The sequence below is a fragment of the Triticum aestivum genome, chromosome 3B (assembly GCF_018294505.1).
Source record: "Triticum aestivum cultivar Chinese Spring chromosome 3B, IWGSC CS RefSeq v2.1, whole genome shotgun sequence".
Taxonomy (NCBI): domain Eukaryota; kingdom Viridiplantae; phylum Streptophyta; class Magnoliopsida; order Poales; family Poaceae; genus Triticum; species Triticum aestivum.
In genome coordinates, this window is record NC_057801.1 from 378,099,272 (window position 1) to 378,171,360 (window position 72,089).

A 72,089-nucleotide genomic window follows, 5' to 3' on the forward strand; every position below is an offset into this window, starting at 1 on the left:
ATCGATAACTGAATCATGTCCTTTCTACGATTCAACCATTCTTAGCAATCTTCCTTGCTTACAAGTTTCTACCCGATCACTTCATCCCAAGCCTGATTGGCTATATCATTATCGTGCTAAATTTAACTGTGCTACCTGGTCCTTCTTCCTGAAGCACAAATTGTCGACGATGAGCTAAGCTTATGTCGATTTTCCTCATCATATCATTTTGCCTTGAACAGCAAGCTTGATTCGAGTTTGTGTCGTACCCATGGTTCCAATAACCTTTCGCTTCGTCATTCCTTCAACTTGATGTCATCGCTGATCGATTACATCTTCATGAGATCTCTCGACAAATGTGTCGTGATCATCATCAGCATTCTGAGCTCTTCCAAGATATCTATCGAATTCTTGATGAGAAATACCGTCCTTGCCCTCGATGATTTGTGTTATCATCGACCACTTTATTGCCTTCCGTTCAACACAAACTTGTCCGCGTTTTGTGTTATACCTTGAGATCCCTGCTATCCAACATTTGTTCTTCTTTACCTTGGAGTATTACCATCTTTTAATATCAAGGATATTGTGAGGACTGCTCCACCACTTAAGGAATTCTTGGTATTGTGATACTTGTCACCATCACCATTCTTTCTTGGGTCCTCGTGTTGATTCCAACCGGGGTACCAACAAGTGAGCGGTGTTGTTTGGATTCTGCCCTTCTCGCAACCCTCTTGCTTTGAAGTTAATGGTCGGCCGTTCATACTTAGACTATTGATTATTGAATCACCATTCCGACGTTGGTCGTGCAACCCAGCCCATATTCGGGTGCACCTTTCAACCAATGTTTAAATGTGTATGATGTCCTCGAGCATATATCATTATATCATTTGATCTGGCAAATGTTATCTCTTTGTTCATATAATTGTGGAAATCAATTTTTTTGGAAATCTCAATTAATTAGCGCTGAGTCCACCAGCCATCTCCTCCCCTATCCTTGATTTAATGATGAACGTTTGCTTCGGAACATGCTTCCATAGTTCATTTCCCAAGAATCTTACAATGTCATCTCGTCAATTTGTGGTGCACCTTTTCTTCTCACGCATCCTAAGTCGGAGGTATCCTGACACCAATCGGATATGAACCTCGGACAGATATGATGGTTGGAACATATTTCCAAGAGTTATAACATTGATCTTTTTATGACCCGGTAAGGTGATGGCATGCCCAGCCCACCTGGCTGGATGACCTGCTGTTATAGTTTCCTTATTAGCAAGGTTATCCCTTCTTCCATGAGGAAATTGTAAGACTTATTCTACAAGTTGTTCCTGATGGATCCTTCCTGTATCCGAAGTCCGACCTTTGCTTGAAGACCATGTCAATGCTATCTCGAAGCATGTCCATGGTACTCCAATTTTCAACAAAAACATTTGAAGCTCAATGCTAAATGTTTCCGGCTCGATTATCCAAACACCGCTGTATGGATAATGTCATGAAAATTCTCTCCCCTACCTAAAGAGTTTTCTACATTATATCCTCTCATGGATATCATGCTCTGCTTGTCCTTGGGAAGGATATACCCTTGAAATATGTGTTTAAACACATTTTCCTTTCCATTGTTTTGTTTAATTTGATAATCATATTTTCCTTTCCATTGGTTGGTTTAACGTTTCTTGTGATCTATATAATCTAAGCAGTAATATTCTCCTGCTTATGTAAACACCTCGGTGTACAATTCTGTCAGCAAGACCCTATTACTATTATTGATAACATTCTGGTAGCCACCGATGGACGAGAACTTTGCCTAATGGTCCGCCTCGTTCAATGAGCAGGAAAATGGTTCTCTTCGTCCCTCGCCCTTGATACCGACATTGTTGCCAACATAACTGATAGCCTACCCTCTGACATGTCTTGCTATCATGACCGTGCAAGATGTCAACGGCCTTCTTACTTTAACCCACATGGTGGGCCCATAACCCACAGTTCCACAAGATCAAAACCTGACTCTCCTGTACAACCTATTGTCAAAGTTATTCCTCGCGCTTGACTTTGTATGTAATTCACGGGCCACCTGCCTAGTGATCTATTATGGTATCAGGCGCAATACTAATTCCCATTGCTCTGAGCCCCTTTCACACTCTGTTTCAGGCAACGAACGATTGTCTATCTGCTCGAAACTTCTCAGGATACCTCCTCACTTTGTTCTCAATAATGTCTAAAGTTTCAATTCGAGAGTTACTTTCCGCCACCTTTACTGACGTTATCTGCTAGATAAGCAAACATTGTAGCGGTCCGTTCTTTCGAAATACCCCATTATCCTTTCATAAGTACGATGGAGTTCCCGAAGGAAGACAACTTCATCATGATGCATTGGAATAAAGAATTGAAGACATCAACGAAAGTGATTAACTTCTTCGAGAAGATCCGTTAGAATATCGTAACCAGAACTTCCCCCCTTACTCCCCTCTTAAATCTCGGGACGAGATTTCTTGTAGTGGAGGAGAATTGTGACGCCCGGATAATTAAGCGACAGTAAAACTCTGCTAATGACTGCCGCCTCCTCCCCGCAGCTTCTTCATCGTCCCCACGCCGCACCTGCAACACCACCGACCGCCACCGTCATCGCCACCCCCGCCGAAGCTCGCCACCGCCGCACGTGCCACGGCTTCCTCCTCGCCCCGTTCTGACGCCGTCGACCCCGAGCCGCGCCACCCCAAGCCCTCTGCGCTGCCACACGCCCGTCGGCTCGTCGGGTCGCTGGACCTTGCCGGCAGGGTTCCTCCGGCCTCCTCGAGCCCTCCTCTGCAACGATGTGAGCATCCGGCTCAACCTAGCCTCTCCCCTCTCTTCCCCGTGCCCTGTAGACGCCCTGCCGACGAGGTCGTGCCTCTGCCGCCGCTCGACGCCGACGTGGTGGTCGATTCTGATCGGCCCAGCACCTACTAGTAGTTCTAGTGGGTGCGCGACGCGGCCCTCATTTGATCCCTGCCGACCACTCGCTAGAAAGTTTGCCGGAGGAGAGCGCTCGGTCGTCGCCGGTGCGCTCTGCCTCACCGTCGTTACCGTGTTGACGTGGATCTATGATTAGTGCTTAATTATCATGCTAATCAACCCCCTGTGGCAATGACCTATGGGCCACCCCCTGCTAATTCACATTGTTTAATAAATCTGTTTAACTGTGCAGTCAATAACATGTGGACCCCAGCGCCCAAATAACATTTCACTTAAAACATGCCCGTGGCAGTAGGCTCCATACCTAATTATACCTAATTAAAAATCTGTTAACTAGATGTTCCACTGACATATGGGACCCACGTGTCAGCTTGACCAGTCAACTGTCAGAGTTGACTGCTGATGTCATGCTAACGTCATAAATGCAATTTCGAATTAAAATAATCTGTTAATTCTAGAAAATGAGTAAAACTTTGAAAATGAATATAAAATAATCCGTAACTCGGATGAAAATACTCTCTACATGAAAGTTGATCAGAATGACGAGATGAATCCGGATATGCAGCCCGTTCGTCCGCCACACACCCCTAACATATCAAACTCGCAACTTTCCCCCTCCGGCTCCTCTGCCCTAAAGCACGGAACACCGGGGATACTTTCCCGGATGTTTTCCCCCTTCGCCGGCATCACCTCATACTGCATTAGGACACACCTAGCACCGCTCTTTGTCATGTCTTGCGTCGTCTTGCTTATGTTTGCACTGTATTTATTGTTTCTTCCCCCTCTTCTCTTCGGTAGACTACGAGACCGACGCTGCTGCTGCCCAGTTCGACTACGGAGTTGACGACCCCTCTCTCTTGCCAGAGCAACCAGGCAAGCCCCCTTTGATCACTAGATATCGCCTATTCTCCTCTATACTGCTTGCATTAGAGTAGTGTAGCATGTTACTGCTTTCCGTTAATCCTATTCTGATGCATAGCCTGACATTGTTGCTACATCTGTTGATACCTTACCTGCAATCCTAAATACTTAGTATAGGATGCTAGTTTATCATCATTGGCCCTACATTCTTGTCAGTCTGCCTTGCTATACTATTGGGTCGTGATCACTCGGGAGGTGATCACGGGTATATACTATACATACATACATACTATACAGATGGTGACTAAAGTCGGGTCAGCTCGATGAGTACCCGCAAGTGATTCTGATGAGGGGGCTGAAAGGACAGGTGGCTTCATCCCGGTAGAGGTGGGCCTGGGTTCGCGACGGCCCCCGACTGTTACTTTGTGGCGGAGCGACAGGGCAGGTTGAGACCACCTAGGAGACAGGTGGGCCTCGCCCTGTTCGGCGTTCGCGGATACTTAATACGCTTAACGAGATCTTGGTATTTGATCTGAGTCTGGCCATTTGGTCTATACGCACTAACCATCTACCGGGAGTAGTTATGGGTATCCCGGCGTCGTGGTATCAGCCGAAGCCTTCTTGACGTCAGCGACTGAGCGGCGCGCGCCGGGTTGGACTGCGTTAACGTAACTTCCTTTGTAATGGAGGTTGCTAGGTCTGCTCACTGGCCGTGTACGCAACGTGCAGGTGTGCAATGGGCGATGGGCCCAGACCCCTGCGCGCATAGGATTTAGACCGGCGTGCTGACCTCTCTGTTGTGCCTAGGTGGGGCTGCGACGTGTTAATCTTCCGAGGCCGGGCATGACCCAGGAAAGTGTGTCCGGCCAAATGGGATCGAGCGTGTTGGGTTATGTGGTGCACCCCTGCAGGGAAGTTAATCTATTCGAATAGCCGTGATCTTCGGTAACAGGACGACTTGCAGTTGTACCTTGACCTTATGACAACTAGAACCGGATACTTAATAAAACACACCCTTCCAAGTTCCACAGACAACCCGGTGATCGCTTTTCCACAGGGCGACGAGGGGAGGATCGCCGGGTAGGATTATGCTATGTGATGCTACTGGAGATGCTACTTGGAGTTGCTACTTGGAGATGCTACTTGGAGGATTTCAATCTACTCTCTTCTACATGCTGCGAGACGGAGGCTGCCAGAAGCGTAGTCTTCGATAGGACTAGCTATCCCCCTCTTATTCTGGCATTCTGCAGTTCAGTCCACCGATATGGCCTCCTTACACATATACCTATGCATATGTAGTGTAGTTCCTTGCTTGCGAGTACTTTGGATGAGTACTCACGGTTGCTTTCTCCCCCCTTTTCCCCCCTTTCCTTTCTTTCTGGTTGTCGCAACCAGATGCTGGAGTCCAGGAGCCAGACGCCACCGTCGACGACGACCCCTACTACACTGGAGGTGCCTACTACTATGTGCAGGCCGCTGACGATGACCAGGAGTAGTTAGGAGGATCCCAGGCAGGAGGCCTGCGCCTCTTTCGATCTGTATCCCAGTTTGTGCTAGCCTTCTTAAGGCAAACTTGTTTAACTTATGTCTGTACTCAGATATTGTTGCTTCCGCTGACTCGTCTATGATCAAGCACTTGTATTCGAGCCCTCGAGGCCCCTGGCTTGTATTATGAGGCTTGTATGACTTATTTATGTTTTAGAGTTGTGTTGTGATATCTTCCCGTGAGTCCCTGATCTTGATCATACACGTTTGCGTGTATGATTAGTGTACGATTGAATCGGGGGCGTCACAACATCTTCATATGATGCATAGTCAAAATGCCCACACAATGTCGAGTGTGTGAAACACAGAGAAAACGAGGGACGAAGTTTCGGCAAGTGTTGGACGTGGTTTTGGGCTGCCCCGTCTAGGCTTTCATTTTAACATGCGCAGCCCACGACCTCGGATGGGAGGTCCATAGGCCTGTTTGTATTTTCTTAGGGCCGTCATGTATCGACCGGCCTATGGACCTCCCATCCGAGGTTTTATTTTTGGCAGCCCAATTTATGTATTTTTTTGAAGTAAACGCAGAGGTATGTTCTATTTTTATATATAAGAATAGTAATGCCAGGTCCAACTTATGTTTACCTTCTAACTATATTATATATATTTAAATTATTTTATATGTTATTATATATTATTTTTATTGTCATCATATATTTAACAGATACTTACATGTGTAAGAAAACAATATCCCACATCTTATTAACTTATAAAAATAATTTCTTAACAAATAAAATCCTGGATTGTTTTGGCACGAAAATCCTAGTGATTGTGTACAAAAGCTTGGTAAGATTTAAGGACGAATGTAATAATATCACTTATTATTTAAATATATTTATAACAAAATGCTTAGCCCCTTTTTATTTTTTGATAACATTGCTGGCCCAACCCAACATTATAATTAGAATCAGCCTAGCAAAATCGTGTATTTTGAGAAAGTGCAAATGGCCTGTAATTTTTTAGGAAATAAAATAAATGGGTCGCATGGACGCTACATTATTTGTTCACCCAGCCCAGCTAATGGCTGTAATTCAAAAAAAAGAGATCAAATTGACTGTAAATTCTACCGCGCAAAAAAAGACTATAAATTCTGAAAAAATGGGTTGAATACGTGCCACATTTTTGGAGGCTGAAATGTGGGCCAATAGGTCGAGGCCAACACAAGTCGTTGTCAATTTAGTCAACAAATGATTCTGACATGTTAGCCGTTGGATTTACATCCAACGACCGGCATCCATCTTCAATCTCTTGTCTTCTTCCTCCAGCGTCGCCGGAACCACCTCCCGCCTCCTGCTGCTAGCAGCTCTGCTTAGCACGCTTCGCTATGAAGTGCTACTCCACCGTTGGCCAGGCCATCCCTCCACCCCTCCACACCTCCTGTTCTTCTCCACCGACTGCTGAACCACACCGCACTAGAACCAGTTAACCCTCGTACACCTCTCTGTCTGCAACTCTACTCCCGCGTCTTCCCATCTCCGGCTCGTTGTTGTCCGGGGCCTCGCCGTCGTCCACCACCTTGGATGCGCTCGGTGTGGCATGGTCAACGTGGTCAACGAACGACACCATCGGAAGTAGACTGTGCGTGGAGAGGCTGACAGCTGGGTCCATGGCAGCACACAAGGAAATGCCTCCTTATTATACGCAAAATAATGATTCCTCCACCTGACATCTGGGACCCACTGGAAGGGCCTATGTATTTTGCAAAAAACGTGCCCCCCGCTGACATGTCGGACCCACCAGCTATCTTCGCACGCAAGGAAGTGCCTCCTTACTACGCGCCAAAAAATGAATACTCCCCCAGCCAGCTGGAACCCAACATAGTGGGAGGCTAACTTGTGGGCCTACCAAGTTGACGGGGACGGAGGGCTTTGTCAAATTAGTCAATATGAACGATTCTAGCTCCTGTTACCGTATGATGTTCATCCAACGGCCGTAGTGCTTCTTCAACCTCTGGTCTTCTTGCTCCAGACGCCCAAACCAGCGCCGCTCGTGCCGCGTGCTCTTGCCTCCCGTGGCCGACTGTGATGCCGCGGAGGCCTCACTGCCCCCTACTACTCCCACCGCTGGCCAGGCCATCCCTCTACTCACCCACACCCCCTATTATTCTGCGGCGACAGCAGCCTCACACCGCAGCTGAACCAGTGAACCCTCGTACTCCTCTTCGCATGGGCATCCACTGCTGTGTCTTCCCCGGCTCCGAGTCGTCCCCTTCCTAGGCCTCGCCGTCGTCCACCGCCGTGGTGCTCTCGGCGCGGCGTGGTCAATGTGGTCAAGGAACAACTTCCATCGGACGTGGACTGTACGTGGAGAGGCTGACAGCTGGGTCCACAGCCGCAGCAAGGAAGTGCCTCCTTATTACGCGCAAAATAATGATTCCTCCACCTGACAGCGGGGACCCACCGGATGGGCCACCGTATTTCGCGAAAAAAACGTTTCCCCCTGACTGCTGGGACCCACCAGCAAAATCTTCGCACGCAAGGAAGTGCGTCCGGGCAAAAAAAATGATTCGCCCCCCTGACTGCTGGGACCCACCAGCTACATCTTCACACGCAAGGAAGTGCGTCCGGGCAAAAAAAAATGATTCGCCCCCTAACTACTGGGACCCACCAGCTACATCTTCGCATGCAAGGAAGTGCGTCCGGGCAAAAAATAAAAAATCGATTCACCCCCCCTGACTGCTGGGATCCACCAGCGAGATGTTCGCATGCAAGGAAGTGCCTGACAGTCGGGACCCACCTGGTCGAAGCGTACGTAGCATTGTCATTCTGGTTGCGAACGTGTACGTACATATATACTGGTGGATGTAGAGGCGCGCATGTGTCGAAGTAGAGGCGCACATGTGTCGAAGTAGAGGCGCGCACATGTCGTAGTAGAGGCGCACATGTGTCGAAGTAGAGGCGCGCACATGTCGTAGTAGAGGCGCGCACGTAGCATGTACACGTACGTACAGCGGCCAGGGTGCAAGAAAGAAAATATGGCCACGTATCTGTACATACGGGCGGGGTCTCGAACGCCTACTTGCGCATACGTACGGCCAGGGCTCGTGTACATGGCTGGGTCGGAACAGAGAAACGGCGTCGTCATCATGTTCATGGGGAGGCAACGGAATACGTCGTGTTCATGGGGAGGCAACGGAATGCGTCGTGTTCATGGGGAGGCAACGGAATGCGTCGTGTTCTCGGGAGGCAACGGAACGCGTGGGAGCCAACCGGCTAGGTCGGAACGGAATGCGTGGTCGTGTTCATCGGGAGGGCTTGGACGGAACAGGCGATGGAAACGAGGCCTGGCGTACCGCAGAATGGAGGAAACGGACCTCCTACGTTCAGAACGGGGTCCTTTTGATCGGGAGGGGTGTGGCGTACCGCAAAACGGAGGAAACGGACCTCCCACGGTCGAAACGGGGGTCCTGTTGATCGGGAGGGGTGTGGCGTACCACCAAACGGAGGAAACGGACATCCTACGGTCGAAACGGGGGTCCTGTTGATCGTGAGGGGTGTGGAGATTTGTAACACCCGGATGATTAAGCAACAGTGATCACCTCGGTTACTGTGGCTAACCTCACGTTGATTCGAACCCGGTCTACAAATAAATTCAAAACAAAACCAAAGATAAAAGGTTTCAAAAACTAAAACTAAAATGTTCGGGGGTTGTCTAAATTAGCAAACCTAATTATGGTGGGGTGCACAAAATTTTGTAAAATGTTTTGGCATTTTAATTAATCTAAAACAGAAAGTAAGAAAAGAGAAAAATATAAAAAAAAGAAAAGGAAAATAAAACAAAAGAGGTGGGGGGAAGGAACCCCCACTGGCCCATCTGGGCCAGCCCTTCCCCACCTGGCCCAGCCAGCCCCCCCCCCCCCGAACCCCCCCACCTGGCCCCCCTCACCCCTGGCCCAGCCCCCTACACTGGGCCGGCCCAGCCGGCCGGCCACTTAGCCCTCCCGCGGCTAGAAACCCTAGCCGCCCCACCTCACTCGCCCCCCACGCGCCCCCTCCCCCGATCCCTTTTCCCTCTCCCTCGCCCGATCCAGATCGGGGCGAGGACCCCCGCCGCGCCCCACCACGCCGGCGGCCCCCGCCGCCCCACCCGCCGCCCGGACCCCCCCTCCTCATACTCTCCACCGCCCGGGGTCCCCTCCTCCCCTCCTCGCCCCACGCGCGGGCGCTCGACGCCGCGGATCCACCCCGGCCTCCCCGACGCCGGCGACCGCTCCCCCGCCCGCCTCCTCGCCGGTCACCGTCGCGCTCCACCGAGCCCGCTCCCCTAGACCCGGCGCCCCCCGCTGTGAGCTCGCCTCACTTCCCCCCCTCGCTCCCCTCTCCCCCGCCCTCCCGAACCGCCCCGTCGCCCGGAGCTCCGTCTCCGGCCCCGAACCGCCCCGGCCGCCGCCTTGGCCCTTCCCCCCTCTCTCCCCCCCGTCGACGACGCCTCCGGCCGACCCAAACGCCATCGTCGCCGGCGCCCTCGCACCCCCGACCGAACCCCCCCCCCCGCACGGCGCTCGGCCATTTCCCCCCCCCCCCCGTTTACGCCACTGCCGGCCCCGCCCCGTCGCCCCGAATCGCCTCGCCGCGCCGCTTGCCGCCCGGCCACCCTCGCCGTGGCTGCGGCCCCTCCGGCCACCGTCGTGGCCTCGGCCGCCCCGACCCCCGTTGGCTTCGGGCGCGGGCGCCCGCGCCGCGTCCTTCGGGGTTGCGCCCGAAACGGGCACCGCCCGCAAACCCCCACGCCCGCATGCCCGTTTGGCCCTCTGGGCCGATGACATGGGGGCCCCACCCCCACAGAACGGTTTAAAAATAAAAAGAAAATGAAAAATTAAATAAAACTAATTAACTAATTAATTAATTAAGTAATTAATTAAGTAATTGATTAATCTAATTAATTCTGATTAATTAGCACTAATCGCTAATTAACCTAATTAACTAATGTTAATTAACTCTGATTAGGTTAATTAGATATTAGTGAATGCCATGCGGGACCCACCTGTCAGGGTTGACTCAGTCAACCCCTGTTGACTGCTGACGTCAGCATGACATCATGCTGACGTCATAAATACATTTTTTTCGAATTAATTAATTAATTAATTAAATTCTAGAAATTAATAAAATCTTTTAAAAATCATATCTTTTAATCCGTAACTCGGATTAAAATATTTTCAACATGAAAGTTGCTCAGAACGACGTGACGAACCCGGATACGCAGCCCGTTCGTCCACCACACACCTCTAACATACCAAACACGCAACTTTCCCCCTCCGGCTCCTCTGCCCGAAAACACGAAACACCGGGAATACTTTCCCGGATGATTCCCCCCTTAACCAGTACCACCTCATACCACGTTAGGGCACGCCTAGCATCGCTTCTTGACATGTCATGCATCGATATGCATCTGTTTACTGGGTATTCATTGTTTCTTCCCCTCTTCTCTCCGGTAGACTACGAGACCGACGCTGCTGCTGCCCAGTTCGACTACGGAGTTGACGACCCCTCTCTCTTGCCAGAGCAACCAGGCAAGCCCCCCCCTTGATCACCAGATATCGCCTATTCTTCTCTATACTGCTTGCATTAGAGTAGTGTAGCATGTTACTGCTTTCCGTTGATCCTATTCTGATGCATAGCCTGTCATTGTTGCTACACCTGTTGATACCTTACCTGCAATCCTAAATGCTTAGTATAGGATGCTAGTTTACCATCATCGGCCCTACATTCTTGTCAGTCTGCCTTGCTATACTATCGGGCCGTGATCACCTGGGAGGTGATCACGGGTATATACTATACATACATACTATACAGATGGTGACTAAAGTCGGGTCAGCTCGAAGAGTACCCGCGAGTGATTCACGGATTGGGGGCTGAAAGGACCTTTGTCCCGACGGCCCTCTGTGTGGATCTTTTGTGGCGGAGCGACAGGGCAGGTTGAGACCGCCTAGGAGAGAGGTGGGCCTGGCCCTGTTCGGCGTTCGCGGACACTTAACACGCTTAACGAGATCTTGGTATTTGATCTGAGTCTGGCTACGAGCCTATACGCACTAACCATCTACGTGGGAGTAGTTATGGGTATCCCGACGTCGTGGTATCAGCCGAAGCACTTCAGACGTCAGCGACGGAGCGGCGCGCGCCGAATTGGACTGGAACGCCACTAGGCTAGGTCTGCTTTCGGCCGCCCTCGCAACGTGCAGGTGTGCTATGGGCGATGGGCCCAGACCCCTGTGCGCTTAGGTTTAGACCGGCGTGCTGGCCTCTCTGTTTTGCCTAGGTGGGGCTGCGACGTGTTGATCTTCCGAGGCCGGGCATGACCCAGGAAAGTGTGTCCGGCCAAATGGGATCGAGCGTGTTGGGCTATGTGGTGCACCCCTGCAGGGAAGTTTAATCTATTCGAATAGCCGTGATCTTCGGTAACAGGACGACTTGGAGTTGTACCTTGACCTTATGACAACTAGAACCGGATACTTAATAAAACACACCCTTCCAAGTGCCAGATACAACCGGTGGTCGCTCTACCTCAGGGAAATGAGGAGAGGATCGCCGGGTAGGATTATGCTATGCGATGCTACTTGAAGATGTTACTTGGAGATGCTACTTGGAGGACTTCAATCTGCTCTCTTATACTTGAGGCAAGACGAAGGTGACCAGAAGCGTAGTCTTCGACAGGATTAGTTATCCCCCTCTTATTCTGGCATTCTGCAGTTCAGTCCACTGATATGGCCTCCTTACACATATACCCATGCATATGTAGTGTAGTTCCTTGCTTGCGAGTACTTTGGATGAGTACTCACGGTTGCTTTCTCCCCCCTTTTTCCCCTTCCTCTCTTCCTGGTTGTCGCAACCAGATGCTGGAGTCCAGGAGCCAGACGCCACCGTCGACGACGACCCCTACTACACCGGAGGTGCCTACTACTACGTGCTGCCCGCTGATGACGACCTGGAGTAGTTAGGAGGATCCCAGGCAGGAGGCCTGCGCCTCTTTCGATCTGTATCCCAGTTTGTGCTAGCCTTCTTAAGGCAAACTTGTTTAACTTATGTCTGTACTCAGATATTGTTGCTTCCGCTGACTCGTCTATGATCGAGCACTTGTATTCGAGCCCTCGAGGCCCCTGGCTTGTATTATGATGCTTGTATGACTTATTTTATTTGTAGAGTTGTGTTGTGATATCTTCCCGTGAGTCCCTGATCTTGATCGTACACATTTGCGTGCATGATTAGTGTACGATTGAATCGGGGGCGTCACAAGTTGGTATCAGAGCCGACTGCCTGTAGGAATCCCCCTTCCACACTCCTTGGCCGAAGTCGAGTCTAGTCACTACAAAACTTTTACTAACATGGCTGTGAGCCTTACGGGCCCACGTCGCCATTGGGTGGTACTAGGATATTTTACTCCTCGACCTTTACTCTGGGACTCTGAACTCTTTTCTACTCGGGTTAAACGAATTTACTAACTCTAACATTAGGATCCCATTACCACGTTCACCCCGAAGTTGGATAAGCCATAGTTATGTTGCAGGATAGCATTTTGAAAAGTGCCCGTGTTGTCATTTGACTCCATTGAAACATCTTTGTTTTCAGATGGAACCCGCGAGGCAGGTCGTGCGCCACACTGCGGCCATTGGTGCCTCAGGATCACCTGTTGTGCTAGCCGATATGATGACCTATCTGGGTTATCGCTGGCACCCTGAGTACACCGTCTACGAGGAGTACCAGGACTTTAACCAGGAGCAGTACCGTGCCATCGTCCACCTCTACTCTCGGGAGTATGAGTCCACTACCGTGCTGCACACCGCTCATGGTGTTGGAGTGACCATCGAGATGGCAGTCCACGATGCGGCTCATGCTGCTCTGACACGTCTTCGTGGAGAGTATCAGGCATTGGACACTTCCCCTTTCAGGCACATTCCTATCACATCTGACGTTGGTGCGGAGGGATACTACACTGCCGCCTACTCCACCGTCACCCGAGAGCCTTTCCACCATCAGCGCCTGGTTCTGCATGCTGATGGGCTGGACCGAGCTAACAGAGCTCTTCGCCACGAGTTGTACACCACTCGTCAGCACCTTTACAGGGCTCTGACGCGGTTGCACCCCTTTGTCCGGTCTGGACAGCTGCCGCGTTCTGCGATCTACCCAGCCAGGACCGTGATGCCCCACGGTGTCGGATGGCCAGAGGTGGGAGGCTACGCTCCCGCACTTGGTCCTCTTCTGCCACCTGAGCGTCGGGTTCTACACCAGAGTATCCGCGGCCCCCAGGCCACTGACGTGGAGGACTATCCGTTGCCTCACTACCAGCTGTCAGGTTACAGCTACCTTCACAGTACCTCCTGGGACTGATGTAGTCTTGCTCATTAGTTTTAGATGCACTCGCGAGCCTGCGTGCCGCCTATGATGACTTAGTCTATGTACGGAACTCTATGTCCGACCCCTTTTGTAAGTTATGCCGACTATCTATGTGGTATCTGTCGTGCTCCTTCCATTATGCATGTTTCATCATGAATGACTCTTGTCTATGCAAATTCTCAATACTGAACTACCCCTGTTATATATTAGCAGGATGGTTAGACCAGCTGGTCGTGGTCGTGGTGGCAACTTCCCACCACCGCCTGAGTACATGGCTGGTATGATCCAACAACTTGAGATGAATCGCCAGTTCATGGAAAACGTGATGGCTCAGTTTCCTCGCCCCAATATGAACCAGCATCCAAACACAACAACTCTGCAGGATTTCATACGCCTGAACCCCAGCGTGTACCGCAGCTCAACCCAGCCGCTGGATGCTGATGACTGGCTCCGTGACATCACCTATGAGATGGAGTCTGCTGATGTAGCCCCTGCCAGCTATGTCACTTTTGCTTCCTTCTTCCTGAAGGGACCCGCAGCTCAATGGTGGGACAGCCACAGGCGTACTCTGCCAGTTGGGAACAATCATCACCTGGCCAGACTTTCAGGCTGCCTTCCGTGCCCGCTTCATTCCTCAGGGAATCATGGACAGGAAGAAGCGTGAGTTTCGCAACCTCACCCAAGGCAACAAGACTGTTGAAGCTTATCAGCGGGAGTTTCTGGACTTATCCCGCTATGCTGAAGAAGACGTTGCAACCGATGCTCGCAGACAGGAGAAGTTCCGTGAAGGCCTTCAAGCTGACATCAAGCTCACACTTCTAGTGCATGACTTTGCCGATTTCGCCACCTTGGTGAACAAGGCCATCAATGTCGAGACTGGTCTGCAAGAACACCAGAGCACTCAAAGGCGCAACCGTGACACGGGCTCATCTTCGGGCCCGCCCTCGCAGAAGCGTAAGATATGGATCCCGAACAGCATGTACCGTCCAACTGCACCTGCCCCAAGGCAGTCTTATGCTGCACCTCGTCTGCCGGCTGCTCCAACTAGGCAGCCGAGGCTTCCAGCTCCACCACCCCAAGCTCCTGTTCCTACCCCCGAGAATGGGTTGTGCTTCAGGTGCGGACAACCAGGGCACCGTGCTAGGGAATGCAACCAGAGACAGAATCAACTGGCCCTTCCAGCAACTGGCCGTGGGAACAACCAGGCCCGCAACAACAATGCCAAGTCTTATGGCCGTGTTCATGCCAACCACATTGATCTGAATGAAGCTCGAGACCAGCCTGCTACTGTGATGGGTACACTCCTCGTAAATTCAGTACCAGCATCTGTTTTATTTGATACAGGAGCATCGCATTCATTCATGTCAGAAGATTTTGCATTCATGCATGGCATTAAAAGTGAAGACATGAACGCTTCTCTATTAGTGCACACCCCTGCGGGCCAATGTCGAACCTCCATGGTTTGCAACGACGTCCCTGTAGAAATTGAAGGACTGGAATTCCTTGTCTCTCCCATCGTACTGAAGTCCTGTAGCATTGATCTCATTCTGGGAATGGATTGGTTAAAGGCGCATACTGCTTCTATCGTTTGCGCCACCAAGACCGTCCATCTGCTACACCCTTCTGATGAAATAATTAGCTACGATGCTCATCTGGTTCGTAATGCCGAGGCCAGACTTTATGCCTTAAACGCATTGAACGCTGCACCACTTGAGGGCATTGAAAACATTCCCGTCGTGTGTGAATTCCTAGACGTCTTTCCTGAAGAACTCCCAGGGATTCCCCCTGCTAGAGCTGTCGAATTCGTCATCGACTTGAAACCAGGCACCACTCCTATAGCCAAGAGACCCTACAAGATGCCGCCGCATGAACTCCTTGAGCTTAAGGAGGAAATCGATAAATCTCTTCAAAGTGGTTTCATTCGCCCAAGTTGCTCTCCTTGGGGAGCACCTTCTCTCTTTGTCAAGAAGAAAGATGGGACAAACCGATTGGTCCAAGACTACCGTCCTATAAATCAAGCTACCATTCAGAATAAGTATCCTCTTCCTCGGATCAATGATCTGTATGATCAATTGGCTGGTTCATCAGTGTTCTCTAAACTCGACTTGAGGTTGGGTTACCACCAGATCCGTGTTCGTGAGGAAGATATCCCCAAGACCGCATTTGTGACTCGTTATGGTTCATACGAGTACACCGTCATGTCTTTCGGCTTAACCAATGCTCCAGCCACCTTCTCTCGCCTGATGAACTATATATTCATGGATTACCTCGACAAGTTCGTCGTGGTTTATCTGGATGATATTCTGGTATTTTCCAAGAACGAAGAGGAACATGCTGAACATCTTCGCCTCGTGCTGGAAAAGCTACGAGAGCATCAACTTTATGCCAAGTTCTCCAAATGTGAATTCTGGCTTCCCGAAGTAACCTATCTTGGGCATGTCATCTCTAAGGATGGTATTGCCGTCAACCCTGAACGAGTTCAGGCTATTCTCGATTGGACTCCTCCGAAGAACGTTAAGCAAGTCAGAAGTTTTCTCGGTCTCGCCAGCTACTGCCGTCGATTCGTCGAGAACTTCTCCAAGATTGCCAGGCCTCTGACTAACCTATTGCATAAGGGCGTCAAGTTCCAATGGACAGATAAATGTCAGGAGAGTTTCCAGGCACTCAAGGACAAGTTGACTTCTGCCCCAGTACTAGCTCCTCCTGATACTAAGAAGGACTTCGTCATTTACTGCGACGCTTCCCGTCAAGGACTAGGCTGTGTCCTAATGCAAGAGCGCAAAGTGGTTGCTTATGCCTCTCGTCAATTGCGCCCTCACGAAGAGAACTACCCAGTTCACGACCTCGAACTTGCTGCTGTCATTCATGCGCTAAAACAGTGGCGACATTACCTGCTCGGTAATCGCTGCGAGATCTTCACTGACCATCAAAGTCTGAAGTATCTGTTTACTCAGCCAGACCTGAACCTCCGTCAGCAGAGATGGATGGAGACTGTTGCAGACTTTGATTTGGGTATTTCCTATACACCAGGCAAGGCTAATGTAATGGCTGATGCCTTGAGCCGCAAGTCTTACTGCAACCACCTCCAGGTTCACAAAGTTCAGCCTTCACTTGTTGAAGAATTCAGAAAGCTAAACCTCCATATTGTTCCTCCGGGTGCACTCGCTCCCCCTCCCCCGGAGTTCCGCAAGATGAATCTCCGTGTTGTTTCCCAGGGTTCCCTCTATACCCTGGCTGTTGAACCCGATCTCGTGGGCACCATAAAGGCAATGCAAGGATTTGACTCTGAAGTCTACAAGATTAAGCAAGACCTCAAAGAAGGAAGTCCCTCATCCTTCACTATTGCTGATGATGGCGCCTTGTACTTCAAAGGCCGCCTAGTGGTGCCGTGTAAGGAGGAAAACCTGAATATGACCCAGGAGGTTATGAAAGAAGCTCATGATACGCCTCTAAGTATTCATCCTGGTAGTACAAAGATGTACCAAGACATCCGACAGAGATTCTGGTGGTCTAATATGAAGCAAGACCTTGCTCGTTATGTTGCTGAATGTGACGTTTGCCGTCGTATCAAAGCAGAACATCAAAGGCCTGCTGGAACTCTGCAACCTATCTCTATTCCTGAATGGAAATGGGACCATGTTGAAATGGACTTCGTCACTGGATTCCCCAAATCGCAGAAAGGCAATGATGCCATTCTTGTCGTCATTGACCGACTTTCTAAAGTTGCACATTTTCTGGCTGTCAAGGAAACGATCACTGCTAGTCAGCTGGCAAACCTCTACATGACCAGAATTGTCTCGCTTCACGGTATTCCATTGGTTATCAGTTCAGACCGTGGCAGTTTATTCACTTCAAGATTCTGGGCAAGTTTCCAAGAAGCTATGGGCACTCATCTGTCTTTCAGCACTGCTTTTCATCCTCAGTCACAAGGGCAAGTTGAACGTGTCAACCAAGTTCTCGAAGACATGCTTCGAGCTTGTGTTATTTCCTTCGGCAAGAAATGGGAGGAATCTCTTCCGTATGCTGAGTTCTCTTATAATAATAGCTATCAAGCTAGTCTGAAGATGGCCCCCTTCGAAGTGTTATATGGACGAAAGTGCCGAACCCCTCTGAACTGGTCAGAAACTGGGGAACGTCCACTCTTTGGCCCGGATATTATCCAAGATGCCGAAGATCAAGTCCGCATTATTCGCGAGAATCTCAAGACTGCTCAGTCACGCCAGAAGAGTAATTATGACCGCCATCATAAAGACATGGTCTATCAACCTGGCGAAAAGGCCTATCTTCGCGTTACACCAATGAAGGGTGCTCACCGCTTCGGGATCAAGGGCAAGCTAGCTCCTCGCTATATTGGCCCATTCACTATTCTGGAAAGGCGTGGAAAAGTGGCATATCAACTGGAGCTTCCGTCGAACCTATCTCAGGTTCACGATGTGTTCCATGTGTCACAACTCCGCCGTTGCTTCAAGGACCCAATCCGAGCTGTGGACCATGAAGTGCTCGAATTGCAACAGGACCTCTCCTATAAAGAGCATCCGGTCCGCATTCTCGACCAAGCTGAACGCCGCACACGTCAGAAGGCGATCAAGTTCCTCAAAGTCCAGTGGTCGAATCACTCTGAAGACGAAGCCACCTGGGAACGCGAGGATCGTCTACGAGATGAATATCCCGCACTCTTTCCTTCTACCTCCTAAATCTTGGGACGAGATTTCTTGTAGGGGAGGAGATTTGTAACACCCGGATGATTAAGCAACAGTGATCACCTCGGTTACTGTGGCTAACCTCACGTTGATTCGAACCCGGTCTACAAATAAATTCAAAACAAAACCAAAGATAAAAGGTTTCAAAAACTAAAACTAAAATGTTCGGGGGTTGTCTAAATTAGCAAACCTAATTATGGTGGGGTGCACAAAATTTTGTAAAATGTTTTGGCATTTTAATTAATCTAAAACAGAAAGTAAGAAAAGAGAAAAATATAAAAAAAGAAAGGAAAATAAAACAAAAGAGGTGGGGGGAAGGAACCCCCACTGGCCCATCTGGGCCAGCCCTTCCCCACCTGGCCCAGCCAGCCCCCCCCCGAACCCCCCCACCTGGCCCCCCTCACCCCTGGCCCAGCCCCCTACACTGGGCCGGCCCAGCCGGCCGGCCACTTAGCCCTCCCGCGGCTAGAAACCCTAGCCGCCCCACCTCACTCGCCCCCCACGCGCCCCCTCCCCCGATCCCCTTTTCCCTCTCCCTCGCCCGATCCAGATCGGGGCGAGGACCCCCGCCGCGCCCCACCACGCCGGCGGCCCCCGCCGCCCCACCCGCCGCCCGGACCCCCCCCTCCTCATACTCTCCACCGCCCGGGGTCCCCTCCTCCCCTCCCCGCCCCACGCGCGGGCGCTCGACGCCGCGGATCCACCCCGGCCTCCCCGACGTCGGCGACCGCTCCCCCGCCCGCCTCCTCGCCGGTCACCGTCGCGCTCCATCGAGCCCGCTCCCCTAGACCCGGCGCCCCCCGCTGTGAGCTCGCCTCACTTCCCCCCCTCGCTCCCCTCTCCCCCGCCCTCCCGAACCGCCCCGTCGCCCGGAGCTCCGTCTCCGGCCCCGAACCGCCCCGGCCGCCGCCTTGGCCCTTCCCCCCTCTCTCCCCCCCGTCGACGACGCCTCCGGCCGACCCAAACGCCATCGTCGCCGGCGCCCTCGCACCCCCGACCGAACCCCCCCCCCCGCACGGCGCTCGGCCATTTCCCCCCCCCCCCCGTTTACGCCACTGCCGGCCCCGCCCCGTCGCCCCGAATCGCCTCGCCGCGCCGCTTGCCGCCCGGCCACCCTCGCCGTGGCTGCGGCCCCTCCGGCCACCGTCGTGGCCTCGGCCGCCCCGACCCCCGTTGGCTTCGGGCGCGGGCGCCCGCGCCGCGTCCTTCGGGGTTGCGCCCGAAACGGGCACCGCCCCGCAAACCCCCACGCCCGCATGCCCGTTTGGCCCTCTGGGCCGATGACATGGGGGCCCCACCCCCACAGAACGGTTTAAAAATAAAAAGAAAATGAAAAATTAAATAAAACTAATTAACTAATTAATTAATTAAGTAATTAATTAAGTAATTGATTAATCTAATTAATTCTGATTAATTAGCACTAATCGCTAATTAACCTAATTAACTAATGTTAATTAACTCTGATTAGGTTAATTAGATATTAGTGAATGCCATGCGGGACCCACCTGTCAGGGTTGACTCAGTCAACCCCTGTTGACTGCTGACGTCAGCATGACATCATGCTGACGTCATAAATACATTTTTTCGAATTAATTAATTAATTAATTAAATTCTAGAAATTAATAAAATCTTTTCAAAATCATATCTTTTAATCCGTAACTCGGATTAAAATATTTTCAACATGAAAGTTGCTCAGAACGACGTGACGAACCCGGATACGCAGCCCGTTCGTCCACCACACACCTCTAACATACCAAACACGCAACTTTCCCCCTCCGGCTCCTCTGCCCGAAAACACGAAACACCGGGAATACTTTCCCGGATGATTCCCCCCTTAACCAGTACCACCTCATACCACGTTAGGGCACGCCTAGCATCGCTTCTTGACATGTCATGCATCGATATGCATCTGTTTACTGGGTATTCATTGTTTCTTCCCCTCTTCTCTCCGGTAGACTACGAGACCGACGCTGCTGCTGCCCAGTTCGACTACGGAGTTGACGACCCCTCTCTCTTGCCAGAGCAACCAGGCAAGCCCCCCCCTTGATCACCAGATATCGCCTATTCTTCTCTATACTGCTTGCATTAGAGTAGTGTAGCATGTTACTGCTTTCCGTTGATCCTATTCTGATGCATAGCCTGTCATTGTTGCTACACCTGTTGATACCTTACCTGCAATCCTAAATGCTTAGTATAGGATGCTAGTTTACCATCATCGGCCCTACATTCTTGTCAGTCTGCCTTGCTATACTATCGGGCCGTGATCACCTGGGAGGTGATCACGGGTATATACTATACATACATACTATACAGATGGTGACTAAAGTCGGGTCAGCTCGAAGAGTACCCGCGAGTGATTCACGGATTGGGGGCTGAAAGGACCTTTGTCCCGACGGCCCTCTGTGTGGATCTTTTGTGGCGGAGCGACAGGGCAGGTTGAGACCGCCTAGGAGAGAGGTGGGCCTGGCCCTGTTCGGCGTTCGCGGACACTTAACACGCTTAACGAGATCTTGGTATTTGATCTGAGTCTGGCTACGAGCCTATACGCACTAACCATCTACGTGGGAGTAGTTATGGGTATCCCGACGTCGTGGTATCAGCCGAAGCACTTCAGACGTCAGCGACGGAGCGGCGCGCGCCGAATTGGACTGGAACGCCACTAGGCTAGGTCTGCTTTCGGCCGCCCTCGCAACGTGCAGGTGTGCTATGGGCGATGGGCCCAGACCCCTGTGCGCTTAGGTTTAGACCGGCGTGCTGGCCTCTCTGTTTTGCCTAGGTGGGGCTGCGACGTGTTGATCTTCCGAGGCCGGGCATGACCCAGGAAAGTGTGTCCGGCCAAATGGGATCGAGCGTGTTGGGCTATGTGGTGCACCCCTGCAGGGAAGTTTAATCTATTCGAATAGCCGTGATCTTCGGTAACAGGACGACTTGGAGTTGTACCTTGACCTTATGACAACTAGAACCGGATACTTAATAAAACACACCCTTCCAAGTGCCAGATACAACCGGTGGTCGCTCTACCTCAGGGAAATGAGGAGAGGATCGCCGGGTAGGATTATGCTATGCGATGCTACTTGAAGATGTTACTTGGAGATGCTACTTGGAGGACTTCAATCTGCTCTCTTATACTTGAGGCAAGACGAAGGTGACCAGAAGCGTAGTCTTCGACAGGATTAGTTATCCCCCTCTTATTCTGGCATTCTGCAGTTCAGTCCACTGATATGGCCTCCTTACACATATACCCATGCATATGTAGTGTAGTTCCTTGCTTGCGAGTACTTTGGATGAGTACTCACGGTTGCTTTCTCCCCCCTTTTTCCCCTTCCTCTCTTCCTGGTTGTCGCAACCAGATGCTGGAGTCCAGGAGCCAGACGCCACCGTCGACGACGACCCCTACTACACCGGAGGTGCCTACTACTACGTGCTGCCCGCTGATGACGACCTGGAGTAGTTAGGAGGATCCCAGGCAGGAGGCCTGCGCCTCTTTCGATTTGTATCCCAGTTTGTGCTAGCCTTCTTAAGGCAAACTTGTTTAACTTATGTCTGTACTCAGATATTGTTGCTTCCGCTGACTCGTCTATGATCGAGCACTTGTATTCGAGCCCTCGAGGCCCCTGGCTTGTATTATGATGCTTGTATGACTTATTTTATTTGTAGAGTTGTGTTGTGATATCTTCCCGTGAGTCCCTGATCTTGATCGTACACATTTGCGTGCATGATTAGTGTACGATTGAATCGGGGGCGTCACAGTGGCGTACCGCAAAACGGATGAAACGGACTTGTGTTGGAGCGCTACGGTCGAAACGGGGGTCCTGTTCATCAGAAGGGGTGTGGCGTACCGCAAAACGGGACTCCACTAGATATTGTTCATCTCCACCGTCAACCTCCTCCAGCCTCCACGGGCTACCGTCGACCTCCTCCAGCCTTCACGGGCTCGTGTTCATCCAGCCTCCACCGCGCGCTACTCCACCGGCTATTGTTCAACCACCCCTCCACGGGCACCCCTCCACCGTCTACTGTTCATCCAGCCCTCCACACCACGGGGTCCCGTTCAACCACCCCTCCACGGGCACCCCTCCAGCGTCTACTGTTCATCCACACGCAACGCAACCGCTCACTGTTCATCCAAACCCCCCCCCTCCCCGCAACGCTCACTGTTCATCCAATCAATCGGCTTCAATTAGCAGCAGTAGCGAAGGAATCGCTCTATCGGGTTCAGTTAACAGCCATCGATCGATCGCTCGGGTTCAGTTAGAGCCCAACGCCTCGCTCGGGTTCAGTTAGAGACAACACCTCGCACACACGCGCGTACGTGTACGAGAGAAATGCACATCGCTCGGCCCCCGACCTCCCACCGGAATTGGGAACTCCCCGAAATTTTCCTTGCCCTCGCTTCTACCATGGTTTTTTCTGTCATGGGCGACCCAAAGAATGTCATGCAGCTGCGTCTCCGGCCCACCCAGGATGAAAAGCCCATTTCCTGTCATGATTTTTTGTCATAGAAGTAGGAGCCCACCACATCTATGATGATACCGGGTTTTGTCACAATTATCGTCATAGAAGTGTCATATGTATGACAGAAAAAAATTCGTTCGGCCCAAAATGTCACGGATGTGTCTTTTTTTGTAGTGCACGCTCATCCAGCTTTGACAGTTCTTTTAGAATGTCACTTCGAAGCCCGGACACTTTCTCCTCTTAGCGTTCGGTTAACAGACCTGTATGAACCGAATTACAACATTCCGTATTATATGATTATATCAATACTTCGGATGGTTCAAAAGTCATACCGAATATGCCGCCCTTCAACTTTTTGTTCTCCTGTTGCGCATCCAAAAGTTGAGCCTTTAAGCTCTTTATCACTCCGGCCTGCTTCTTCACTTCCTCTTCTAGTTTCTTATCTTTCCCCCCAGTCATTGGGGCACTCTTTATTTCTTCAAGCTCTGTGACAGCAGCATTTAATTGTATCAGGCTTGTTTCGAGCTCCTGGGACAATGTGTTGTTTTTCTCCTTGAGGACCTGCGGTCATAAACGATCCTCAAATCGGTTAGTTCTTATCGCTTTAAGTCCCGGGGGCTACTAGTATCTATATATTAAAATTGCATAAATTTTCACATGTATATAATTTGAGAACAGGCGAGTAACTCCAGTAAGTCCATCCCGGGCAGCTTGGATATACGTGTCAACAGTGTTGAGAGCCGTAAATACTTGCTCCAAAAAGGCCGGGGCGCACAGGGTCTCTTTTAGGTGAGGCTGATTCATCGCGCTCTCTAATAACCCACAAGTATATGGGATCGCAACAGTTTTTGAGGGTAGAGTATTCAACCCAAATTTATTTATTCGACACAAGGGGAGCCAAAGAATATTCTCAAGTATTAGCAGTTGAGTTATCAATTCAACCACACCTGGATAACTTAGTATCTGCAGCAAAGTATTTATTAGCAAAGTAGTATGATAGTAATGGTAACAATGGCAAAAGTAAAGATAGCAGTTTTGTAGTAACTGTAACAGTAGCGACGGTAAAGTAAATAAGCAAAGCACAATATGTGAAAAGCTCAAAGGCATTGGATCAGTGGTGGAAAATTATGTCCGATGCGATTCCTCATGTAATAGTTATAACATAGGGTGACACAGAACTAGCTCCAGTTCATCAATGTAATGTAGGCATGTATTCCGAATATAGTCATACATGCTTATGGAAAAGAACTTGCATGACATCTTTTGTCCTACCCTCCAGTGGCAGCAGGGTCCTATTGGAAACTAAGGGATATTAAGGCCTCCTTTTAATAGAGAACCGGACCAAAGCATTAGCACTTAGTGAATACATGAACTCCTCAAACTACGGTCATCACCGAGAAGTATCCTGATTATTGTCACTTCGGGGTTGTCGGATCATAACACATAATAGGTGACTACAGACTTGCAAGATAGGATCAAGAACTCACATATATACATGAAAACATAATAGGTTCAGATCTGAAATCATGGCACTCGGGCCCTAGTGACAAGCATTAAGCATAGAAAAGTCATAGCAACATCAATCTCAGAACATAGTGGATATTAGGGATCAAACCCTAACAAAACTAACTTGGTTACATGGTAAATCTCATCCAACCCATCACCGTCCAGCAAGCCTACGATGGAATTACTCATGCACAACAGTGAGCATCATGAAATTGGTGATGGAGGATGGTTGATGATGACGACGGCGATGAATCCCCCTCTCCAGAGCTCCGAACGGACTCCAGATCAGCCCTCCCGAGAGAGATTAGGCCTTGGCGGCGGCTCCGTATCGTAAAACGCGATGAAACTTTCTCTCTGATTTTTTTCTCCGCGGAACGGAATATATAGAGTTGGAGTTGAGGTCGGTGGAGCATCAGGGGGCCCACGAGACAGGGGGCGCGCCCAGGGGGAGGGGGGCGCGCCCCCCACCCTCGTGGACAGGGTGTGGGCCCCTAGCCTTGATTCTTTTGCCAGTATTTTTTATATTTTCCAAAAGTTATCTCCGTGGATTTTCATGTCATTCCAAGAACTTTTGTTTTCTGCAAAATAAATAACACCATGCCAGTTCTGGTGAAAACAGCATCAGTCCGGGTTAGTTTCATTCAAATCATGCAAGTTAGAGTCCAAAACAAGGGCAAAAGTGTTTGGAAAAGTAGATACGTTGGAGACGTATCAACTCCCCCAAGCTTAAACATTTGCTTGTCCTCAACCAATTCAGTTGATAAACTGAAAGTGATAAAGAAAAACTTTTACAAACTCTGTTTGCTCTTGTTGTTGTAAATATGTAAAGCCAGCATTCAAGTTTTCAGCAAAGATTATGAACTAACCATATTCACAATAACACTTAGGTCTCATGTTTACTCATATCAATAGCATAATCAACTAGCGAGCAATAATAATAAAACTCGAATGACAATACTTTCTCAAAACAATCATAATATGATAAAACAAGATGGTATCTTGCTAGCCCTTTCTGAGACCGCAAAACATAAATGCAGAGCACCTTTAAAGATCAAGGACTGACTAAACATTATAATTCATGTCAAAAGAGATCCAGTCAAGTCATACCCAATATGAACTAATAGTAGTGCATGCAAATGACAGTGTGCCCTCCAGTGGGTGCTTTTTAATAAGAAGGTGATGACTCAACATAAAAGTAAATAGATAGGCCCTTCGCAGAGGGAAGTAGGGATTTGTAGAGGTGCCAGAGCTCGATTTTAAAATAGAGATGAATAACATTTTGAGCGGTATACTTTCACTGTCAACGCAACAACTATGAGATCTCGATATCTTCCATGCTACATACATTATAGGCGGTTCCCAAACAGAATGGTAAAGTTTATACTCCCCCACCACCAACAAGCATCAATCCATGGCTTGCTCGAAACAACGAGTGCCTCCAACTAGCAACAACCCTGGGGAGTTTTGTTTAATTATTTTGATTTGCTTTGATCTTTTTGATCATGGGACTGAGCATCCCAGTTACCAGCCATTTTCTCGTGAATGAGAAGCGGAGTACACTCCCCTTGAGAATAACCCACCTAGCATGGAAGATACAGACAGACCTAGTTGATACATGAGCTGCTCGAGCATACAAAACAGAATTTCATTTGAAGGTTTGGAGTTTGGCACATACAAATTTACTTGGAACGGCAGGTAAATACCGCATATAGGAAGGTATGGTGGACTCATATGGAATAACTTTGGGGTTTATGGAGTTTGGATGCACAAGCAGTATTCCCGCTTAGTACAGGTGAAGGCTAGCAAAAGACTGGGAAGCGACCAACTGAGAGAGCGACAACAGTCATGAACATGCATTAAAATGAAGCAACACCGAGTGCAAGATGAGTAGGATATAATCCACCATGAACAAAAATAACGTGAAGGCTATGTTGATTTGTTTCAACTACATGCGTGAACATGTGCCAAGTCAAGTCACTCGAATCATTCAAAGGAGGATACCATCCTATCATACCACATCACAACCATTTTAATAGCATGTTGGCATGCAAGGTAAACCATTATAAGCTCCTAGCTAATTAAGCATGGCATAAGCAACTATAATCTCTAATTGTCATTGCAAACATGTTTATTCATAATAGGCTGAATCAGGAACGATGAACTCATCATATTTACAAAAACAAGAGAGGTCAAGTTCATACCAGCTTTTCTCATCTCAATCAGTCCATCATATATCGTCATTATTGCCTTTCACTTGCACGACCGAACGGTGTGTGTAATAATAATATTGCACGTGCATTGGACTAAGCTAGAATCTGCAAGCATTCAATTCAAGGGAGAAGACAAGGTGATGGGCTCTAAACTAAATCAACAATCATGCATATGAGAGCCACTAAACATTTTCATTATGGTCTTCTCCTCTCGACCCCCAAAGGAAAGAAAAGAAATAAAACTATTTACACGGGAAAGCTCCCAACAAGCAAAAGAAGAACGAGAAATCTTTTTGGGTTTTCTTTTTACTTACTACTACTACAACATGGAAATTAAACTAACTATTTTTTTGGTTTTCTTAAGGTTTATCAAGCACACAAGAAGAAAACTAGAAAAAGAAATTAAACTAGCATAGATAATACAATGAAAGAGTATGAGCACCGACAACTAAGATAAGTGTGTGAACATGAATGTAATGTCGGTGAGAAATACGTACTCCAGCAAGCTTAGGCTTTTGGCCTAAGTTGGTCTAATGCCAATGATAGCCTGGCTGATATCCGAAGTTATAACTGGGGTCGTACTGAGATGCAGCAGCCAATGCCTCCTGAGCTGCGGCATGTTGGCGAGCTGCCTCCGCTCTCCTCTCGTGTTTGGTTGCCTCCTCCCTGGTGACAACATATCTTTTTTTTGCCTGGTAATCAAAAAGGGAAGGAGCAGGGAGAGTAACATGGACAGTGCAACGTCTGTGAAAGATTAGTCGATATTGGAGGAATTGTTCATTCCTCACAAGAAAACGATGCCTAACCATAGCGTCATAATCTAAATAAGCGGAAGATAACTCAATATCACCCTCACGTGGAGCTATACCAAGATAATTAGCAACACTGGTCGCATAAATCCCTCCAAATAAATCTCCAACTAAACCATTATTATGCAACCTACGTGTAACAATTGCTCCCAAATTGTAATCTTTATTACCTAATTCGACACTCTTAAGGACACAAAGATCAGGGACACACATGCGACATGCTTAATCTTTACCGTTAATGCATCTACCAATGAAGAGAGCAAAATAAAGTATAGCAGGAAAATGAATGCTCCCTATGGTAGCTTGTGCTATATCTCTAGATTCTCCCACAGTGATACTAGCAAGAAAGTCTTTATATTCGGATTTGTGGGGTTCATTAACATTGCCCCGCTGTGGGAGTTTGCAAGCAGTTGTGAAATCTTCTAGGTCCATGGTATAAGATTGATCATAAATATCAAATAGGACATTCTGAGAATTACACGAAGATGTAAATTTAAACCTTCTCACGAATGAATCAGTCAATTGGTAGTATTGAGGACACTTATCTTGTATGAAGTCCTCAAGATCGGCATTACGCACATATGCATCAAATTCATCCTTGATGCCTGCACTAACCATAAACTCTTCTGACGACCATTCACAAGGCCGCACCTCAGCTTCCCTTGGTGGTTCATCGTCTTGCTCACACATAGCACGCCTGGGTCCTCTTTTTGTTGAGGAACCACCTTGGTACATTATCCTAGACATATTTCATCCTCTGAAAAATTTCTAAAATTTTTAGTAACTTCAGAATAGAAGTAAATCAAACTTCAACAATATGATGCCCGGGTAATTAAGCTACAGTAACCCCCTCGTAATGATGTCACGTCACCACGATTACTGTTGCTAATCTCGTGTTAGTTTAGAACCAATCCAAATTCAAATTCAAAATCAATCAAACAATAAAATTTTTCAATTATTAAAACTAAAATGTTCGGAGTGATCCAACTAATGCATAGGTGATTATGGTGGAGAAACCTAACTTTAATAAAATGTTTAAGTGTTCAAAATAATTAAAACTGTAGGTTAAATAATAAAATAAATGCCTTTTGAATTTTATAAAATATTAAACTATTTTAGTTGGGATAAGAATTACTGTGGCAGTAGTTTATTTAAAAGTACCAATTTAGGTGTTAGTGATAATTTTTACTAAAACTAAAATAAAACACAAAAGAAATAAGATAAAAAAAGGAAAAAGGAAGAAGATAAAAACAGAAGACTAAAGAAAAGAAAAGGATTCCCCCCGGCCCCTCGGCCCACTAGGCCACCAGGCTGCCAGGCAGCCCACGACCCACCCCACTCTCCCTGGCCTAAAAGGCCACTCCCCCGACCCCAAACCCTAAATCACCCCCACTCCCCCACGATCCCCTCGTCTCCCTCCCAGCGCCGCAACACGCAACACAAACACACACACGCATCGTTCCAGGGAGAAGGGCGCCCCTATTCGATCCCCTCCTCCCGCACGCCCGCGCCCGATGCAAGGCGTCGCCGGCGCCCCTCCTCCCGGACTCGTCCGCGCCCCTCCTCTCCCTTGCGCGGCGCCCACCTGAAGCCGTGCCCTCGTCCCCGTCGCCTCAACCACGCCTCCCTCGCCGGACCACCTCAACGGCCTGCCTCCTCGTCGCCCGGTCGTCGCCGTCGACCACCCCGAGCCTCGCTGCCCTTCCCGGTCTCCTTCCTCTCCATGCTGCACCGCGCCCGTCTTCCTTGAGCTCCGCCCACGCTCCGTCCATGGCCGCCCCGACCTCCCGCCGCACGCCGTCGGGCTGCCCATCGCCGGCCTCCCCGAGCCTCCCCTGCAACGCTGTGAGCGGGCTCCTCCTTCCCCCTCTCGATTCACTGTTGTAGGTCGCCATTCGCGCTGTCCGTGCTTCTGACCGTGGCCGCGGACATCGCGCGGTCGCTGCGCCCCGCGCTCGCCCGCATGTGCACGGCCTTGCTCGCCCCGTGCGTCCTGCGCCGCACCTGGCCACCGCCCCCTCACCTTGCTATCCCCACTCTGGTCAGCTGCGGTTGCCCTGTCGTGACCGCCGGCCAGCCAGCACGCGCCCGGGTCCGGTGACCCGGCGCCCACAGCCTTGTTCGGGTGCCCCAGCCGGGTCCTGGCACCCGAGAACCCCGCCCGAGACCCGTTAAGGCCCCTAGGGGCCTATGACAAGTGGGGTCGTCCCCTAAAACGTTTAAAAAAGGAATAAAAAAAGACTTAAAAATATATATATAATAATAAATAAAAATGATTAATTAATTAAGTTAATGTATCCTGATTAGATTAACCTAATCACTAATTAAACTAATTAATCTGTTTTAGTTAATCTTAGTCAATGACAGTGGGACCCACGCGTCAGTTGGATCTAGTCAACCGACTGTTGACTGCTGACATCACCCTGACATCATGCTGACGTCATAATTACATTTTCTAATTAAATTAATTCTGTTAATTCTAGAAAATGATTAAATCCTTTTAAAATTAATATAAAATAAACCGTAGCTCGGATCGAAAAACTTTGTACATGAAAGTTACTCAGAACGGCGAGACAAATCCGGATACGCGGCCCGTTCGTCCGCCACACATCCCTAGCATAGTGAACCTGCAACATTTCACCTCCAGTTCATCTGTCCGAAAACGCGAAACGTCGGGGATACTTTCCCGGATGTTTTCCCCCTTCACCAGTATCACCTACTACCGCGTTAGGGCACACCGAACACCGCGTATTGTCTTGTTACGCTTTGTGATACTTTGATTGCTTTGTTATTTATTGTGTTCCCTCTCTGTTACTTCTTTCCGATAGACCCCGAGACTGCCGGCGACCCCCAGCTCGACCACGATGTTGACGACCCCTCCTTGCCGGAGCAACCAGGCAAGCCCCCCCCCCCTTGATCACCAGATATCGCCTATTCTCCTCTATACTGCTTGCATTAGAGTAGTGTAGCATGTTACTTCTTTTCGTTAATCCTATTCTGATGCATAGCTTGACATTGTTGCTATATCTGTTGATACCTTACCTGCAATCCTAAATACTTAGTATAGGATGCTAGTTTATCATCATTGGCCCTACATTCTTGTCAGTCTGCCTTGCTATACTATTGGGCCGTGATCACTCGGGAGGTGATCACAGGTATATACTATACATACATACATACTATACAGATGGTGACTAAAGTCGGGTCAGCTCAATGAGTACCCGTAAGTGATTCTGATGAGGGGGCTGAAAGGACAGGTGGCTCCATCCCGGTAGAGGTGGGCCTGGGTTCCCGACGGCCCCCGACTGTTACTTTGTGGCGGAGCGACAGGGCAGGTTGAGACCACCTAGGAGACAGGTGGGCCTGGCCCTGTTCGGCGTTCACGGATACTTAACACGCTTAACGAGATCTTGGTATTTGATCTGAGTCTGACCATTTGGTCTATACGCACTAACCATCTATGCGGGAGTAGTTATGGGTATCCCGGCGTCGTGGTATCAGCCGAAGCCTTCTTGACGTCAGCGACTGAGCGGCGCGCGCCGGGTTGGACTGCGTTAACGCAACTTCCTTTGTAATGGAGGTTGCTAGGTCTGCTCACCGGCCGCGTACACAACGTGCAGGTGTGCAATGGGCGATGGGCCCAGACCCCTGCGCGCATAGGATTTAGACCGGCGTGCTGACCTCTCTGTTGTGCCTAGGTGGGGCTGCGATGTGTTGATCTTCCAAGGCCGGGCATGACCCAGGAAAGTGTGTCCGGCCAAATGGGATCGAGCGTGTTGGGTTATGTGGTGCACCCCTGCAGGGAAGTTAATCTATTCGAATAGCCATGATCTTCGGTAATAGGATGACTTGGAGTTGTACCTTGACCTTATGACAACTAGAACCGGATACTTAATAAAACACACCCTTCCAAGTTCCACAAACAACCCGGTGATTGCTTTTCCACAGGGCGACGAGGGGAGGATCGCCGGGTAGGATTATGCTATGCGATGCTACTGGAGATGTTACTTGGAGATGCTACTTGGAGGACTTCAATCTACTCTCTTCTACATGCTGCAAGACGGAGGCTGCTAGAAGCGTAGTCTTCGATAGGACTAGTTATCCCCCTCTTATTCTGGCATTCTGCAGTCCAGTCCACCGATATGGCCTCCTTACACATATACATGCATATGTAGTGTAGTTCCTTGCTTGCGAGTACTTTGGATGAGTACTGACGGTTGCTTTCTCCCCCCTTTTCCCCCTTTCCTTTCTTTCTGGTTGTCGCAACCAGATGCTGGAGTCCAGGAGCCAGACGCCACCGTCGACGACGACCCCTACTACACCGAAGGTGCCTACTACTACGTGCAGCCCGCTGATGACGACCAGGAGTAGTTTAGGAGGATCCCAGGCAGGAGGCCTGCGCCTCTTTCGATCTGTATCCCAGTTTGTGCTAGCCTTCTTAAGGCAAACTTGTTTAACTTATGTCTGTACTCAGATATTGTTGCTTCCGCTGACTCGTCTATGATCGAGCACTTGTATTCAAGCCCTCGCGGCCCCTGGCTTGTATTATGATGCTTGTATGACTTATTTATGTTTTAGAGTTGTGTTGTGATATCTTCCCGTGAGTCCCTGATCTTAATCGTACACATTTGCGTGCATGATTAGTGTACGATTGAATCTGGGGCGTCACAAACAAAATTGATACTAACTACTCCCACAAGTGCCTAGAGCCTATATCAAGCATTAGAATTACTTGGGACCTCATAAATTTGACATGCAAGCTCAAGAACAGGGTCACCTAAGCAGCAAAAATTTGCAATGAATAAAGCACTAGAACCAAAACTAATTGGACCATTGGAGGAGTCACATACCAAGCAACAATCTCCCAAAGCAATTTTGTGAATGGAGCTTTGAGCAAGGAGATCGAAAATCGCAGCAAAATTAGCTAGAACTCGTGCTTGAGCTGGATGGGATTTTTTTGGGAGGAAGATGGAGTGTGTGGGTGCGGGAATAAGTGGAGGGGGCACCATGGGCCCACGAGGCATGGGGGTGCGCCCTGGACCCTCGTGGCCAGGTGCTTGCCCCTCCTGCTGTGTTCTTTGTGCCTAAAATCCTCTAATATTCCATAAAAAACATACTAAATTTGCAGGGCATTTGGAGAACTTTTATTTTCAGGATATTTTTTATTGCATGGATAATTTAGAAAACAGACAGATAATACTATTTTTGCTTTATTTATTTTAAATAACAGAAAGTAAAAAGAGGGTACAGAAGGTTGTGCCTTCTAGTTTGATCCATCTCATGATCATCAAAAGGAATCCACAAACAAAGTTGATCAAGTCTTGTTAACAAACTCATTCCGAATAGCATGGAACCGGAGAAATTTTGAATAACACTAGGTTACCTCAACGGGGATATGAACATCCCCAACAATAAGAATATCATATTTTTTCTTGATAGTAGGAAGAGGAAATTCAAAACCTCCAATAATGATAGTTGGAATTTTTCCAATAGAATTGATGCTATGAACTTGAGGTTGTTTCCTCGGAAAGTGTACCGTATGCTCATTACCATTAACATGAAAAGTGACATTGCCTTTGTTGCAATCAATAACAGCCCCTGCAGTATTCAAAAAGGGTCTACCAAGGATAATCGACATACTATCGTCCTCGGGAATATCAAGAATAACAAAGTCCATTAAGATAGTGACATTTGCAACCACAACAAGCACACCCTCACAAATACCGACAGATATAGCAGTTGATTTATCAGCCATTTGCAAAGATATTTCAGTAGGTGTCAACTTATTCAATTCAAGTCTATGATATAAAGAGAGAGGCATAACACTAACACCGGCTCCAAGATCACATAAAGCAGTTTTAACATAGTTTCTTTTAATGGAGCATGGTATAGTTGGTACCCCTGGATCTCTAAGTTTCTTGGGTATTCCGCCTTTAAAAGTATAATTAGCAAGCATGGTGGAAATTTCAGCTTCCGGTATCTTTCTTTTATTTGTAATGATATCCTTCATGTATTTAGCATAAGGATTTACTTTAAGCATATCAGTTAAGTGCATACGTAAGAAGATAGGTCTAATCATTTCAGCAAAGCGCTCAAAATCCTCATCATCCTTTTTCTTGGATGGTTTAGGAGGAAAAGGCATGGGTTTTTGAACCCATGGTTCTCTTTATTTACCGTGCTTCCTAGCAACAAAGTCTCTCTTATCATAATGTTGATTCTTTGATTGTGGGTTATCAAGATCAACAGCAGGTTCAATCTCTATATCATTAGTATTGCTAGGTTGAGCATCAACATAAACATTATCATTAACATTATCACTAGGTTCATGTTCATCACCTGATTGTGTTTCAACATTAGAAATAGAAACATCATTGGGATTCTCAGGTGTGTCTATAACAGGTTCACTAGAAGCATGCAAAGTCCTATCATTTTTCTTTTTCTTCTTTTTAGAAGAACTAGGTACCTCTAAATTATTTCTCTGAGAATCTTGCTCGATTCTCTCAGGGTGGACTTCAGGATACAAAGGTTCCTGTGTCATTCTACTAGTTCTAGTAGCCACTTTAAGAGCAAAATCATGTTTATTATTTAATTCATCAAGCAAATCACTTTGGGCTTTAAGTACTTGTTCTGCTTGAGTGGTAACCATAGAAGCATATATTCTAATGAGTTTAAGTTCACCTTTAACTCTAGCCATATAATCACTCAAGCGTCCAATCATGAAAGCATTACTCTTTAATTCTCTACCAACATAAGCATTAAAACTTTCTTGCCTAGCCATAAAGTCATCAAATTCATCTAAACATTGGCTATGAAATTTAGTAGACGGGATTTCAACTTTATCATATCTATAGAGAGAATTTACCTTTACTACCTGTGTCGGGTTATCAAGACAATGTGTTTCTTCAATAGGCGGTATATTAAGACCATGTATTTCTTCAATAGGAGGTAAATTCTTAACATCTTCAGCTTTAATGCCTTTTCTTTCATAGATTTCTTTGCCTCTTGCATATCTTCAGGACTAAGAAATAGAACACCCCTCTTCTTCGGAGTTGGTTTAGGAATAGGCTCAGGAGTTGGCTCAATTGGCTCAGGAATTGGCTCAAGAAGAGTCCAATTATTTTCATTAGTAAACATATTAGCAATTCAGCTTGATCGACTGTTCTTTCCTTGAAAACACAACCAGCACAACTATCCAAGTGGTCCTTGGAAGCATCGGTTAGTCCATTATAAAATATATCAAGTATTTCATTTTTCTTAAGAGGATGACCAGGCAAAGAATTAAGCAATTGGAGAAGCCTCCCACAAGCTTGTGGGAGACTCTCTTCTTCGAGTTACACAAAATTATATATTTCCCGCAAGGCAACTTGTTTCTTATGAGCAGGGAAATATTTAGCAGAGAAGTAATAAATCATATCCTGGAGACTACGCACACAACTAGGATCAAGAGAATTAAACCAAGTTTTAGCATCACCCTTTAATGAGAACGGAAATATCTTAAGGATATAATAGTAGCGAGACTTCTCATCATTAGTGAACAGGGTGGCTATATCATTTAACTTAGTAAGATGTGCCACAACAGTTTCAGATTCATTGCCATAAAAAGGATCAGATTCAACCAAAGTAATTATCTCAGGATCAACAGAGAATTCATAATCCTTATCAGTAACAAAAATAGGTGAAGTATCAAAAGGAGGGTCATATTTCATTCTAGCATTCAGAGTTTTCTGTTTAAGTTTAGCTAGTAACTTCTTAAGATCAGATCTATCATTGCAAGCAAGAAAATCTCTAGCAGTTTCTTCATCCATAACATAACCGTCAGGAACAACAGGCAATTCATACTTAGGGGGAGAACCTTCATCATCACTATCATCGATAATTTCATCTTCAATAATTTCATTCTCTCTAACCCTAGCAAGTTGTTCATCTAGGAATTCACCTAATGGCAAAGTAGTATCAAGCACAGAAGTAGTTTCAGCATAAGTATCATGCATAGCAGAAGTGGCATCATCAATAACATGTGACATATCAGAATTCATAGCAGTAGCAGGTTTAGGTGTCGCAAGCTTACTCAAAACGGAAGGAGAATCTAGTGCAGAGCTAGATGGCAGTTCCTTACCTCCCCTCGTAGTTGAGGGAAAAATCTTAGTTCTTTCGTCTTTTAAGTTCCTCATAGTGACCAGCAGATATAAATCCCAAGTAACTCAAAGAATAGAGCTATGCTCCCCGACAACGGTGCCAGAAAATAGTCTTGATAACCCACAAGTATATGGGATCGCAATAGTTTTTGAGGGTAGAGTATTCAACCCAAATTTATTTATTCGACACAAGGGGAGCCAAAGAATATTCTCAAGTATTAGCAGTTGAGCTGTCAATTCAACCACACCTGGATAACTTAGTATCTGCAGCAAAGTATTTAGCAGCAAAGTAGTATGATAGTAATGGTAACAGTGGCAAAAGTAAAGATAGCAGTTTTGTAGTAACTGTAATAGTAGCGACGGTAAAGTAAATAAGCAAAGCACAATATGTGAAAAGCTCGTAGGCATTGGATCAGTGATGGATAATTATGTCCGATGCGATTCCTCATGTAATAGTTATAACATAGGGTGACACAGAACTAGCTCCAGTTCATCAATGTAATGTAGGCATGTATTCCGAATATAGTCATACGTGCTTATGGAAAACAACTTGCATGACATCTTTTGTCCTACCCTCCCGTGGCAGTGGGGTCCTATTGGAAACTAAGGGATATTAAGGCCTCCTTTTAATAGAGAACCGGAAAAAAGCATTAGCACTTAGTGAATACATGAACTCCTCAAACTACGGTCATCACCGAGAAGTATCCCGATTATTGTCACTTCGGGGTTGTCAGATCATAACATAGAATAGGTGACTATAGACTTGCAAGATAGGATCAAGAACTCACATATATTCATGAAAACATAATAGGTTCAGATCTGAAATCATGGCACTCGGGCCCTAGTGACAAGCATTAAACATAGCAAAGTCATAGCAACATCAATCTCAGAACATAGTGGATATTAGGGATCAAACCCTAACAAAACTAACTTGATTACATGGTAAATCTCATCCAACCCATCACCGTCCAGCAAGCCTACGATGGAATTACTCACACACGGCGGTGAGCATCATGAAATTGGTGATGGAGGATGGTTGATGATGACGACAGCGACGAATCCCCCTCTCCGGAGCCCCGAACGGACTCCAGATCAGCCCTCCCGAGAGATATTAGGGCTTGGCGGCGGCTTCGTATCGTAAAACACGATGAAACTTTCTCTCTGATTTTTTTCTCCGCGAAACGGAATATATAGAGTTGGAGTTAAGGTCGGTGGAGCATCAGGGGGCCCACGAGACAGGGGCGCGCCCAGGGGGAGGGGGCGCGCCCCCACCCTCGTGGACAGGGTGTGGGCCCCCTGGCCTTGATTCTTTCGCTAGTATTTTTATATTTTCCAAAAGTTATCTCCGTGGATTTTTAGGTCATTCCGAGAATGTTTGTTTTTTGCACAATAAATAACACCATGCCAGTTCTGCTGAAAACAGCGTTAGTCCGGGTTATTTTCATTCAAATCATGCAAGTTAGAGTCCAAAACAAGGGGAAAAGTGTTTGGAAAAGTAGATACATTGGAGACGTATCACTCTCCACCTCGGAGTTAGTGATGGACACTTCATCCGGATCTTCTTGAGGTGGATTATTTGGCGCCACCCCTGTATGCACCCTCGTCCTAGTTGACGAGTTCGGCACCGCATTGGCCGCCACTCGGCTTGCTGGGATCTTTGGTACGGTTCACCGTATACCCCTCCTAAGATGATAGAAGGAGGAGGAAAATGATGATTCGGCTTTATGCTTAGACATGAAGTAATGAATATACCTCTTTGATGATGGAGCAGGCTCATCGGCACTCCCGGTCCCCTTTTGTTTCGCGCGTTCACCCCGTGAAGGAGCCGTTTTCCTTTTAACTGCCCGTGCTTGGGTATGGCTTGCTGAACGCCAATCCTGTGCAACACGGTCCAATGCGGAGGGTAAGTTATGAGCGGAAGTGTTTCCCTTTTTAAATGATTTCCGAACACTTACCTTTACGAAGGGATAGAGATCGGGGTAATCGGCCATAATGGCTACCTCCGAGCCGTCAAGGCTCGCCTTGTAATAAACTCCATCTTCAAATTCTACAAATATATCCAGATCCTCATGAAACCCAGGGTCTTCATGGCGAGCACGGTCCTCTGGTTGAGGGGGGGGGGATAGATGTTCTCGACTACCTTCCTCCATGACTGTTTTGAAACAACCAGAGAATTCAGTTAATGCATCCCAATAATAAAAAAAGTGTTGAATGACTAAACTTACCCAGTCAATGGGGTTGTACATGGAGAAACCTTCCCGACAATTTAAACGGGCGAAGTCTTCTTATTCTCCCTTATAAAGGTCCACCAGCATGGCAGCCAATGCGGCTTGGTTATCCGGACCGTTTCGCATATAGCGAGGCGCGTTGACCTCCCCGTTGTTGTTCCATAAAGGAGCCACTCTGGATTGAAAAGGCTGGATACATCGCTTTATTGCAATGGCCATGACTTCAACGATGGAGAGTCCGGAATGGGTCAACAATCTGAGCTTCCTAACCAATCTCATCACTTCCGCACTATCCTCTTGTCCGGAGGACTTGGGGCGCCAACTGAATAGCTTCTTCAAGGGAGCGCTGGAGAATTCGGGAAGTCCGCATCGAACAGGGTCTGGAAGAGGAACATCCTCAATGTAAAACCATTCTGAAGACCATTCTTCGGACCCCCTCTTTGGAGTCCCGACTGGGTAACCGGATCCGGCTATGTGCCACACTTCGGCGCCTCCCACTTCAAATATAGACCCTTCGCCCTAGTGGTGGGGGACAAGGCAAACGAACTTTTTCCATAGTTCAAAATGAGCCTCACAACCTAAAAATAATTCGCAAAGGGCGACAAAACCAGAAATATGCAGAATGGAACCTGGTGTGAGGTTGTGTAGCTGGATCCCGTAATATTCCAGTAGACCCCTGAGGAAGGGGTGGATCGGGAATCCTACGCCCCTCAGAAGGAACGAGATGAAGCACACCCTCTCCCCTTGGTTGGGGTTGGGGAAATTCTCTGCCAATGCACCATCTCCCGTAGAAGTTAATCCTGCCTGTACGGAGACTAGATCCATGGGGGGAATATATCCTTTCGTCTGGAGACGATTGAGCTAAAGATGGGATACATAACAACTTTGCCAATCCCCCTCTTGAGGGCCATGAGGACGCGAGGAGGAGCCAGGGACACTAGCCATGGTTTGAGCTTTTTTCGTGGTTTGCTCTGTTGCTCTTGGGACGATGTGGGATGGTGTTTGGGGATCTAACCTCGTTATATACACGCCGCCCGTGCTTATTAAAGGGATTAAAATATAAAGGTAACGGACCGTTCGCATTCGCTCAGATGCGTGGAAATCGAGGCAACGGCATGAAGGAATCATAAAGACTGGACATAGAAGTCGATGCCGGACTATCGTCAATCTGGAGTATGGTGGAGAACCCGCCTTGCAAAGCCGAAGACTTATATCCGCATACTACATCATCATTAAAGGCAAGTTCGAGGGCTACTGAGGGAGTCCTGGATTCGGGGGTCCTCAGGTGTCCGGCCCAGGAGTATGGGCCGGGTTGGATGGGTCGTACAAGATCAAGCTGAAGACTATCCTCCGTGTCCGGGTGGGACTTCTCCATACGTAAACGACAAGATTAGAGTCTGGGTGTTTCCTTCCCTGATGAATCGACCTTGTACAAACTCTAGGACCCTCTGGTGTGTGTATAAACTAGAGGGATTAGTCCGTAGAGGCCATCCTCACTACCATCATCGGAATATTCATAGGCTAAACATCTAGGGTTTAGCCATTACGATCTCGAGGTAGATCAACTCTTGTAATTTCCATACTCTTCGAATATAATCAAGCGGGAGTAGGGTTTTACCTCCTTTAAGAGGGCCCGAACCTGGGTAAACATTATGTCCCTAGTCCCCTGTTACCATCAATCTTCAAACGCACAGCTTGGGCCCCTCTACCCGAGATCTGCCGGTTTTGACAATGACATTGGTGCTTTCATTGAGAGCTCTGCCCTGCTGTCTACAAAAGCGATCTATGGCTCGCCTAGTCATCAACAACAACATCACTTCTAGAAGGAGCCTTACTTCTGGGCAGACCCTCCAGCTCGGCGGTTTCACCATAGGAGTGTGATCGGACATCAAGCCCACAATACCCCCTATGACCGTCGAACACCATCTTCGCATCGGCCTCGAGTACTCCAAAAAGATGGATCCGACAGACGTCTCGCCCTTGAACGAGCAGCTAGATCGCATCGCCGCACTAGGGGTCTCCACATACTATGATCGAATCGGGCTCAAGCCTGACTAGAGGGAAATTTATCGCCCGCCGATCACCCACCTCATAGTGGTCGTTAAGGAACAGGTCGAAGACACTTCCCTCCCAATGTTGAGGACCAAGTATGTTTGGGTCTCCGAATCCACCGAGCCGGATACCCTCCCTTCGGATGGAACTTCACGTCTCTCTGACTCTGGCTCGGATGTAGGATCACGGGAGCCCGTGGATCTCCCCGGACCCAAACTGGTCGTCTCGGAGAATCTTCAAGCTCCAAATGCAGGTGTGGGGCCAGGTTCAAATTTTAAACCACCCACCCACCACAATCAATATTCTCCAAGTAACTCTGGTCCCCCAGATATATACGACCTGATGTATGTGCGACAGCAACCTCAGGAAACGGTCCACCACTTTTGGGCCAGATTCCTACTTGTTAAAAACAAGATCAAAGATTGCCCAGACAATGACATAGTTTCGGTCTTTCATCGTAATTGCATCGACGAGGGAATATTGAATGCCCTCGACCGTCATCACATATAGAGATTCATGGCGCTATCATAGGTAGTGCAAAAGTACTGTGCGGTGGAAAGCACATGGAGGACCCAGAAAACTCAATTGGAGCCCGCTGCCTTTAAGCAGCATGCGGCCCGGACTAAACGGATACACCCTGGCGGGTCACCGACCACCAGTCGACGGGCAGGAAAAATGAAACCTTCACGGGACATAGGTCCGTTCTGGATGAACTCCTTGACAAGCCCTGTCCGATACATGCCACTCCGCGCACAGACCCAACCCATAGCCTTCGAGCATGTTGGGTACTCCGACAAGTAGCAAAAAGTGGAGAGGCCATCCTCACCACCACTCTAGATAAATACTCTCCAGAGAGGGACGACTTTAATGTCCTCACGGTCTTGGAGACCTTTTCTTCGAATAATCGGCGCAAACGGGCGCTCCGCGACCTCGCCGAAGTCCACCAAGTTATCGCACTGAGCCCGTGGAACGACACGGCAATAACCTTTACGGCCAAAGACAAACCAAAGGCTCGGTCAATCCGAGCACCCGCTGCCCTAGTACTAAACCCCATCGTGGACGGTTTTTCGGCTTACCAAAGTGCTCATGGACGGTGATAGTGGGCTTAACCTTATCTATGAAGACACGCTCGACAAAATGCAGATGGATAGATCACACATCAAGCAAAGCAATACCACCTTTCAAGGCATTATCCCCAATCGAGAAGCACGATGCTCTGGGAGAATTAAACTGGATGTGGTACTCGGCACGCCTGAAAACTATAGATCCGAAGGGTTGCTCTTTCATGTGGTCCCCTTCAACAGTGCGTACCACGCCATACTGGGATGGGACGCCTTCTCACGCTTCCAAGCCATACCCCATTATGGGTATATGAAGCTTAAAATGCCCGGACCCAACGAAATCATCACAATTTCGAGCGACCCGGACAAAGCCCTTCGTGCCGAAAACAAAACCGCATCCCTGGACCTCGAGGCGCTATCCGAAGCCCTAGCGGCGGAAGAATTAACCACCCTATAGTCCACGGTGGATAGGGACGATGTGATTCTCGATAAGAGATCTAAATCCACCTCTTTCAAGCCAGCTGAGGAAATAGTTAAATTTTAAGTGCACCCAACGGACCCTAACAAGACAACATCTGTCGGAGCACAGCTGGATCCAGCAGTGGACGCCGCTCTACGCACATTCTTGCGAGAGAATTGGGATATTTTCGCTTGGCACCCTTTAGACATGCCCGGCATCCCACGCAGACTGGCCGAACACAGTCTCAATGTAATCAAGGGATTTAAACCCGTGAAGCAAACACTACGGCGATTCTCCGAACCCAAGCATGAAGCCATGGGAGAAGAGCTAGCCAAGTTGCTAGAGGCCGGGTTTATCAGGGAAATTAAACATCCGGATTGGTTAGCCAACTTGGTCATGGGACCAAAGAAGGATAAATCCTGGCGCATGTGCGTCAATATCAAAGACCTCAACAAGGCTTGCCCTAAAGACCCCTTCCCATTGCCTCGCATCGACCAAATCATTGACGCAACTATAGGACACGATTCTCTGTGTTTCCTCGACGCCTATTCCGGATATCATCAGATTAAGATGAAGGAATCGGACCAGGCCGCAACCGCTTTCATCACCCCTTATGGTCCTTTCTGCTTCAACACTATGCCCTTCGGGCTTAAAAACACTGGGCTACCTACCAGCGTATGATTCAAACTTGCTTGGAAAAACAAATCGGCAAAATAGTCGAAGCATATGTGGACGACATGGTCATCAAGATGAAGCACGTCGAAACACTGGTGGATGATCTTCGCCTCACCTTCGACAACCTCCGAACATACGACATACGGCTTAATCCGGAAAATGTGTCTTCAGAGTACCGGCTGAAAAATTGCTAGGGTTTATTGTTTCCCATAGAGGAATTGAAGCAAACCCAGCCAAAATCCGAGCTTTGTCACAATTGGCTATACCAACAGACCTAAAGCAAGTCCAACAACTAGCAGGGTGCGTTGCGGCCTTAAGCCGTTTTATCTCCAAGTTGGGAGAAAAAGCATTACCACTCTACAAGCTATTACGACGCACTAATAACTTTGAATGGACGAACGCTGCAACATCCAGACTGGAAGAAATCAAGACCCTACATGCAAGCAATCCAATCCTAGCTGCCCCAGGTGTTGGCGAGCCTATGTTATTATACATTTCGGCCACTAACCAAGTAGATAGTGTCGTACTCATCGCCGAACGAGGGGAAGAGGGACATAAATTCCCCACCCAAAAACCAGTCTATTATGTATCGGAGGTCCTCACAACAAAGGAATGCATTGCTTTGTCACCGTGCACACCTACCCCAATGACACGCACACCATACGAAGCCCAATAGTCCATACACACATGCGCATGACCGTGAACGGAGGCACACAAAGAAACCTAAAAACAAAGAAAAAAGGAAAGAGGGGTCGACCTACAGATCCCTGGAGCAATATGCGCAGACCAGCACAGACCAACGACGAACAGGCGAAGAGATCAAGCAGGAGCAGCTACAAAGAACGGCACATGCCACAAAAATGTCAGAAGCTACATCGGGTCAAGCAAATGACAAAAAATTAGGCCAGAAGAAAGACCTAGCCACAGATCGACGAACGATGCAACCGATCCAGGCCCAACGACAAGGAGAAGAACGAATCTGCAAGCAATGGACACACAAGATCCAAAACCGGTTAAGCACCACAAATCGAACACATAAAAGGGGAAATAAGCGGGAGGAGAGCCACCTTAACCGACCTGCCGCGGGCCAGCAAGTAGGACGATGTAGAGCAGGAAGTGGAGCCGAGACGAAATGAAACAAAAGAAATGAAAGGCAGAGGAGAGGAGAAGAGGCAGGCGACAACGCAAGATAAGGGAGGCCAACCACTACCACCCACGCCGCCAAATAGTGTTGGGCCGCCCGGATGAATCACAGACGGGTAGCTCACCCCACGGGCCATGGTGCGTACCTGACGACGAATGACGCCTGCCACATCGACGAGGTGCCCCCCCCCCCCCCCCGCGGCCCCCTCGCCACCCTCACAAATACGTGCGCCCACAGAGAGAGGGGCCGTGTGTAGACCCACCTGTAAGCGGCGAGCGTGAACGAGAGGAGGACGAAAACGAATCAGAACCGGAGCAACCGAATGGCCAGGATCACGCCACCTCAAACTGGACCCACAGATCGAATGACCATCGTTCAGAACGAGCTGAGAAGCCTCATGTTCGGGCATGAATCAAGAATTGAGATGATTTTCGTTAATGATGTGATTATACGACCATCAATTGAGGAATGACTGGACTCATGTGCCTCTGTTAAAAAAATACTTGACATGATTTTACTTCAAATTGGAGGAAGTAGGTAATTAATGAATGACAATGGGGTTTGTGTATATATAAGCAAGATGCAACAAAAATTAGAAAAAAAAACCCTCAGGGTGTCCAAAGAAAAGAACCTCATCCAAAAGGCCAAAAGGAGAGACGGAGGAAAAACAATCGTTTAAAGCGTGCACTTTAAAATCGGGTGGGTCCAGCCCTTCTCAGTCTATAAAGGTCACCTCCGCCCTTCCATTTACGCTACCCCCCACCCACACCAAAAACCAAACGGCACGGAACGCTGCAGTTTTCCAATCAGCCCCTGACCGACCACATATTTGGAAAAGCTTTCTCACTCTTGTGCTATCCCTTTTACGCGTAGTCCCCAGCATCTCGCGTGTGACTTTTCGCCGGAGCTACCATATGAATGGTCAAACCACGATGGGGCTCGCCGCCGCCGTGAGGCCATGCCGCCAGCGCCTCCTCACCTCCGCCTCAGCCGCGGCCGCGAAGGCCTCTGCGATCCGGCTCTTCCCAAGATGCCCCCACCCGCAACACCACCACCACGGCCGACGCCTCCCGTTCCTCGTGTCGGCGGCGTCGCATACCTCGCAGTCCGACCCGAGCACCACCCCCACCCCCACCCCCGTAACGTCCGATCCCCGTTCCGCCGTCGCTGGCAACCTCCCCTTCTTCGACTGCGTGCTCTTCCCGGGCTCCTTCCCTCCGGAGTCCCCGCCTGTGGAGGACCCGGCGCCGCCGGCTGATGAACGTCCGGCGTCTGCTTCACCGGTGAGAGAGGAGACGGAGACGGATAGGGAGGCATGGAAGCTATTGAGGAGGGCTGTGGTGAGCTACTGCGGCGAGCCGGTCGGCACGGTGGCGGCGGAGGACCCGGAGTGTACGGAGATGCTTAACTACGATCAGGTCTTCATCAGGGACTTTGTGCCCTCCGCTCTTGCCTTCCTCATGCGCGGGGAGACCGAGATCGTCCGCAATTTCCTCCTCCACACCCTGCAGCTGCAGGTGAGCGTCTGTGCATATTGGGATCCGGATCCGGATCATTTCGTTGAGCTATTTTTTTTATTCGAAATAATTAGAGCGCTGTGACTAGTATTATTTGCGTGCACGGTGTGTGCTAATTGGGATAAGAGATCAGCGAATTCGTATGCAGGGTGTATATATATGAGATTTTTACTGGCTTTAAGGATCGTAATTACCCTCTCCCTCTGTAACGAGTTCGCTTGCAGCATGTGGTTTTGTAGATTTGTGATGAATTCTTGTTCTGTACGGGCTTGTATTCTGTGGACGAGACAAAGATAAGATTTACCTTTTGACGGCTAACATGTCTCTTCCGTACATATTGTCTTCGAAGAGATTTTGGAAACTTATTGGCAGCAGTTATCAACATGAACCATATGCGGTATCCTGTTTACGGTTGAGTGATTTATCAGATGGATTATGCTTTGGAAATCCTTTGCCAAATCTCAATATCATAACTTATAAAGACGTCTACTGCCGAATTCAACCTATTCTAGGTATCTGTGAGCAATACCACCAGTGATGTAACCAAATATGCTTGTAGAAGTTTCTGAAAGCTAGATCAGATGGCAAAAATATGATAACTTAAATCTTTTGTCACAATTTCCCTGAAAACTTAATAAAATGGCTTACTAGTTAATGTCTGTAAACAGAAGCTTCTTATCTAGCACTTGAATCAATTTGAATCTTTATTCAGTGATGTACCTCATTTATCTGATGGTCAGAGCTGGGAGAAAACTGTTGACTGTTACAGCCCTGGGCAAGGCTTGATGCCAGCTAGTTTTAAGATTAGGACCGTTCCACTTGATGAAAACAATGAAGCATTTGAGGAGATTCTGGATCCTGACTTTGGTGAATCAGCTATTGGCCGTGTAGCTCCAGTTGATTCTGGTATATCGACCCCCCTCTCTTTCATGCAGCCATACTTATATTAATCTGTAACAATTGTGAAAATGTCTGTCCTGCAGCTTTAATCTAATCTAACCTAACCATTTGTAGGACTTTGGTGGATTATCTTACTGAGAGCATACTGCAAGATTACAGGAGACTATTCATTGCAAGAAAGAGTGGATGTGCAAACCGGGATTAAGCTGATCTTGAGTTTGTGTTTGTCTGATGGGTTTGACATGTTCCCCACTTTACTGGTCACAGACGGATCATGCATGATAGACAGGAGGATGGGGATACACGGGCATCCTCTTGAGATTCAAGTAAGCTGAAATTTAGACTCAATTCTGCAGTGTGGTCTTCCCTGAACAACTGTATTATCTCAATAGTCTAAGTCTGCATGTAGGTACTGATGCTGTTCTTAAATGGTAGAATGACTTGTGACTTTTAGCCTGTTGCAATGAAGCAACTAATGTGTTACTGAATGCAATACTATTTTGAAAGAACATGATGCTGCTACTTTAAACCTGTATTATCTAACATGTCGTTAGTAGAGAGAATCCCTTTACTTATGAGGCTTGGCCTGTTTTCAGGCTTTGTTCTATTCTGCTCTGAGATGCTCAAGGGAAATGATTGTTATGAACGAGGGCTCAAAACACCTCCTCCGAGCCATCAACAACAGGCTCAGTGCATTGTCTTTTCACATTAGGGAGTACTACTGGGTCGATATGAATAAGATAAACGAGATCTACAGATACAAGACAGAAGAATACTCACATGATGCAACTAACAAATTTAACATTTATCCCGAGCAAATCCCTTCCTGGCTTGTTGATTGGATTCCTGAGAAAGGGGGTTATCTTATTGGAAATCTGCAGCCAGCTCACATGGATTTTAGGTTCTTCTCACTTGGCAACCTTTGGGCCATATCTTCATCTCTAACTACTCCAACACAAGCCGAGGGAATACTTAGCCTTATTGAAGAGAAATGGGATGATCTCCTAGCAAATATGCCCGTCAAGATCTGTTACCCTGCAATGGAATATGATGAATGGCGCATTATTACAGGCAGTGACCCTAAGAACACGTGAGTCATCGCACTGATAAAACTGATATTTTATTCTGTGTTTCTCTTTCTTTTGGTGGCAGCATATCTTTATGGTGTGTCCTATTCTATTTTCGGAGACTTAACATCTCCTCTCTAAACATAACACCACAGTTATTTGACATCTAACTATGTTGTGCACGTGCAGCCCATGGTCATATCATAATGGTGGATCTTGGCCAACCCTACTGTGGCAGGTATGTATATATCAATGCACTTCTCCAAAATTCTTGTACCCTTATATGCTTATAAATTATCAGTGACCAACCATTGTTGCTGCTTATAGTTTACACTGGCCTCCATCAAAATGGGAAGACCAGAGTTGGCCCGTAGGGCCATTGCAGTGGCCGAGGAGAAGCTCTCAGCTGACAAGTGGCCAGAATACTATGACACCCGGTCTGGAAGATTCATTGGGAAGCAGTCACGGTCATATCAGACATGGACTATTGCTGGTTTTCTGACCTCCAAGATGTTGCTGGAAAATCCAGAGCTAGCTTCTATCCTGACCTGTGATGAGGACCTTGAGCTCCTTGAAGGCTGTGCTTGCTGCCTCTCGAAGAGGAGTAGATGCTCACGACGTGCGGCCAAATCAGATATCACTGGGTAAAACAGCAGAAACCCGTCTACTCTTGCTACTCCGCACACAAGTATACGATCGACTGAGAATTAACTGAAGTGGATACACTCTAGCCATACAAATCAGATATCATTGGGTAAAACAGCAGAAACCGTTCTTCTCTTGCTACTCCGCACACAAGTATACGATCGACTGAGAATTAATTGAAGTGGATACACTCTAGCCATGTACATTATAGGTTTACGTTAGATATCCATCCATTCATTCATTCCCTCAATGTGCGCTCATTCTTTTTTGCCGAGCCGCCATTGATGGGAACTGCCCTTGGTGATACCAGTGGTCTAGAAGAGCATCGCCATTTTATGTTGGAGCTCTCATGTACACACAAAAGAGTAATTTATTCTTGTATCTGTTACCTGCCTCTCCTGACTTGTGAGTGATGCCAAGTCCTCACGAGTATATCTCTATCAGCATTTTGAGCTGTGTGTTGCATTATTTGCAAAACTGAGACTCTGTACCATGTTCTTGTCATGAATAATGATACGTTTTTCATTTGATTCCGCTGGATGTTTGAGATGCTCAGAATTGGTTTCAGTGTTGCTCCCTTAGTGGTCCTAGCCTGAACTTCTGGACCAGTAAAGTTCATGTTACTCCTGTTGGCTAAGGTGGCCATAGTGAAGGTAACATAAGTAGTATCATGCACTTGGGACTCGCAAACATGCTTAGACTGGCCATAGTGGGAGTAACATAAGTAGTATCATGCACTTGGACTCGCAAACATGCTTATGTGGCAAGCAATTAAAGAAGAGAGAGATGGTTATAGTAACATAGGTAGATACCGTAACATAATAAATGTGATACTACTATGTGTCATGCATGTCAATAAATGAGACCATCTATGATACTAATCTATGATACTATGCACTATAGAGGTAGTAACATAGTCTAATAACATATACATATTACTAGTCTAAGTTACTCCCCACTATGACCAGCCTTAGGCTGGCCATAGTGGGGTAACATAAGTAGTATCATGCATTTGGGACTCGCAAATATGCTTATGTGGCAGGCAATTAAAGAAGAAAGAGATGATTATAGTAACATAGGTAGATACCGTAACATAATAAATGTGATACTACTATGTGTTATGCATGGCAATAAATGAGACCACCTATGATATTAATCTATGATATTATGCACTATAGAGATAGTAACATAGACTAGTAACATATGCATGTTACTAGTCTAAGTTACTCCCCAATATGACCAGCCTTAGGTGGCAGGCAATTAAAGAAGAGAGATGGTCATAGTAACATAGGTAGATACTGTAACATAATAAATGTGATGCTACTATGTGTCATGCATGACAATAAATGAGACCACCTATGATACTAATCTATAATACTATGCACTATAGAGGTAGTAACATATTTTCATATCTTCGTCTTTCCAACTTGTAGTTCATATTGAAACATCTAAAATGTCTTGTATTGAAAAATAGAGTACGACTATAAACATTCGTATGTAGTTTATATTAAAATCTCTAAAATGTCTTATATTCAGAAACGGGGGGAGTAAGAGAGAAAAGAGCACTAAAACGACTCGGCCATTAAGATGCGTGAATGAAAAGAAAGGCGAGAGAAAAGCGAACTAGGCCAGCAGCCGCCGGCCGGCGCTGCTGCTGCTCCTTCCGACCCTCCGTGCTGTGGTAGTCGTGTTTGTTTCCAGCCGGCGCTGCTAGCTGGATGTCTTCCGTTGCACGGATCTGATCCTACTATTGATGTAAGAAGAATAGCAACTTGATTTTATTAAAAGGCCAAAGCCAAACTATATATGTACAAGAGGATACCAAGAGACTACAATATAAAAGGCAAAAAGACATCACTAATATAACTCTTAGCAACCCCTCAAACTCATGGTGGGTCCACGACACTGAGTTTGGAGAGGTGAAATTCATGTTGCGCTCTAGTCTGCGCCTTCGTGAAGGAGTCTGCTAGCTATAACTTAGAAGGCATATACCCAAGAGCAATAACATGATCTTGCACAACAGTGCACACATAAGAAGCATCAACACCAATATGCTTAGTGAGCTCATGCTTCACGGGATCTCGCGCAATACTGATAGCATCATAACCAAGTCACCTCTGCCGTCACAAGAGTAATAGCTCGCACAGGAAATTGCAGTCTGTTTCTTCGTTTTCCAGGCAATGAGAGAACCACCCAAAAAAACACAGTAAGCGGGAAGTGCACCGCGATCCATAGGATCACTAGCCCAAGTGATAGAGGCAAAGGTGTCCCGTGTTTCGATGAGATGATGGATGTCGTTTTTGATGGAGTGGACTTTGACAATCCGACTATGAACGTGCGAGGACGTCGCGCCTTAGCAATCGCTAAACCAACTTCGAGAGGTTATTGACCATGCCGGAGCACGATCAACCTGACCACGAGGGTCTATTTCCTGCAAGCAAACGAAGAACAAGTAAGAAACTGAAATTGCAATCTGGATATTGCGAATAAAAGAGGAAAACTTTATTGATCAAGATGGGGTTCTGTGACATCTTGGTCTGGTCGTTGAACACAAACGAAGTACGCGAAGTTGCAGCTATGGCCAACTTTTAATCTAAACAAAACCCCAAAGTCTAAACAACGCCCTAAGGGCTGTATATATGGAGGAGTAGGGGGAATTTCATGACCCCTTGTAGGAGGGCTCCGAAACCAACCCTCACTTTGTTTCCCCACACATACAGACTCTAAAAACAACCTATACTTATGTATTTCGAAATTACATGGGCCTGACCCAATAATAAGGTGAGGCAGGATCTATAATAGCCTCTGGACGAAATTTGTGAAGTGGCATCTTGTATATTTCGTCCAAGCCTTGATGCACTCATTACAGTGGCTTCAAAGTCCTGAAATCATCACTTGAAACTACGTTCTTGTTTCCCTTGCGCATGCCATCATCTCCATGCTTCTTGCTCCAATGTTCATCCCTCTCCAAGCTAGGCCCTTCATTTGTAAGCAAAACAAATGTATCCAATTTAGGCAGCATCATATTCTCATGAACATTAGAATCATTACCAAGAATCAAAAGTACTTGGTAATTTAATTGGCGTGCGCGAGCTCTAGTAATTGGTCCAGTATGTATAGTAGCAGGGGCTGTGGGTGTAACAATGGTATTGATGTCCTCATCACCAAGTAGCATCTGAATAGGTCTGGAGCTATAACGAGCTAGAATGGGGAAAAATAGACGATGAGAGATCGTGCCACAAAGATATCATAGAACACGAAGAAATAGTGAACTAAAGTTGGTGCATAAACAAACTAACTCAGAATATGGACATGATAGGAGATATCTGGACGAGTGACAGCAAGATAGACAAGACTCCCAACAAGATGATGATAACGCGTTAGATTAGATAAGGGCTCACCATCAAAAGCACGAAGGTGAAAATTGATCACCACAGGAGTCTCAACAGTGTGCTCATTACTAAGAGCCGCACGAGCAAGAAGATCATGAATATACTTTTCTTGGGAAATAAAAAAGGCATCATAGGTTGAGGAAACCTCAATCCCAAGAAAGTAACGAAGATGGCCAAGATCAAAGATAAGGAACTTATCATTAAGACGAGCCTTGAGAAAGGCAATGTACTCAGAATTATCGTTAGTGATGATCATGTCACCAACATATAGAAGAAGAGTGCGGCCACGAGCAGAAACATGGACAAACAACGTTGGGATCATGATCACTGGGAGAAAATCCAGCTGCAATGATCATAGTGGCAAAATGCTCAAACCAAGCATGGGGGGCTTGCTTAAGGCCATAGAAAGGGTGACGAAGACGACAAACCATGCCATCAGGAATTGAATACCCAAGTGGTGGCTGCATATAAACCTCCTCACGCAACTCACCATTAATAAAGCATTCTTAACATCAAGCTGAGATACACATGAGTGGCGAACAGAGGTCACGACAAGAAGTATGCGGACAATGGTCATATGGGCCATAGGAGCAAGTGTCTCATCGTAATCACGACCATGCTCCTGCTAAAAGCTACTAGCCACAAGACGAGCTTTATAACGCTCAAAAGAACCATCAGAGCAAGTCTTAATCTTATAGACCCACTTGCAAGTGATGGGACGAATGCGGGGAGGAAGAGAAACCAGATCCAATGTGACAGTACGCTCAAGTGCGGCAATCTCCTCTGCCAATGCAAACTGCCATTCAGGATGAACAATAGTGTCACCATAAGAGGTAGAATCAAGTACAGCCAAAAGACCATATCCACTAGGAGAATAGCGGTCATGAGGAGGGCAAGGACGAGCCCGAATACCATAAGTCAGTTGGGACGAGGAAGATGGTACACCTGAAGTAGATGGCACATCAGTAGAATCATCCACAACACATGGACGATGGGTATAACGAAAACGAAAAGTGGGACGAGAAGGAACAACTAGAGGTGATGGAGATGGGGAAGACATCGGTGATGAAGGTGAAGAGTCATGCGACAAGGGAGGAGAAGAAACCGTAGGAGAAGGTGGCGGCGGATCTGCAATAGTGGGATGAGGAGTAGGAATACGACGCACAGAGGGAGGTGTATCAGGACATGTGAGAAAAGAGATATCCTCTACTGAAAAGGTCAAGGAGGATGGTCGTGGGTAGAACAGACGAGACTCATCAAAGGTCACATCCCAGGAAATATATATCCGACAACCGACTGGATCCCAACACCGAGGCCCCTTATGCTCATCACTGTAGCCTAGAAAAATACACTCGACAGTCAGAATGGTCAGCTTGGTGCGTTCTCGGGGAGCAAGGAGAACATAGCACACACAACCAAACAACCAAAGTTCTGAATAATCAGGAGGACGATCAAAACTACGCTCTAGAGGAATACCACCCTGCAGAGCAAATGAGGGTTGAATGTTTATGAGATATGTGGAAGGGAAGACAACCTCAACCCAAAAATGAGGTGGAAGAGGAGGCGGCAAGCATCATCGCATGAGCTATCTCAAGAAAGAGGCGATGCTTGTGCTTAGCCACGCCATTCTGAGTGTGAGAGCCAGGACAAGAGAACTATGCAATAGTACCTTGTTCAACAAGAAAACCACGCAACATTTTGGAGATATACTCGCCAGTAGAATTAGCATGAAATACACGAATAGGTGTAGAGAACTGAGTGTGGACCATTGATACTTGTGAGCTGCGTTGAGATTTCCCCGAAAAGGAGAGGATGATGCAGTACAGTAGAGATAAGTATTTCCCTCCAGTTAACAACCAAGGTTATCAATCTAGTAGGAGAACCACGCAACACCTCGTTAGCAGTACCTTTACACAAAATAACAAATACTTGCACCCAACGTGAACAAGGGGTTGTCAATCCCTCAGCGGTTAATTGCAAGGACCAAATCTTGTAGTGATAGATAGATAGCACAAAAATACAAAAAAAAATAACTTAAATAAAATTGGAGCAAGGTAATTTTGGATTTTAATATATGCTAAAATTAGACCCGGGGGCCATAGTTTTCACTAGAGGCTTCTCGCTTGAAAATAGCATATGGTGGGTAAACATATAGGCATCACGCCACAAGGCAATGATCATGACGATATCCAAGGCAATGATCATGTATATAGGCATCACGTCACAAGGTAATTACTGTTGGGCAATTGATAGAAAAGTGAATAATCATGACGATATCTAAGAAAATGATCATGTTATAGGCATCACATCCGAGACAAGTATATCGACTCCTGCCAATATCTACTACTATTACACCACACATCAACTGCTATCCAGCATGCATCTAGAGTATTAAGTTCATAAAGAATGGTGTAACACCTTAAGCAAGATGACATGATGTAGACAAAGTAAACTCATGCATGAATAAACCCCATTGTTTTATCCTTAATGACAACAATACAAATACGTGTCTTGTCCCCTTCTGTCACTGGGATATAGATCACCGCAAGATTGGATTTTTTATGAAACTATGATGTTTTTTGCAGCAAATTCATAAACTATATGACCTAATGCATAAAAAAAAATAAAAACTATGACCCCGTCGGCCTCCCGTTGGCCGAAGATGGGCTTTTCGGCCAACCCTTGGCCGAATAAGGGTCTTCGGTCGAGTTTTGGCTGAAGAGAGGTGGACCAGGGTCGAAGAGCTCATTTCAGCCTCGTTTAGGCCAAAGAGCACTCTTTGGTCATATGTCGGACGGAGAGTGGTCTGGGACCCACCTCTTCGCGTGAATGGCAGGCCGAAGATGCATGTGAGCTCTTTTCGGTTTATGTTAGGCCGAAGTGTTTTTTTTTGCAATTTCACTTATGAATCCAACCGAATCTCGCCAACTCAATCCCGCAAATCCTTTTTCGCCGTTGTTTCCAGCCAACTCTTTCCCGCCAACTCAATCCCGCCAACATTTTCCTGCCGTTCTTTCTCGCAACCTTTTCCCGCCATTCTTTCTCGCCATCTTCTCTTCTCTACCTATAAAACCCCCTCCACACTAAGGTGGGTAAGCAGTCCAGTGTAGTATCGTCAAGATGTCCGGTTATCCTTTTGATTGTAGTTTTCATCCTAGTATGAGCCAATGTCTTCTAAGGTAGCCAGCGATTTCAAGATAGGCAATAGGGTAGTTCCATGGGACGAACTCCTTAGTAGTGACACCATACTGAATTAGTTGGCTCATGCGTTAAGTAGATGTGGGTGGCCTGCAAGGACCTATGAGGAGATACAGAAAGTACTTCTCAGGTTGCATGGAAGGTGGAAGAAGCAACAACATAAGAGTGCAACTTACTTAAAGATTGCAGCTGAGCGTACTTATTTATGGACTGCCGACAGTGAAGACGAAGACAATATCTTCATGCCGAGCACCAAGGCCAAGAGTATTGCATCGTCAAAGGGCAAGAGTACTGTCACATCCCTAGTTCTGGTATGCTCAAGGCTAGCTAGTCATGTGTGCATCATGTTTCAATTACATTTAAATTTGAAATGAGGATTTGTGAAACCCTTAGAAATCATTTCTGGAAAGGACTTAGATAAAAATTGCTCCAAAAAGGTCCAAGAAAATGTTCATGTTGCTCTCCGAAAATATTGGTCAGAGTTAAAATTCAAACCAATATCTTTAGGAGCTCATAAATATTTATCTTGGCTATTTGGAATTAATCCAGTAATTATTTGCGTTGGATAAATATTTATATATATATATATATAATATTGTCCAATATTTCTGAATTTTTGTGAGGGGCTTTGGAGTGGTCCAACTAGTCCCTACAAAAATTTACAGAATAAAATAAGTTGATTTAGTATTTTTACTAAATCAGAACAAATGTCAGAAAATAGAAAGGAAACAAAAATGAAAAGATACTTACCTGTGGAGCCCGGCACTGTGCAGCCCAGCGGCCAGCAGGCCGGCCCAGCCGACTGGCAGCGCCAGTCACCCCCAACCTCTCACCAGGAGGCCAGGGGCGCGTGGATGCCGCACGCGCGCACACACTGCGCCACCTCCTGCTTCTGCCAATGTCTGGACGAGGGGATAAGCTCCCCCTTGCGTCTGGATCGCGCCCACCTCCTCTATTCTTCCTCCCCTCCTCTCCCTCGCTCTCCCACGCGACCACCGAACGCAGTCGGAGCCGCCGCTCACTATAGCCATGGCCACCGGCCACTCCACTCCCTGCCGATGAGTCCTCGAGCTCCGCTTTGTCGTAATCTTCATCCACGCCGAGCCATGCAATCGGGAAAGCACCGCAACGCCGTCCTCGACGCCTTCTTCAACCTCGGCCCAGAGATCCCCGCCGTCGATTCGCTGCCCATCGGCCGTCCCCGCTCCTGTCGACCCCTCCAATAGCCTATCTATGAGCTTCCGCACCGAACTTGTCTCCTCCCCCTCTCGTTTATGCTTGCTAGCTCCAATCCCCACCGTGTCGTGAGCTCGCCGCTGGCGTCCTCTTCGCCGCTGTCGTTCTAGCTCGCGTTAGTCGCACCCGAGCACACGGTCGTGCTCCTGGTTACGCGAGGAAGCCGCAAACAACCTCAGACCAGCTTCCCGTGCTTTGTAGCCCCGCAGCCGCTCGAGCCTGAGCTCCACCGCCGCTAAACCTCGACGCCGGTGACACATCTCGCCACCCCAAGACTACCCGAGACCACTGTCCGACGCGCCTTGTTGCACCGGTTCCAACAAGCCAGCCGCTCGACCCCTCGTCGCCGAAGTTGGCCAGACGGGCAACTCCGACATGCCCCGCTTACACCGGTGATTAGTCGCCGGCTTATCCCTGTTAAGTCGCTAATTAACCCCCCCATGACATTGACAGTGGGCCCCGGAGCACTAATCTTTAGTTAGGTTAAAGTTAAATGCCCCTGTTTAATCTGTGACATTGACGTGTGGACCGCACACGTCAGGTTTGACCCAGTCATCGCTGTTGACTTGCTGACGCAAGCATGATGCAGTGCTGATGCAATAAATCCTTTTCTGGTTTAAAAATAAATCAGGAAATTCCAGAAATTGTCATAAACTTCAAAAATTCATAGAAATTCAATCGTAGCTTAGATTGAAATAATTTATATATGAAAAATTATCAAAAAAATTCAATCTATCCTCTGTACTAGTTTCATGCATGACAAACCAACTTATACCTATTGTATAAGTGAAAACATGTAAAATGCATTTAAAGACTTAACTTGGAGTTGCATTTGAATTCTTGGTTCAAATGGACTTCATCCAAATAAAAGCTAGTTGCATTAGCTCAAACAACATCACATACTCATGCCATGTTCATGCATCATATTCTTGCATATGCTTGTGTATTGATTGCCGACACCGTTCCTTCTTGATAGGTCCTCCTCCGTAGAGCGTTCCAGAGTACCTGTTTGAGGAGCAGTGCCCCCTTGTTGATCTACCAGGCAAGCAATCCCCCCTTGTTCATTCTGATACAAACCTACTCTCTCGCTCCGGCTCTCTGTTATTGCATTAGGACAACAACGATTCAATTGCTACTTTGTGCTGCGGTAGTTGAACCCATTCCTCTGCATGACCTGTCAATGCCACAGTAAATAGTTGAACGCACTATCATGTGTAGGAGTTGATTGAAGCCATTGTTGTGTTCCTACCATGCCATGCCTGCTATTGCTTAGGGTGTATAAGGTCTGATTCATTGGGAATGAATTGGAGTACAGTGCTATGTTTTGATGCTGAAGTTGATGTGGGTGAACATGATTTGGTAAAGGTAGTGGCGAGAGGCCATGTAGGAGTACATGGTGGGTTGTCTCACTGGAACCGTCCTTAAGCACTGAGTTCTTTGTATCTTGTCCAATGACTAGCTACTACCACACATTGGGTTCCGATAACTCGACCCCTCTCAACTTATTAACCGACTTGATCTCTGTCCAGGAGTCGCAACTAGTTTCTGGTGCTTGTAGGCAGTGTTATTCTTCTACCAAGTGGCACCCGGCAGGGTGGGCTTGGGATAGACTAGGCACACGTGGCACGGTGTACTAAGTGGCACCCGGTTGGTGGGCTTGAAAACCCTGCTCACATCGTTTGGGTCCATGATGGAAACCTCGGCCGGACTCCCTTGCGGGTAGAACCCGAGTAGGCGATAAACCTGGACTAGAGTCTTATGTGGTTAGTCAGGTCATGGCCGAGACCCTCGCCAGGCTTCCACTTGAAGGTTGTCGAGATACATGACGTGTACATGGCGGTAAGTGGCGAGAGCGTGTGTGAAGAAGTACACCCCTGCAGGGTTAACATGGTCTATTCGAATAGCCGGGTCCGCAGCTATGGACTTCTTGGATGCTTACGTGGTACATAGACAACTTGAAGTGGATACTCTAGAATGCTCAAGACAAGTGTGGGTGCTATGGATGGCCTTCTCATTGGGAGACAGGGATGAATCCATAGTAGTGTATTGTGTGGTGATTAGTGGATTCATGTGCGTTGTCTCACCTCAAAGAAGTTCTCATAGTCGTAGAACAGGATAGCCGCTGAGTCAAAGCTGGCTTGCTGCAACTAAACCCACATTACCTTCTTTGATAGAAATGCATGTATAATACGATATGATGTAAGTCTTGCTGAGTACCTTTGTACTCACGTTGCTTTATTTATGTTTTGCAGCGGAGACTTCGGTCTTACTAGTGTTCTCGTGGACTTCGACAAGTAGCTTGTACCTCAGCTACAATCTTGATCGGACGTTGTAGATAGTCAGGCTCTTCAACCTTTTTCATTTGTAGATGTCTGTACTCAGACATGTAATGCTTCCGCTTGTTGCTTGTATGCTCTGAATGTTGGGTCATGTGACCCCTGTTTGTAATAAATGCTATGATGGCTCTTCTGAGCCTTTATCTAGATGAGTTGTTGAGTTGTGTTGTGATGCCATGTTGTACAACACATACTTGCATGTTATGCGTACGTGTAATATGTATTGCTATGTGTGGGATCCAACAACCTAGTTGTTTATTCTTGGTAGCGTCTCTTATGGGAAAATGTCTCTTAGTGCTTCCACTGAGCCATGGTAGCTTGCTACTGCTCCGGAACAGTTAGGCTGGCCGGCATGTGTCCTTCTTTGTTCCTGTGTCTGTCCCTTCGGGGAAATGTCACACGTTGTTCCTTTAAGTCCTTGTAGCTCGCTATGACTTGGGTTCTTACGTTGTTGATTGACACATTCGTTGCTGGGTCATGTATGCATGTTCCTGTAAGTTTGTGCCACTTTGAGTTTATGACTAGTCATGTGCGCCCGGGTTCTCTGTCATATGGATGCTAGCGACACAATCATATACGTGAGCCAAAAGGCGCAAATAGTCCCGGGCCAGGTAAGGTGGCACCCGTGGGAATACCGTGCGTGAGGCCACAAAGTGATATGATGTGTTAGATGCTAGATCGGCGTGACTTAGGATCGGGGTCCCGATAGCTTTGGCATCAGAGCCTGACTGCCTGTAGGATTACCGAGCCAAACTAGTCGAAGTTGAGTCTACAAATTCTTTAGTTATGTAAGGAAATTGATTTGGGAGGGAACGTAAGGCTCTTTTTACTCCTTGTACCTCATGGCCTTCTGATCTGAGTCATCCTATCTTTCCTACGAGGTTAAGGAACTAGGCTTTCTCTTCTGTCTACCAGGATCATGTGTTACTACTCCGTAGTCCCTTAGGATTGGTTGATCAGAGTCCTATCCCAGTTTTCGAGTACTGCCGGTGTAGTCTATTTAGTGTTATCTCAGAACCTTGAGTGGTGGTGTTGAGTTGTTGTACTACTCCATTGTTAGGAGGATGTCTCATTCTGAGCACTTTACTGCCGTTATGCTGCTGGAATTTCCCTAGGAGTTCGAAAGATACTATTTTTCCTTGTCCTAAATTCTACAGCCTATAGTTGATGCTGATTCCGTCCTTGATTTCGTTTCTCAGGATGTCATCAGTTAAGCGAAGTTCTGTTGCTCGTAGACAGAACCACGGAGATGGTAGGGATGAGGATCCTTCCAACCCGCCTTCGTTGGCAGAGTTGATGTTAGAGATGGAGAGGAACAAGCGTGAGTCTAACCGCTTGTTGGCACGTATCGAGGAGAACACCACACATCAGTTCAAAGAGTCTATGACCATCCATGACTTCATCAGCTTGCACCCGCCTACCTTTCATCATTCCATTGAGCCACTCGATGCAGATGACTGGCTCCGTAGCATCACTCATAAGCTGCGTTCCACGAACATAGCTGAAGATGACAAGGTCACCTATGCTACATACCACCTGGAAGGTCCTGCTAGTCTTTGGTGGCAGAACTATGAGGCTATGCTTCTAGCTGGCCAGATTCCCACCTGAAGTGATTTCACTGAGGCTTTTCGCGAGCATCACATTCCTCAGGCCCTCATCGATCGCAAGAGAGAAGAGTTTTGTAGTTTCACCCAGAGTAAGATGGCTGTTGATGCTTACAGTAGAGAGTTTGAGAACCTTGCCCGCTATGCGACAGAAGAGGTGTCTATGGACCCCAAGAAGCAGGCTAGGTTGCGGAAGGGTCTCAACCCCAAGTTGCGTCATGATCTCGACCTGCATCATTGTGATACATTCCAGGCCCTTGTGAACAAGGACATTAATGCGGAGATAGCTTAGCTCACTTACGAGGAGTCTCATAAGCACACCCGAGATTTGGGATCTTCCTCCGGCTCTAGCTCTCAGAAGCGCCAGATTTGGGTTCTGTACTCCGCTCTTCCATCCGGATATTCACCGAGACCATCTTATGTGGTACCTCACCTAGCTCAGTCGTATGCTCCACCCAGGACTATTGGTAGACCGCTTGTCAGTGCGGGTCCACGTCCAACTTCAAGAACTTGCTTCACATGTGGGATGCCAGGACACTATGCACGTGACTGCTCTCAAACTAGTTATGCTCCACCCCAGCCCGAGAAGTCTGTTCTTCGTGGTAAGCCATCAAGAAAGACGATCAATGCCAAGCCAGCTCGCACTGAACATGGACGTCTGCATCACGTCTCAGATAAAGACGCTCATGATGATCTGGATGTCGTTCTTGGTACACTCCTTGTCAATTGTCATCCATCATCGGTTCTGTTCGATACTGGAGCATCTCATTCCTTCATTTCTGAAAGTTATGCTAACTTGCACAACATGTCATTTTGTGATATGCCCTCTCCACTAGTCATTCAAACTCCTGGATCCAAATGTCAAACTTCTAGTGTAAGCCATGGTAATGAAATCCTTGTAGATAGACTTGTATTCCTTGCATCACTTATAGCCCTCAAGTCTACAGATATTAACATAATCTTGGGTATGGACTGGATGAAAGCTCATTATGCCAAGATCGATTGTTACACCAGGTCTGTTCAGATCACACACCCATCTGGCAAGATAGTCACTGTCTCTACTAGAGTTGCAAAGCATCATCTCTATTCTCTTAATGACAGCCCTCTCCCAGACCTTGCAGATATCCCGGTAGTCCGTGATTTTCCGGATGTCTTTCCAGAGGAACTGCCAGGTGTTCCACCTGACAGAGATGTAGAGTTCATCATAGGTCTTATCCCAGGAACCGCTCCAATATCTTGGAGACCTTACAAGATGGCACCCTTAGAACTAGCCGAGCTTAAGAAACAACTTGATGAGTCCTTGCAAAAGGGTTTCATCCGTCCTAGTTCTTCTCCTTGGGCTTGCCCCGTCCTCTTCGTCAAGAAGAAGGATGGTATGGACCGGATGGTTGTAGATTATCGTGCCATTTATTTGGTCACGATAAAAAACAAATATTCGCTTCCTAGGATCAACGACCTGTATGATCAGCTCGCTGGATCCTCAGTCTTTTCTAAGATGGATTTGAGGTTAGGCTACCACCAAATCAAGATCAGAAACGGGGACATCCCCAAGACGGCCTTTGTCACTCGTTATGGCCAGTACGAGTACACCGCCATGTCCTTCGGTCTAACCAACGCTCCAGCTACATTCTCCCGTTTGATGAACTCGATCTTCATGGAGTACTTAGATAAATTCGTCGTGGTTTATCTCGATGATATTCTTGTTTACTCGAAGAACGAGGAAGATCATGCTGAACATCTTAGACTTGTGTTAGAAAAACTCAGAGAGAACCGCCTTTATGCCAAGTTCTCCAAGTGTTAATTTTGGTTGCCAGAAGTGACCTATCTAGGCCACGTGATCTCTGGTAAGGGCATTGCTGTCAATCCCGAGAGAGTTAAGGCCGTTCTTGATTGGACTCCACCTGAAACCGTTAAACAAGTTAGGAGTTTCCTTGGTCTAGCCAGTTATTGTCGCCGCTTTGTTGAGAAATTCTCCAAAGTAGCCAAACCCCACATGGAACTTCTCAAGAAAGATAAGAAGTTTGAGTGGTCCTATAGTGTGAGTACAGTTTTCAGGAACTGAAAAGACGCCTGACTTCTGCTCCCATACTTGTGCCATCGGATTTCACTAAAGACTTTGTTATCTACTGCGACGCCACACGACAGGGACTAGGTTGCATTCTTATGCAGGATCGTCATGTGATTGCCTATGCATCTCGACAGTTGCATCCACATGAGGAGAATTATCCTACAGATGATCTAGAGCTTGTAGCCATAGTCTATGCACTCAAGACCTGGCGACATTACCTTCTCGGTAAACGTTGCGAGATCTACACCGATCGCCAGAGTCTCAAGTATATCTTCACCCAACAAGATTTGAACCTTAGGCAAAGATGTTGGTCGGAGTTGATCTCAGATTATGATCTAGGGATTACCCACACCCCAGGCAAAGCCAATGTCATGGCTGATTCTCTAAGCCGTAAATCCTATTGTAACAACCTCATGTTGCAGTAGGGCCAACCACTTCTCCATGAGGAATTCTGTAAGCTTAACCTTCACATTGCTCCTCACAGATTTCTTTCTACCTTGGTGGCGAAACCTACTCTTGTGGATCATATCATAGAAGCTCAGAAGCATGATACGGAGATTACCTGGATCAAGAGAAACATTGCCAAGGGTATTGCTGGTAGTTTCTCTATAGATGATCGAGGTGTTGTTTTCTTTGGAAACCGACTGGTGGTCTCCAAGAAGCAGCATCTTCGACAACTAATCCTTAAGGAGGCGCATGAATCTCCTCTCACAATTCATCCCGGTAGTACTAAGATGTATCAGGTCCTACCCAGAGGTTCTGGTGGACTAGGATGAAGAGAGAAATTGCTTAGTTCATTGCTAACTGTGACGTTTGTCATCGCGTTAAGGCAGAGCATCAGAGACCTGCTGGCACCCTTCAGCCTTTAGCTATTCCTGAGTGGAAATGGGATAAAGTTGGTATGGACTTCATCACCGGTTTTTCCAAGACCAAGAGAGGGAATAACGCTATATTCATAGTCATTGATCGACTCTCCAAAGTGGCACACTTCCTACCTATTCGAGAGAGTATCACTGCTAGTCAGCTCACTGACTTATATATTTCTCGAATAGTGTCACTTCATGGTGTTCCACTAGAGATCAATTCAGACCGTGGTAGTCTTTTCACTTCTCATTTCTAGGAGAGTTTCCAAACTGCCATGGGAACTCATCTTTCCTTCAGTACCGCTTTCCACCCTCAGTTGAGTGGTCAGGTGGAAAGGGTCAATCAAATTCTCGAAGACATGCTTAGAGCTTGTGTTATCTCATTCATTATGGATTGGGAGAAATGTCTTCCTTTCGCCGAGTTTGCTTATAACAATAGCTATCAATCCAGTCTCAAGAAAGCTCCTTTCGAGATTCTGTATGGACGAAGATGTCGAACACCTTTGAACTGGTCAGAAACCGGCAAAAGATAATTCTTTGGACCATACATGATCCAGGAGGCAGAAGAGCAAGTTCGCATCATTCGTGAGAACTTGAAAACAGCTCAGTCTCGTCAAAAGAGTCAGTATGACCGTCCTCATAAGGATATGACTTATGAAGTTGGCAACAAAGCTTACCTTCGGGTTACTCCTTTGAAGGGTACCCATTGTTTCGGTATCAAGGGCAAGTTGGCTCCTCGTTACATTGGTCCTTTTCGCATTCTCGCTAAATGAGGAGAGGTTGCCTACCAGTTGGAACTACCCCCACATCTTTCTCGAGTTCACGGTGTCTTCCACGTCTCTCAACTTAGGCGTTGCTTCTCGGATCCCATCCGCAGAGTGGACCACAAAACGCTTGATCTCCAGGATAACCTCATCTACCGAGAGTACCCGGTTCGCATTCTTGATCAAGCAGAGCGTGTCACCCGACGACAGAACATCAAGTTTCTCAAGGTTCAGTGGTCTCATCATTCCGAGAGAGAAGCTACTTGGGAGCGAGAAGATCGTCTTCGACTGGAGTACCCCGCTTTCTTTCCGTCGACCCCTGAATCTCGGGATGAGATTATCTCAAGTGGGGGCGAGTTGTCGCATCCCTAGTTCTGGTATGCTCAAGGCTAGCTAGTCATGTGTGCATCATGTTTCAATTCCATTTAAATTTGAAATGAGGATTTGTGAAACCCTCAAAAATCATTTCTGGAAAGGACTCAGATAAAAATTGCTCCAAAAAGGTCCAAGAAAATGTTCATGTTGCTCTCTGAAAATAATGGTCAGTGTTAAAATTCAAACCAATATTTTTAGGAGCTCATAAATATTTATCTTGGCCATTTGGAATTAATCCAGTAATTATTTGCATTGGATATATATATATATATAATTGTCCAATATTTCTGAATTTTGGTGAGGGGCTTTGGAGTGGTCCCACTAGTCCCTACAAAAATTTACAGAATAAAATAAGTTGATTTAGTATTTTCACTAAATCAGAACAAATGTCAGAAAATAGAAAAGAAACAAAAATGAAAAGAGACTTAACTATGCAGCCCAGCAGCCAACAGGACGGCCCAATCGACTGGCAGCGCCAGTCACCCCCAACCTCTCGCCAGGAGGCCAGGGGCGCGTGGTTGCCGTGCGCGCGCACGCGCTGCGCCACCTCCTACTTCTGTCGACGTCTGGACGAGGGGATAAGCTCCCCCTTGCGTCTGGATCGCACCCACCTCCTCTGTTCTTCCTCCCCTCCTCTCCCTCGCTCTCCCACGCGACCACCGAACGCAGCTGGAGACGCCGCTCACTGTAGCCATGGCCACCGGCCACTCCACTCCCTGCCGATGAGTCCTCGAGCTCCGCTTCGTCGTAATCTTCATCCACGCCGAGCCAAGCAAACGGGAAAGCACCGCAACACCGTCCTCGACGCCTTCTTCAACATCGATGCCCAGAGATCCTCATCGTTGATTCGCTGCCCACCGGCCATCCCCGCGCCCGTCAACCCCTCCGTCGGTGTCAAAACCGGCAGATCTCAGGTAGGGGGTCCCGGACTGTGCGTCTAAGGCTAATGGTAATAGGAGGTGGGGGACACAATGTTCACCCAGGTTCGGGCCCTCTCTATGGAGGTAATAACCTACTTCCCGCTTGATTGATCTTGATGAATATGAGTATTACAAGAGTTGATCTACCACGAGATCATAATGGCTAAACCCTAGAAGTCTAGCCTATGAGGTTATGATTGTTGTGGCTAAACCCTAGAAGTCTAAACCCTCCGGTTTATATAGACACCGGGGGGGGGGGGGGCTAGGGTTGTACAAAGTTGGTTACAATGAAAGGAATCTACGTATCCGAATCGCCAAGCTTGCCTTCCACGCCAAGGAGAGTCCCATCCGGACACGGGATGAAGTATTCTATCTTGTATCTTCATAGTCCAACAGTCCGGCCCATGTATATAGTCCGGCTGTCCGAGGACCCCTTAATCCAAGACTCCCTCAGTAGCCCATGAACCAGGCTTCAATGACGATGAGTCCGGCGTGCAAATTGTCTTCGGCATTCCAAGGCGGGTTCCTTCTCTAAATACTCCAACATAGCCTTCCGAGCATAGAAAACGTGTCCAGCTCTGCAAAATAAGTACCACACACAACCATAGAGAGTATAATATTTCATGAGTACAATCCGCTGATGACTTTTTGTAGCGTGACATCATGCCACTGCCTGGTCATTATTCGAACCGTTTTTTAGCTTGCCGTTCCGTATTTAGAGGTGCGGTTTCATTGGCACGTCTTGTCAAAGCAGAGAACGTGTCCCCTTATCACGTGATTCTCATCAATACGGGCATGGGTAACCCAACCGTGTCATCTGCATGGCGCTTGGGAAATAGGCGAATTTTAAGGCGAGTGGGGAGGTGCATGACTTTTACCGCCTTTATAAAGGGATAATGATTCATCCTCTTTCACACCCATCCTCGAGCTCCAGCGCCCAAGCTATCGCGTTCTCCGCCCAAAAGAGCACTCCAATCATGTCCAGATCCGGAGCAGGAGGCAAGTGGATGGCCTCCTCCGTTGAGAAGAGGGACATCAAGAAGCTCCGGGAGGCCGGGTATTTGGCCAAGGGAATCGCTCACCGGCTTCCGGCCAAAGGACAGATCGTCCCTACCCCAGAGCCCCATGAGAGGGTTGTGTTCCTCACACACTTCGTCTGCGGGTTGGGATTCCCTCTCCACCCGTTTGTCCACGGACTGATGTTTTACTACGGGCTAGACTTCGAGGATTTGGCCCCCAACTCTATCCTCAACATCTCGGCATTTATTGTCGTGTGCGAGGCCTTTCTCCGCATCCCACCTCACTTCGGCCTATGGCTGAAGACCTTCAATGTGAAGCCAAAGGTGGTGAGCGGCCAACAAGTAGAGTACGGAGGCGCCATGGTGGGCAAGATGCCCAATGTCACCTGGCTCGAAGGCTCCTTTGTGGAGACTGTCAAAGGGTGGAAATCGGGGTGCTTCTACATCACCGAGCCGCGCGGCACCAATTGGGCGGCGGCCCTGCATTTTGATCCGGAGTCCCGATGCGGCTCACCTCCTGGCAAGAGAAGGGCCTGGCCTGGGGCTCTTCGGACGAGCTGACAGGGCTCCAGACGTGTGTCCAGAACATGATAAACAAGAGAATCAAACTTGTCAACATGGTCCAGGTTATGCTCGTTCGCTAGATCCTTCCGTGCCAATGCCAGACTTGCTATTTGAGGGAGTTCGATCCGGCCAAGCACCAGACGCTACTAGAGCTCTTCGACACGACGCATGAAGATATCTGGAAGGTGCTCTCCAAGGCCGGCGAGATACCACCGCCCACGACCGAGGATCGTGGGCTTAGATTAACTCGCCAGGCTAATCCGGTAAGTTATTCATGTTTTAAAGGTATACCCTTTACTGGCATATTTGAGGAAGGAATCTAAGCCTACCTATCAATTTTTTTAGGCCTGGATAGAGATAGCGGAGCGGATTAACTGTCTGGCTCCGCTGCTCGAAGGCCCATAAACCCCACTTCTGATGAAGATGCTGTTTCCGGCGCCTTATGAGGCGCCAGAGAAAGGCCAAGAAGAAGGCCAAGGGGACCAGAGATGGTTTCCGTCACAAGGGCGCATCAGACGCAATGTCCGAAGACGCCGAAGATCACTCCTCCGTCACCAAAGATGACGAGGAAGAGGAGGAGGAAGAAGAAATCCATTCCCCCCTGCAGGGGGGGGGGGGGAGGAAGAAGATGATGAGCTCCACACATGTGGAGGTCGAGGCATCCAAGAAGGGGAAAGCTTCCTTTCTGGACAGCTCCGCAGCAGCCACCAACAGCAGTTGGGAGTGGGAACCCAGGGAGAAGACCCTGGCCAAATCGTAAGTATTCGGACAAGTTCATGTATCCGGCCTCTTTATTTTATTGTTTTAATGTGCTGGTTTACGCATTTGCAGTCCGACTCGGTTCAACATCGAGCTATCCTCCTCTTCGGAGGGATCACTGGACCCGTCGGTGATGGACAGTGGGTCCCCTCCGATGGCCTCCTCCCCCAAGGCCGTGGACAACACTGAGGTGTTGCCTCAGAGGATCCCAGGCCAGGGAGAGGCTCAGGAGTCCGTCCCGGTGGTGCTGGAGGGTGAAACCGCAGTTCCTAAACACATGGGGAGCAAACCCCTATGGACACTCATGATGGGGGCCGTATCCAATTCAGCCCCTAGCCGAATACAACTCCGGAGGCCCATGTGGCTCCGGACTCGGGCAGGCCGCCTGTTTCGAAAGAGGGGGGGGGGGTGAGCCAACTCCACCGGTGACCTCTGTCCATCCAGAGGCACCGGATAGATTGCTGGAAGCGCTGCAAGGCGCTTCCATTGTTGAAGAACACCGTACCCTTATGGGTACGGTGATTGAGAAGATCCAGTCCGTGAAAAGTGGACTGACCAAAGCATGCACAAGCCTTCTAACAGGCTTTGAGGTAAGCAACATAATTATAAAAAGAATGTCACAGTATAGACAGTAGCCCCTGATACTCTGTCCGGTGTTCGAAAAGAAAAACCGGACAGAGGATCAAATAATTTCTGTAGGAGTCTAACATAATATGTCTATGTGAATAAGAATGCATCACTGCTGGCTGCTGCTGCTCATACTACGGAAGTCTCCGGACTGAAGCAGAACCTGGAGCGGGCCGAGGAAGAGCTCGACCTCGTGAAGAAGCAGCTGGAGTACATCCAAGGTATGCAGTAACCTGTGTGTATATTTAGGAAGGAGGAATGGTTCATGCTGACTAAAGTGTCATGAACTTTATTAGGGGCAACGACCGAAGTAGCTGCCCTCAAGAAGGTGCTGGCCGAGGCTGAGGACAAGGCGGCCAAGGAGCGGGCCGCACCCGAAAAGCATGAGGCCTGGGTCAACGAGGTTCAATAAGAGCTCCAGGATGCTGTCAAGAAGTACGAGTCCTTGGAGTGTGATTTTAAGAATCAAGAGTCCGAACTTGCCATGGCCTGCTAGAGCAGACAAGATGCCCGAGCCGAAGCCGAGGGCGCCCTCCAGGAAATCTCGGCGGCCAAGAAGATTACGGCGGGTAAGGCTTTGATTATGCAAAGCAGATATGTGAAGGAAAGGTTCCTTTTACTTACCCAGATTCGGAGCTCTCTAGGGGCATTTGTGGATCTGCCGTGCAGCATGTCGGACGCTGCCGAATTCTATCATGCCGAAGAGGGGAGCTCAACGAAGAAGCTGTTCTGGTTGCAATACCTTGGACTAGAACATCTAGTGCCCTTTAGCGATCAGCTGAAACAGATGGTCGAGCTACATAAGGCGGCCGAACTAGCCATGAAGGATTTGATAATCTGACTATGGCCTATTGAAGCCATGCCTAGAAGCTACTTCGGACTCGTGAAGCTACTTGTCAGCGCCTGCCCTCGGCTTGAAGCCATCAAGTGGTCGGTCTGTATTGAAGGCGCGCGGATGGCCTTTGCCCGCGCTAAGATGCATTGGGCGAAGATGGACGCCACAAAGCTGATGACCAAGGGGCCGCCTGAGGGAAAGGAGCACCGCCGACCCGAACTGTATTTTGACATTGTCCTGGAGGGATCCCGCCTAGTGGCGGAGCAATGTGCCAAGGATATCATATTCCCATGAACGTACTCATGTTATCCTGTCCTGTAACATGAAACAGATCTGTTATGTAATGTAATGTCTGTAATTTAAAATTTTACCTCCTATGCGGTCGTTTATGAAATCTGAGAGTTGGCCAGTCGCCGGCTTCTGTTCCCACGTAGATAGTACGGGGGTGTTCAGCATAAATATAAACACACTTTTCTCCACATTTTGGTCCTTAAAGGAGGTGTTTACTGCAACGAACAAGGCAATCGGACTATACGGCTTTATCACCCTCACTTAGCCATAGTTTGACAATGAAAGTTTTGGCGCAGCCCCTAGTGTTCGGAAGGCCGAACTTGGGGCGCTATACACACCTAATCGGATAAAAACCGATTGCTTGCATAATGCGGACAAAATCTCTAAGGATTTGAAACCTCTTGAATAGCTGACCAGCTCTTGCCGCCTCATGACAGTCAGTTTTCGGCTTTCTCTACTGAGGTGCTCGTCCGAATGAACCGGGACACAATCGCAGTAGGTCTCCCTTTACTACCCTAGCCGATATAGCGGAACGTAAGGTAGTAAGCACAGGAGCCGGGCAACCCAACTATTGACCAAAGACATGATTCGGAGCCGATGCATATAATGCTATAAGTTTGGGGTGCCGAACTGTACTGTAAAAGTGTTCATACTTTATTGTCATATTGCGGGGCATGATGAAGCCCCTGGCGAAGTAATGCATACCAGAGTGTACGGGTGCAATTGATAAGAATATATAAAGAAAAGGAAAAAGTCAAGTAATAAGCTGACGTTGCAAATATTGAGCCGCAAATTAGTTTCTTGTAATTTGATTAATACGTCAAGGCATACTTGTACAAGTAATGCGATAAGCAAATAAGGTTATTTGACATGTCATGACCAAGGGCAAGTTGCGTGCGGGTATTTAAAACAGGTATAACAAACATTAGCAGAGACCACCTGGGGATTCCCTTGTACGTCGAAGCTCCTTGCCTTCTTGGTGTGTCCGTCCCGTGATGGGTCCGATGATCAGGTTATCAGAAAAGCCTCGAGAAGAGAAAAATTTGAAAGAAAAAGAAAGAGTGAAGGTATGCGGATCCAGGGGCGGTTGAGCCACATTATGGACCACGGTGTAGCTGTGCCTCCGTCCATGCCCATGGTATTTTAAGTGCGTAGTTATGTACGCGTGGTACAAATTTCACTGCTTGATTGGGACTGGGACGGAGGTTGAATTGCTAGTCAAGCTCTGGATGAGCTAGACTGTCCTGCTGCAGAGTAGTTCGAACTCGCTTGACAGTGTCCCGGAGTTTTACTGCCGAATTTAGGTTCTGCGTAAAAGGCTACTCTGTACTTCTACTGCAAGGGCCGCGGTGTGCTCCTCAGTACGGAGGGAGCGTTCCGTATTTCTGTTGACCGTTATGACACTGCGTGGTCCGGGCATCTTGAGCTTGAGGTAGGCGTAGTGTGGCACCGCATTGAATCAAGCGAATGCGGTTCGTCCGAGTAGTGCATGATAGCCACTGCGGAAGGGGACGATATCGAAGATCAACTCTTTGCTTCGAAAATTATCTGGGGATCCGAAGACCATTTCCAGTGTGATTGAGCCCGTACAGCAGACCTCTACACCTGGTATGACACCTTTAAAGGTGGTTTTTGTGGGCTTGATCCTTGAGGGATCGATACCCATTTTGCGCACTATATCCTGATAGAGCAGGTTCAGGCTGCTGCCACTATCCATGAGGACTCGCGTAAGGTGGAATCCATCAATAATTGGGTCAAGGACCAGTGCGACTGAACCGCCATGACGGATACTGTAGCGACCAGACCTCAAACAATCTGATCTCTGTGCTTTAGTGTCATCCCTGGATCAGTAATGCTGACACGCACAATACTTGAAGGATTGATAACAGAGTAGCAATCACACACTTATTACATCGAATGTCTCAAAAGAGAACTTATTACAATAAATATGGCTTAAGGCCATCTAATGACGATAACAGCGGAAGCCTTGGAAGATAAGTGAGTCCATCAACTCCAACGACATCACTGAGTATAGAACCACGAACTAAGGCACCTTACTCGTCGTCTAAGAAGTCTGCAATATGAATTTTGCAGCCCGAAAACAGGTCAGCACATGGAATATGCTGGCAATGTAACACATAGAGAGTAATGAACAAAAATATGCTATACTACATGCATATATGGCTGGTGGAAAGCTCTATGGTTATAGTTTTGCGTAAAGCCAATTTTTCTCTACTGCAAAGGAATGAATTTTATTTAACTATCATGGTGGTTGTTAAACATTGAGAAGATAGCCATCCTCTCAATCTCAATTAAGCATCATCATTAAACCCAACAAATTAAATTAAAGTAACATGATGAGATTCACATGATAATCCAAGTACTAGATACTCAAAACGTCCATAACCGGGGACACGGCTAACCATGATTAGTTTATACACTCTGCAGAGGTTTGCACACTTTTCCCCACAAGACTCGATCTCCTCCATTGGGATTCTTGCACTACATGGTGTTTGAGAAACGGATGACCGAGACATAGTCTTTCAGAAGCGCTAGCACCTTACGATCGGGTAGACAGTTACACCTACTTTCCCCTACATTTGCTAGTCTACCACTGTAAGAGTTCGCACGACTTAATCAACTATGCTAGAGCCCATATGTAACACCCCGGATTCGATGCGCCAGGTGTTCGCCAGTTATTCACCGTCGTTGCCATGTCATTTGTTTGCGTGTTGCATTTTGCCATGTAATCATCTGCATTTCATCTGCATATTTTTTCAAAACTTGCATCCGTTCGGGTCCTCCCGGTTCTCTCCGTTGTCCGTTCTGAGCACAGACACACTCGCACGCGCCCGCGACACCTCCGAAATATTATTTTTAAGTGGCATAAAAATGTTCTTGGAATGGGTTGAAACTTGGCATGCGGTCTTATTATAGTGTAGACAGAGCGCCTGTCAAGTTTCGTCGCATTCGGAGCTCGTTTGCTAGCCCAACCGTTAAACTTATAGCGGCATCATTGCCGGTCAAACGTCGGACGTTTTCGGTCTCCGAAAACCATTGCCGGGATGCTTTCCTCTTCTCTCCTCTCAGCCCAACTCTCTCTTCACAGCCCACCTAGGCCTGCCTAACCCCCTCGCATCCAGAACCGCCCGATCAAGATCGGAGGGCTCCAACCCCCCCCCCCCAAAAAACCAAACCCTAGCCATCCCTGCTATAAATGGACACCACATCTCCATTTCGGGCAACCCTACCCCCTCCTCCTCTTTTTCCGCGCCACCCAACCTGCAGTCACCTCCTCCCACCTCGGGGGCAACGCCGCCGCCTTCCCCCTCCAAATCCGGCGCTCCCAGCCTCCTCTCGCCACTTGGTGCACCCCGATTGGCCCAGCCACCACCATCCGGCGCCCCTGGCCACTCCCAGGCCTCCACGTCGCCTCCCCAGTGCCCCCACTTCACCGCGGCCCGCCCCCGGGCCTAAGCGGGCCCGAGCCACCGCTGCAGCGCCCGCTCGCCCTCGTCCCCGAGCCAGGAAGGATCGGCAGCGCCCGATCCGGCCTCGACCTCCTCCCCTCCACCTCACCGGACCCCGCGCCGCCTCGCTGGACCTTGCCGCACCGCCGCCGCTCCAGGTTAACGCGCTGCTGCCACCCCGTTTCCCTCTCCTCCCTCTTCCTCACGAGTTCTCCCCTCTTCAGATCCCTGCCGCCCTTGGAGCTCCTCGCCGGAGTCGTCCCTGCCGCAGCCGCCACAGGGAATGGATGGATCCGGCCGGGATCCGCCGGATCTGCCCCATCCCGGACCTCTCCGGCCATCCCTCGCCCCACCGCCGGCTCTTGTTGCCTTCCGCGCCGCCGGCCTCGTCCGTGCGTCGGGAGGACGATGCAAGCGCCGCCGGTCTCATGACCCGGCCTCCCAGCGTGGGCCTCGGCCCGACCCGCGTCCCTGGCCTGCCTGGCCTCCTCCTTCACCGACCGGCCCTTTAGGCCCTCTGGTGAGAACCCGCCTAAATCCCGC

At 47.9% G+C, this 72,089-nt stretch overlaps 1 protein-coding gene across 1 annotated transcript; it reads left to right on the forward strand.

The window, feature by feature from the left end:
* The first annotated feature begins 43,858 nt into the window (after positions 1 to 43,858).
* On the forward strand, positions 43,859 to 47,758 carry LOC123069951 (neutral/alkaline invertase 1, mitochondrial). The gene is made up of 6 exons (XM_044492937.1): positions 43,859 to 44,613; positions 45,354 to 45,519; positions 45,628 to 45,839; positions 46,110 to 46,603; positions 46,770 to 46,818; positions 46,908 to 47,758. Exons 1-6 carry the CDS (start codon positions 44,011 to 44,013, stop codon positions 47,226 to 47,228), a joined length of 1,845 nt encoding a protein of 614 aa, XP_044348872.1. The 5' UTR covers positions 43,859 to 44,010; the 3' UTR covers positions 47,229 to 47,758.
* Positions 47,759 to 72,089: the final 24,331 nt, after the last annotated feature.

What these genes read in the sequence shown, in the direction of transcription:
- LOC123069951 (XM_044492937.1), top strand. Translation starts at nt 44,011, where the DNA reads ATGAATGGTCAAACCACGATGGGGCTCGCCGCCGCCGTGAGGCCATGC. An exon ending in TCCACACCCTGCAGCTGCAG is followed by an intron (nt 44,614 to 45,353) that starts GTGAGCGTCTGT and finishes TCTGATGGTCAG; the next exon opens with AGCTGGGAGAAAACTGTTGA. An exon ending in GGCAGTGACCCTAAGAACAC is followed by an intron (nt 46,604 to 46,769) that starts GTGAGTCATCGC and finishes GTGCACGTGCAG; the next exon opens with CCCATGGTCATATCATAATG.